This window comes from Syzygium oleosum, unplaced genomic scaffold, assembly GCF_021117445.2.
Source record: "Syzygium oleosum isolate NSW1041296 unplaced genomic scaffold, Sole_v2.1 Sole_v2.41, whole genome shotgun sequence".
Lineage (NCBI taxonomy): Eukaryota > Viridiplantae > Streptophyta > Magnoliopsida > Myrtales > Myrtaceae > Syzygium > Syzygium oleosum.
This window is the reverse complement of record NW_026607525.1, coordinates 1,112,062-1,182,477: the sequence shown is the minus strand read 5'-3', so window position 1 is coordinate 1,182,477 and position 70,416 is coordinate 1,112,062. Positions and strand designations below refer to the sequence as shown.

The window sequence follows — 70,416 nt, the reverse complement described above, 5'->3', positions numbered from 1 at the left end:
ACACACATTCTCATCAAAATCCGTTACTCCTATCTCTTCCAATTGTGATGCATGACTAGTACTCACTTGTTCAAGTGTAGGAGTAAAACTAGTACTTGCATGGTTCGATTCTGAAATAAAATTCTGACCAGCTGCATCAATCACCATCCTCTCGTATGGGTTTAATTGGTCATAATAGCTACATTCTTCCCTAACTAAAAATTGATCACTTCTTCGATATCCTTCATCAGATATAAATAGTTCACCATAACAAGTCCAATTATAATAATTCGGAGTAGACCCAAATCTACAAAAATATTCTCTAACTTTATCACACACATTAAATTTACCATTACTGTACTTTTTACACAGACACCTGAACATATTTCCATCCATGAACTCATATTTACTACTAGCAAAGTCTAAAAATAGTTCCAACCCAGTGCGAAACTCATCGGTCAATCCTCGACGTCCAGGTAAGTTCTTATTATACATCCAAGCCTTGTCTCTTTGCATTGTGTCTGTATTAAAATAAAAAAATCTTGTAAAATATTTAAAATATCATATCTACTATTCTTAATTAAAACCATAAAATTATGAAAATTAAAATTTTGTTTTACACATAACAATTACTTTGAAATTGAAAAAATTACCATGTAAAGAAGACTTACCCAAATATTTGACTGAAATCTTAGTAGCAGAAAGTGGTCAATTTGATTAGAATTGCAACGTTCACTTGGATTGCGAGACCTTCAATTGGACACGTACCTAAATAAAAGCAAAATCACTTAAGATTCATTTTTTTTTAAATTTATTTTTTCCGAATTTTTTAAATTTTTTATTTCTCCTTATATTTTTCTCCGGTCGCCGGTTCGGCGATCGGGCCGACGCCGCCGAGGCCGAGCGGCCTCGCCATGGCCGCTGACCTCGCCGCCCCAGACGCCAGCCGAGGCCGAGCGGCCTCGCCATGGCCGCTAGCGACCTCGCCGTCGCCCGATCCGGGCGACGGCGAGGTCGAAGGCCATGGGGCGAGGCCGCTCGACCTTGCCTGGATCTCAGGAGGCCGAGCAGCCTCGCCGGCCATAGGACGAGGCCGCTCGGCCTCGCCTGGATCCGGGGGAGGCCAAGCGGCCTCGCCATGGCCGCCGGTCGACCTCGCCGTCGCCCAGATTTGGGCGACAGCGAGGTCAACGGCCATGGGGGGAGGTCGAGCGACCTCGCCGGCCATGGGGCGAGGTCGCTCGGCCTCGCCCAGATCTGGGAGAGGCCGCGCGGCCTCGCCCAGATCGGGGGAAGGCCGCGCGGCCTCGCCATGTGTGGCGGTTGACCTCGCCGTCGCCTAGATCTCGGGCGACGACGAAGTCGACCGGGCCATGGCGAGCCGCTCGGCCTCCCCCAGATCTAGGCGAGGCCGAGCGGCCTCGCCGTGGCTCGCCGGTCGACATCGCCATCACCCGCAGATCGGGCGACGGCGAGGTCGACCGCCACACCCGGGTGAGGCCGCCGGCCGACCTCGTCGCCCATGGGGCGAGGCCGCTCGGCCTCGCCCAAACTGGGGAGGCCGAGCGGCCTCACCATGGCCGCCGGTCGACCTCGCCGTCGCCCGCATCCGGGCGACGGCGAGGTCGATCGCTGGGGGAGGCCCTCCTCCCATGGCCTGCGAGGGCTCGGGCTGTGGCCGGCGCGCCGCACCGGTGGCTCATGGCCGTCGCACCGGTGGTACGGCCGCCCACACCGGTGGCCAATCGTCGCACCGGCGACCGCCCAAGAAGTTACAAAAAAAAAGTCAATAAAAAAAAACGAATCCAGCGATGAATAGAAAGGACATGACCGTATTCGTCGCCTATTTAATCACGAAATTAGCTACGATACTTACCGGTGGAAAATCTTTACCGAGATTGATTTCTACGCGCACGGATTATTGAGAGAAACGAAAGAGGGAGAAGGCCGGAGAAAAGTGGAGGATGTGAGGAATCAGTACAGAGAGAGAGAAATTGACGGGTGGGGTGGATATGACGAAAGTAATTTTCCGTCACAAATTAGCGACGAATCCGTTTTCGTAGCAAATTGCAACAGATAAAAAATTCGTCGCTACTTTCGTCGCAAAATGGTAAATTTCGTTGCACAAATTAGCGACGGAAAATAAATCCTTCGCAAAATTCGTCGCAAATTTGCGATGGAAAATTAGTCGTTGCTAATCTTCGACGGAATTAGCGACGACCAATTTTCTGTCGGAAATTTGCGACGGAAAATTTTCATCGCTAATTGCGACGGATTTAGAAATCCGTCGTAAAGTTTATCGTAAATTAGCGACGAAAAATTCCCCGTCACAAATTTCCGTCTCAAAATTCATTTTTTTTGTAGTGCTCTTTTGAATGCGCATAACGTCTCCCCCTTTGGTGAATGGACTGCGCGGTCCCCCAAGCCAGAAGAAAAGCTTCTTCTTCTTCTTTTATTTTTTTTTCTTTTCTCGTTGGCTTTTCCTTCTTTTTCGTAAGTGAAGGAGACAGAGCCCCTTTTGGTGAATGGGTTAAACGGTCAAAGAGGAAAGGCCCTTCACGTGCTTTCTTCCTCTTTTTTTTTGTTTAATTTAATTTAAATTTTTTTTTTGAAAATAAACGAGGAAAATATGTTCTAGCATGCCCTATTAATGTAAATGCACCTAATGCCTATATGCCATGAAAATATTTTTGGCTTAGGGGTTAAAAATTAATCCATAATTTTTTATGCAATTAAACCCTAAATGATTGAGCAAAATTTAGGTGTCAACACGCGTAAGATCCATGTGCCGCTGGAGCTCCACATGCCCGCATGTGCCGGACACTCCTTCTGAGTGCTGATGTCATTGTCGACATCATCCTCCACGTCAACTTTTTCCACATTAACACCGCCACAGTGACCGTTGACCAATGTTTACCAGATCGGTTCAATCATGTTAGAAAGTTCAACCCAAAAGCTTAAGCTATTAAGTAAAGAGAGATCACATAAATATAACTAGTATTTAGGACCCATTGTCAATGGATGTGAAATAATACTTTAACACCCACACTCACGTGCGTGCCGGATTACGAGCAGCATGTGAAATTTTGACTACACATATTCACATGGAATTTTTACCATGCACATTCGCGAAAGGGATAGCATTGGCTTTGATACCATGTTAAAAAGTCCAACCCAAAAGCTTAAGCTATTAGGTGGAGGGAGACCATATGAATATAAATAGTATTTAGGATCCATTATTAATCGATGTGGGATAATACTTCAACAAATTACTTTTCGAACTGGTTTGACCTGTTATTCGCCGGCTCTTGGCGATTTTAGACTAGTTTTGAAGGTATTTCTAAAAAATAAAAAAAAGAAAGGAAAAAAAGGAAAAATATTTAGAAATTTAAAAAAAAATTTCCAAAAGTCATTCACATCAGTGCTGATCATGCCACGTAGGATGATCAACATCCATGTTAGTGATTTCAAACCAAATTTGGTTGGGAGGACTAAATTAGCAAATCGTCAAAAGATGCAAGACTAATTAGCATAATTGAAAGGTTTAGGACTGATTTGCCGCCATACAATAAGTTTATGGCTCTTTAGACAATTTGCACTGTAACTTCATTTTAGTCATGAGCTATTTCGGGGTCTTTTCTTAGGATGGAGCAACGAAAGGTTATACTGTCCCCAACACCGCATGGTGATGAGTGGACACGAGGCTAGACACTCCATCGGGATCTTCTCCGGCGTCGAAGGAACTCACGGTGCCCTGACGAGCTTGTGGATATGCGGACGGTCTCGTCCATATCTTTGCCACACCGGAGGGACAGAATGGAGCTTTTTTTTGGTCAAAACTTTTTATAGTGCTTCTAATTGAACGTGATCTTTTTTAGATGATTCCAAACCCTTCGAGCTTTAATTTGATGTTCGTGATCGTTGTTTTTCCTCTTTTTTCTAACCTTCGTCTCCTATTTTTTTTTTGGTAAGGACGTCTCCTAATTTCATGTGGTAATAAATTAGTAATCACGAGATTTAATGGATGATATATCTAGGTACATCTATGGTTAAGTTCCTTTATCCTTGAAAAATAAATTACGACCTTTTGCCAACGCCATAGAGTAAAAATATATTGCATGCGTCTTTGCAAAAATATGTATATTACTATACTTGGCCGAACTTTTCACGAAACCCTAGATTCTCTCCTCTCCCTCTCATGTTCACGCAGATTTTTCCTTTAAACCCCATGAAGGGGAGGGTTTGAGCTAAATTTCCCTCCCCACCCTTTTTTCTCTTTTCTCTTTGGCTGTTTTGGCTCTCTGTATTTTTTGTCTTGCTTTCCTCCCGTTTGGGGAGCCGCTCTCTTATGATCTAGTCCAAATCTAGAAGCTTCTCCCTACTGTTTCAGAGAGGTTTCTATCCCGATCTAGTCTAGATTTGGGGATATTTGCATGAATGATTTTGGGGTTTTGCTTCCCTTGGGTTTTGTTGGTGTACAAGTCCAATTTTGAACGGGATCAGACAAGTTTCGTAGAGGGTTTGCTCTCACAGACCTTAGATCTGTGTTCGTTCAACCTTTTTACTCTGAACGTCAAAGGTGTTAGGAGCATCGAACTTAGGCGCGCACCGCCGAAAGGCAAAGCTGTAGTAATAGCTGAATATCTCTATATAAGTTCATTATTAAAGATGGCTTCGGTGATCGGCCATCGATTTTGGTTTTCAGAAGTCACATATCTGCTCTTTGAGCGTGTGATCCCTAACCATATTATGAAGATTAATTTTTTTTATTTGGAGCTTGTTTTGTTTTGAAGCTATCTGGGATTTGTCTTGGTTTGCAGCTGAATTGCATTGTTTCTCTCTTGTATTTTTGCGGAAATAAATGAAATGTTATCTTGACAAAAAAATTCAGATTTTATTACTTATTATTAGATCCACTTTTCTACCTTTAAAGGAAGGCCACACTCCAAACGCAATACGAAACAATGGCTATGAAAAAGCCAATATCATATTTAAGTCAATGAAGCCGGGGGGGGCGAATGATTCTAGGAGTATAGTTTTAATCAATTTATTCGCTGGCTATAGCCATAAATACATAGCGTGCTCAATTATACAATCTAGTCCGCTTTACATTATATTAGCTGTCGCGAATATAGTATTGAGATTGACAAAATTATTATTTGGCACCTGAAAAGCTTGTTTTGGTAAATTAAGTTGTTGTTGATCAGTCAATTGGCACGTTGGCTAACTTCGGACATCATCGTCAGTGAAGGATCCCGCTTTTAGACCAATTGACAGTGACCTCATAAAAATTCACATGGTATCAGAGTGAGAAGTCGTGATTTCAAATTTTTCTGGGCATCTTATTTGCCTTCCCTTATATATTTCCACGCTTTAGTGTAAGGCTAAATTCAACCTATGTGTGAGAAAGAGTGCTAGAATACTTAAATATTAAACTACGCTTTCGTCTGATAATTTAAACTTTTAGTTGAATTTTGTAGCCTCATGTTACTCAAGACACGAAGTCTTAGTCGCCATATTTATTTGAGTTTAACATGTATTGCTTTGCGATTAATCTCCTCGGATATAATGAACGTGCTTCATTAATACCTAGGGTAGGTGTCACTTGGGGATTGTTGCTTGAAACACATTCATCCTATGATTTGTTAAATGGAGATACAATTGCGGAGCTGGGCTTAGTAACTGTTGACACCTAAATTTTGGCACATCATTTAGTGATTAATTGCATAGAAAATTAGGGATTAAATTTTAACCCCTAAACAAAAATATCAAAATTTGCATAGCATATAGTTTAGGATCATATAGTTTAATTGCATTCCATATCGGACCGACGGTGGTGAGTAAGCTGAAAATCCATTGCATAAACCGAGCTCGAGCGCCGAGTGAAACTCGGCTCACTCAAGGGATTGGGGGCCAAAATTCACAAGTTTAAAAGGCTTTGGTTGTTTTAATTTGAGCTTAAATCAGCCCGAATTAATTCAGCCCATTTGGAATTAAAATAAAATTAAACGATAAAGCCTAAGTCTAAGCCCATTAGGACGAGTAAGCTCGGTTAATTAACCTAGGGTTGCGATATAAATATGTCGTTATGTGTCATAATCAATGGGCTCTCATAATTTTCGGAGATCAGAATTTTCAGAGAGAGCACGAGAGACACACTTGAGGTCGAGAGAGATAGTCGGTTGCGCACGTGCACAACAGCCACGTCGGCGTCGCCTCTCCGCTGTGTCCGCGCTTCCGCCGCCGCCGCTTGCCCGACGTGACAAAGCTGCACCACCGATCTGCTGCTTCCCCGCTTTCTGCGACGCCGTACCTAACCGAGAAGTCCCTGTACCAGTCACAACTTTCCTTGTCTCGCCAAGCATCGACGATTATCCCGAGTGACACGTTGGAGGCACAAGAGGAAGACCGCTCTCCCAAATCACGATCTTCACAACCCACGTTGAAAGAGATCCACGCCTTCGACTTGCACCATCATGACCCCACTTTGAGTTTTTGTTTTTCTCTTGATCATCCACTAACCGTGAAGAAAATTTGCAAGGGAGAAGCTGGAAAGCACAACACCCATTCACATACAATTTCTTCATGAGTTTGTGAACCGAGATGACCACCGACCGAGTATCACCGCGAGCGTCCCAAGCCGCAAGTCTCTCGATTCACCGCCGCGACAATCGTTGAGCCAAGCATCCTCGTGGCCGCGCCGCCGCCGGTCCACTCGCCATCATCCCGATCCGCAATCCCGGTCCGCGAGTTCAAATTTGGGAATATCCCGAAATTAGGTAAGACAATATCCGGTATATTTTCAAAATATTTAGATTCCTAGTTCGATATTTTGAATATTCCGTGAATATTGCGTGGATTGCTAGATATCTTAGGATAATGTGTGTTATATCTCGCAATATTCGAAAACACCCAAAATTAGGAATCATTCCTAATTTGGCAACGTATCCGGACGACTATCCGACCTTATCCCTAAGGTACGATACACGGCGATACGGAAAATCGTTATCTTATCCATAATCACTTGGATATGATAATAGATTTTATTTGCTTTCCAAATTTGAACAATCAACTTTCTCGTCGATATCTATAACCCTATAGATATGACCGTTAGTTTGATTTCTTTGCCTAATTTGAATCGATAAGAAGAATCTTGCGGATTGCGTGGATTGTTTGAACTTGGTTGTTATCTTTGTTTAATTATTTTCCTTTTAAATAAAGAAAATCAAAAAATATGTTAGTTAGGATCTAAATTAGAAATTTTGCATGCTTAGGGAATCTTAAATATATCCAAAGAATAAGATTTGATTTAAATTGGGATTTAGGGTAGCATATTTCCTAGTTTAAATTAGAAATTGTTTTAATCTTTGTGGATTATTTAGGATATTTAATAATTTCGAATTTTAATAAAAATCCCAAAAAAAATCACTTTAGGATAGATTAAATTATCTTTTTTAGAATAGATTGCATGTTAATTTAGGCATTTTTTTAATTCCGAAATTCATTCAAAAATAAATTATTTGTCCGTCATTAGAATTAGGTCACGTCGTCGCATGACATATAGTTTGCATGTTAGGCTGTATTAATCGCATGTTAATTTTTGCACGTCATTACATATAGGCTAGTTTTCATTTAAATAAGTGAAAATCCTAAAAATATTGAGTGAACTCGCTTGTTAATTAGAAATCATATTAGGACTCATTGATGTGATTTTCTAGCTAACAATGCAGATGCTTACGTTGCTTCGAGGTAAGTAATTCTCCCAATCTTGCAATTTATTTAATGTTTTGATTATTGGGTGTTACTTTGGTGGTTTGCGCACCCGCATGATCACCTCACATGCTAGTGACTAAGTTAAAATGGATCCAGATCGTTCGCATAAATATTTTTGAAAAGAAAAGGTACCGAAAGGGCGTTAGACTAGATCTAGCGTAACCAAGTCCCCGAGCTTAGAGTCTCTGGTTCGTAGGAATAAAACATATCTCCCTATGTTTTATTTAGGTTTCTAATCGACCTACCGCAAATAGATTAGTGGCGACTCCAAGCATGAAAGCATTTGCATGTTAAAAACTTAAACCCTAAGTTGCGAATTGGTAGGGCTTGGGAGGGCCCGAGTTAGGCTTAGTCTTAACAATCCATTAGCTTGAGAGAAATTTTAGGTCGCGACAGCTGGGCGACTTGGGGGACTTGAGTTAAAACTCTTAGTGGACTTAGGCCAATTTTCCTTTTTAAAAAATATTTTTGTTTGGCAAATGAGGATCCCAGTGTACGTCCCTAATATTTTAGGTGTTAAATGTTTTTGCGGTAATGGGTGGTATAAGGGGAGGCGTGATTGTTAACCCTTGTTTTGAGAGGTGTTTGGATGTATGGTTTAATTTATGTACGAAGCGCTGTATGATATAACTCACTGCGCATGCCTCGCATTTACACTACACCGCACACACTACCCGCCGCGGACTCGGGCAGCACAGTTTAGGATGGTACCGAGACAAATGGACACCCCGACCACACCCGCGTGGTATGGGTCGCCCTCCTTGGTCCCGAAAATTTTTCACGGTGTCATTGAGTTCCCACCACGGTTGCACCCTTTGCAACCCGGGTCGGCTCCTTGACTAAGCCGTAGTCGTGGAACCTCGGCTAACCACAACCATGACTGGTTTAGCCCGGTAATCCTCGCGTCTCCATTTTGTAAGCCGAGTCTAGATAGAAATCGAACCTCACATTTCATGCGCGTGTCTATGTGATTGCCATGGTCCTACCGGGTAAAGTAAGTCTTCCTCAACTCTCCTTTTTGCAATTTATTTAGTTATTGCATCTTTCGGAGTCGGTCCATGATAGGTATAGGTCAGTTTTTAATTTGAAAGTAATAATCATTGAGTCCTTTTTTTAAAACAAAAAAAAGAAGAAAAAGAAAGCTCTTTTGGAGAATTATTTTCAATCTATGTCTTTATTTTCTTGGATGTGTCATAGGTCATTATTTCCTGAGAAATTTGCCATCATTTTCACAAGTACATGGAGTAATGAAAAATGTCACGAAAAATGGGAATAAAAAGGGACAATTAGACTCAGTCATGGATCGATCGTTTGAGGACGTATACTTACCATGCTCTATTTTTTTAATTAGGTTATTACGGACCGTCAACGTTCCCCAATCCGTACTCGCTCAAGAGCAAAATGACCGACCAAAATGAACAGACTCGTGTGGCCGCTCCTTGAAACCGAGATGAAGCAAGTCCCGAATGTGCTCGAGAATATCACCAAACAAGTTGCTTCTTCTGACGTACAAGCATTTCCACCTCGTCTGCGCACCCGCTCAACCAAGTGTAGAGATTGTACTGCTCCGATGACTCTCCTCTCCGTTGAGTCAAAAGATAAGGGGAAAACGGTTGCCATTGGTACTTCCTCGACCGAGAATGGTGCAACTTTAACTCGACAAAGCTCGTCCGATCATTACGGATGGGGCGATGCATCTTCTAAGCCACCAAAGAGTGATGAGGCTGAGCGTATTGATAAGCTTGAAGAAAAATTCCGTCAAATGCAAGGCTTTGATGATCAATTCTCACGAGGTCTTGCTCACATTGTCAAGGTTCAAGTCCCCTAAGAGTTCAAGGCACCCGGAGTTTAATTAAGTTTGATGGCCTTTCCTGTCCTAAGGTCCATTTACAATACAACACGCACGAGGATGTGCGCCGTATGCTGATAATGCCACCATGATCCACACTTTCCAAGATAGCTTAACCGACCCCTTTACAATGGTTCGCTTTGGAAAAAGATTCATTCAAGCCAAGACATGGGAGGATTTGTTCCGATGAAGCTTCATCTGGCCAATACAAATTCTAATATTGACGTGGGCCTGGCCACGTGAGGATTTGATTCAGTACTGAGAAGAAAAAGACTGAGACCTTCAAGGCTTCATGCACTAGGTGAGAGCTTTAGCCAGCGCAAATTATCACCCCGAGTTGGACCGAGGAAGGAGATGCTTCGATACCTTCATGAAGACTTTACTGTCGAGTTTCGTAATCGAATGTTGGGTCTTGCTCAATTTCACCCTTTAGTCTGAGTTGATACCAAATGGGAGAATCAGCATTGAGATCGCTCCGCGCTGATGGTTGGGCCACCGGAAAGCGTGCTACTCTCGCTAAGAAGTTCACTCCTCAAGAAGGATAAAGTGAACCGACACCTGAAGTGTAAATGTAGCTTACTCAACAAAACCGTGGACACCGCTCGACAATACAGTCCGTTGGCAAACAACAAGGTGGACGCCAATTCACTAGTCGGCAACAAGGTACTAAAAGGAATCCTCTACGCTCTCACTCGGGCCGTTATCCAAAGTTCTGCCCGTTCTCCAAAAGAAAAATTTTCTTTCAAGTGAGCCGAACGCCTAACCTCCAGCGGTTCTCTCTTAGTTATGTGACTCCTCTAAGAAGTGGTGAGTATCAGTGGGGAGGTCACCATTCTACCGATGATTGTTACTGTGATCAAGCATAGAATTCAAGACCTCTTGGACACAAAGCATTCTCTTTCCGCAGCTGATCAACCAAATGTCCAGCAATGAACCTCTCTACCCAACTATGCCGGAAGCACGGATGCCGCATGGAGAGAAATTTCTGTTTTTATACCTCTCCTGTTAGAGTCTCTTCATGCTTCTAGGAGTCTTTCATGCTTTCTAGTTTCAAGTATTTTCTAGGATTTCCGCTTTCTAGGATTTCAATTCATGTTTATGTTTTGATTCGTAGGGCATCGATTATTTGCATTTCCTTCCAATAATGTAATTCATTTGATTCTATTCAATGAAATTACAAGTTTGTTTTCATTTTGAGGACATGTTAAAGTATATTAAACTAGCCCGGTGATGATATCCAACCATGAAAAGAAAATATCATCCAAGGAGAAATTCGAGGGATGGGCTTTCTCATGCTCCCTCCAAAAAGACTTTCCGAAAATAAAAAGCATTTCATTGCTTTTAAAAAAAAAACCTTTTTCCAAATCATGCATCAAATAAACCCTGTTTGTTCTGTCCGACTCATTTACTTCATGTCTCGAGCATAATACTCTAGCTTGTTGTGATAAGAAAATGACACATCCAGCTTCAATGATAATGAACCCATTGGTTCAATTGAGAGCTAACAAAGCCTTCAAGGAAAGTGAGCTTGCAAAGACTTATCTAGGGGCAATGAATCATAACTTGATTTGGTGTGGTGCTATATCCGGAAAGCCGAGAAAAGGAGATGACAAATCGGGGGCACACATGATTCCCGTAGCGGCCATTGAGATAATTCCCTTGGACAATCGAAATTTACTAAGTCTCATTTTTAGCGTTACATAGAATCCTATTCATGTGCGTTCTCTTGTGCAGGGGCAAAAGCAACGATGGAGCATTCATGTGTCCATTCCTTCTAAATAGGGGCAATCAAAGGGCTCCCATTCCAAAAAATGTCTCTCCGTGTTGATGTTCTCACACCTTTGCAGGAACCATTTATTTTGAATGCTCAATGCCATATTTTTCATGCTTATGATGAGATTTTTAGTATGATAAATATGTTCGGAAGTTGCAAACTTTTTGTGCTTGAACTTGATAAGCTTGTGAAATGATCATATCTTTCAAGGAAAAGAAATTTTGCTTGGTAAGTTTACCTATTTGACTCATCAATTTTATGTTGAAATTTGTCAAGATGGACAATTCAATGAATGATGTGGAATTGCTTGAGTATGCTAAATGAGATATGTTGGGATGATGAAAGGCAAGCCATATCTTATACACCTTCCCCTATTCATACACTTGTGAGATGAGTGGAAAAATTGCATGTCCATAAGGTAAAGGGTTATCTCAGCGAAAGGTACGACTACCGAAATGACGAGGCGGTTCATTTCTCTATCCCAAATACTACAGTTAATCCATTGTTTCGCCACTTTGAGCCCAAACACTTGGAGAAGTTTTTTCAAATTACCTCTGTCAAGAACCACCCCACATTGGGGTAAACTGGAGGTAAGTCGACATCGTAAGGTGAGAAAATGAATAGAAATTTTCTTACTCACACTTGCATCAATCTTCAAGTGTTGCTATTGCAAATGAACTCAAACATTAATTCAAGCGCCTTAGAATGATGAAGAGCGGTTCTTTCTCTATCCTACACACTTTATCCATTGCTTAGCCCACTTGAGCCTGCAATTTCATTTCATAAAAATCCAGTTGGTGATCATCCCCCACACTTTGGGGGCAAGGTAAAAGCCATCATTGTCCATGCAGCATATCCGGAGCGCCAATAGAAGACGAAGACCCCGAGAGTCCAAATGTTAGTCATTCGGTCAAAATAAGCCAAAGTGTGGTTGGCTAATGTATGCATTGTAGACAAGTGTGTCAAAAGTTAAAAAAAAATGAAAGCTAAGGGGCATAAAAAGCAAAGTAGTGCCAGGTAAAAGCAGGCCATGCCCATGAAAAAAGAAAAGTCGAAAAAAAAAAGGGAAGAACTTTAGAGAAAAAATGTCAAGATATGACATGTCAAAGTCGTGAATCCCCAGTGGAGCAAGTGGTCTTACAAGTCTCGAAGGAATCAAGTGGTGAACTCAAGGCGATAGTACATCTATCAAGAAGACAATTCTTCAAGGCAAAGACGAAAACCGGTGATTATGCCTAGATGATCACCAACTCTCACCCTTATACACATTTTTAGCCCGATATATACTTTCGTTTCTTGAACCATGAACCTAGCCTACGTTACGTCCCTTGCAAAGTCTCTTCGGATTAGGCACTTGAATTAACGTAGAATTCAGATGTTTATAAGCTTAGCTCGAAGAAGTGCGAGCAAGTCTATTTTTATCTCATTTTGCAGGGTTCTTGACTTGTAAACCCGAAGATGATTGCAGAGTATTTTCTTTCAATAGCCCCGACTTGAAGAGTCTCCTTTGTTAAGCCATTGACCAAACCGACACCACGTTCCCGACAAAGACCTCTCGTATTGGTAAGGTCGTACCGCTTGCGAGAATACTCGGATCCTTGTCGACATGATGATGGTGAGACGGAGTGATTCTCATAAAATAGCCCTTCAATGAGAGTGAGTGAAAGCCCTTTTAACTGAAAGTCTCTCATTTAGCATTCTTAAGAAATCCACGTTATAAGTGAAAATTGTCTTAATGATAATTCTCCCTAGTGGAAATTTGGTTATGCAAATATGGTAAAACCATCATGCATAAACCTCAATTGAATTAATGAATTTTGAAATGTGTGTTCTAGAGTAGCCGTGATTGCTAATCTCTTTTATGAACGCATATGTGTTTTTGCTCTAGTCATGTCCGATGGTGTAATGTTTCCTCGAAGATCCGAAGAGTTCTGACGCTTGAGTTGCTATCTGAAGTTTCGAATTTGTTTAAATATTTTTCAACATTCAAATATCTCGATTGAAGTTTCAAGTATCATTTCCGAAAATCCGAAGGGAATTTTCGATTCTATTAATCATATCTCGATTGCAGCTTCAGATATCTTTCAAGATCCGAAGGGAATCATCGAACCCATTCAAATACTCTGATTGAAGTTTCGTGTATTATTTCCGAAAATCCAAAGGGAGTTTTCGATCCTATTAATCATATCTGATTGCAGCTTTGAGATATCTTCTCGAAGATCCGAAGGGAATCATCGAGCCCATTCAAGTATCTCGATTGAAGTTTCAGATATCATTTCCGAAAATCCAAAGGGAGTTTTCGATCGTATTAATCATATCTCGATTGCGGTTTCAGATATCTTCTCGAAGATCCGAAGGGAATTTTGAGGCCATTCAAATACCCGATTGGAGTTTCTGAATTTTTCTTGAAAGTCCGAAGGGAATTATTCGATACCTTTTATCGAAAATCAAGGGAATTTTCGAGCCCATTTCATCTCAAGCATCTCCTCTGAAAATCCGAAGGGAATTTTCAAGATTATTTCAGGTCTTATTTCAAAATCCAAAGGGAATTTTCGAGCTTTCAAATACTATTAGGAATTCCGTAGATACTTTGCGGGTTTCGAAAGCTGTTCCATACCCCAATTTTGCTTTCCCAAATCTTCAGGTAAGTAAATGCAAGTATGTTTTCTATTTTTGCATTTGCATTTTCATATCACATCGAAAATGGGTGTGGGCTCATTGAGATCCCATTTACTCGACAAAAAGACTAATTTTTCTCATTGCATTTGCATAGTCAAAATTTAGGTATCATTTTGTCTTTGAATGAAATCTCCTCGAGCTCCCCTTCAAAGAGGGGCAAATTTGTTGACACCTAAATTTTGGCACATCATTTAGTGATTAATTGCATAGAAAATTAGGGATTAAATTTTAACCCCTAAACAAAATATCAAAATTTGCATAGCATATAGTTTAGGATCATATAGTTTAATTGCATTCCATATCGGACCGACGGTGGTGAGTAAGCTGAAAATCCATTGCATAAACCGAGCTCGAGCGCCGAGTGAAACTCGGCTCACTCAAGGGATTGGGGGCCAAAATTCACAAGTTTAAAAGGCTTTGGTTGTTTTAATTTGAGCTTAAATCAGCCCGAATTAATTCAGCCCATTTGGAATTAAAATAAAATTAAACGATAAAGCCTAAGTCTAAGCCCATTAGGATCGAGTAAGCTCGGTTAATTAACCTAGGGTTGCGATATAAATATGTCGTTATGTGTCATAATCAATGGGCTCTCATAATTTTCTTGAGATCAGAATTTTCAGAGAGAGCACGAGAGACACACTTGAGGTCGAGAGAGATAGTCGGTTGCGCACGTGCACAACAGCCACGTCGCGTCGCCTCCGCTGTGTCCGCGCTTCTCGCCGCTGCCGCTTCGCCCGACGTGACAAAGCCGCACCACCGATCTGCTGCTTCCTCTGCTCTGCGACGCCGTACCTAACCGAGAAGTCCCTGTACCAGTCACAACTTTCCTTGTCTCGCCAAGCATCGACGATTATCCCGAGTGACACGTTGGAGGCACAAGAGGAAGACCGCTCTCCCAAATCACGATCTTCACAACCCACGTTGAAAGAGATCCACGCCTTCAGACTTGCACCATCATGACCCCACTTTGAGTTTTTGTTTTTTCTCTTGATCATCCACTAACCGTGAAGAAAATTTGCAAGGGAGAAGCTGGAAAGCACAACACCCATTCACATACAATTTCTTCAGCGATAGTTTGTGAACCGAGATGACCAGCTGACCGAGTATCACCGCGGCGTCCCAAGCCGCAAGTCTCTCGATTCACCGCCGCGACAATCGTTGAGCCAAGCATCCTCGTGGCCGCGCCGCCGGTCCACTCGCCATCATCCCGATCCGCAATCCCGGTCCGCGAGTTCAAATTTGGGAATATCCCGAAATTAGGTAAGACTGACTATCCGGTATATTTTCAAAATATTTAGATTCCTAGTTCGATATTTTGAATATTCCGTGAATATTGCGTGATTGCTAGATATCTTAGGATAATGTGTTTATATCTGCAATATTCGAAAACACCCAAAATTAGGAATCATTCCTAATTTGGCAACGTATCTGGGACGACTATCCGACCTTATCCCTAAGGTACGATACACGGCGATACGGAAAATCGTTATCTTATCCATAATCACTTGGATATGATAATAGATTTTATTTGCTTTCCAAATTTGAACAATCAACTTTCTGTCGATATCTATAACCCTATAGATATGACCGTTAGTTTGATTTCTTTGCCTAATTTGAATCGATAAGAAGAATCTTGCGGATTGCGTGGATTGTTTGAACTTGGTTGTTATCTTTGTTTAATTATTTTCCTTTTAAATAAAGAAAATCAAAAAATATGTTAGTTAGGATCTAAATTAGAAATTTTGCATGCTTAGGGAATCTTAAATATATCCAAAAGAATAAGATTTGATTTAAATTGGGATTTAGGGTAGCATATTTCCTAGTTTAAATTAGAAATTGTTTTAATCTTTGTGGATTATTTAGGATATTTAATAATTTCGAATTTTAATAAAAATCCCAAAAAAAGAATCACTTTAGGATAGATTAAATTATCTTTTTTAGAATAGATTGCATGTTAATTTAGGCATTTTTTTAATTCCGAAATTCATTCAAAAATAAATTATTTGTCCGTCATTAGAATTAGGTCACGTCGTCGCATGACATATAGTTTGCATGTTAGGCTGTATTAATCGCATGTTAATTTTTGCACGTCATTACATATAGGCTAGTTTTCATTTAAATAAGTGAAAATCCTAAAAATATTGAGTGAACTGCTTGTTAATTAGAAATCATATTAGGACTGTTGATGTGATTTTCTAGCTAACAATGCAGATGCTTACGTTGCTTCGAGGTAAGTAATTCTCCCAATCTTGCAATTTATTTAATGTTTTGATTATTGGGTGTTACTTTGGTGGTTTGCGCACCCGCATGATCACCTCACATGCTAGTGACTAAGTTAAAATGGATCCAGACGCCCGCATAAATATTTTTGAAAAGAAAAGGTACCGAAAGGGCGTTAGACTAGATCTAGCGTAACCAAGTCCCCGAGCTTAGAGTCTCCTGTTCGTAGGAATAAAACATATCTCCCTATGTTTTATTTAGGTTTCTAATCGACCTACCGCAAATAGATTAGTGGCGACTCCAAGCATGAAAGCATTTGCATGTTAAAAACTTAAACCCTAAGTTGCGAATTGGTAGGGCTTGGGAGGGCCCGAGTTAGGCTTAGTCTTAACAATCCATTAGCTTGAGAGAAATTTTAGGTCGCGACAGTAACAAAATTAATACTTAGGAGAAGTCAACACTGCACTTTGAGAAATTCGCCATAGTGAACAATTCAAGAAAGATAGTATGCAAACGTTGGCCATCCTTCGGCTTAGACATTACTGTTTCTTTTGGCCAATTTGGCCGTGCGGAACACTCGTACGCTTTACCAACATTCAACTTTTTGCCACTCCTACCTCACATTCTTCTTCCTCTTCGAAATCAATGACAGTGGCAAAAGTGTTCCTCAGCTCTGAAATCATGGCAATTTTATTTCATTGTCTTTTCTTATATCAACTGCTCGTATTTGGCAACACGAATTGCCAACCGGAAGAAATCCTTAACCCATGCCATAGTTAGCTACTTGATGGAATGAGTTTGAACTGCCATAAGACTTTAAAATGAGCTAACCCAACAAGTGATGGCTATTTCAAGACACGAACAACATTGCTTGTGCCATGTGATGTCTCACTGCACATAGACCCAATGACAAATTTGCATCTTATCTTTGCTTGCAAAGAATCGCCACTGCTGATTACGGCATTAAATGTGAAGCTGGTCTCTTTCCCCAACCACTCTATTGCTGCATCTATATGCTTACACACTCGAGCCATGCCACAAGACAACACACTAGAGTGTGGGGGAAAGAACACTAGAAGTGCCAAAACTTGTATACGGCGCTCACTTTAGTGCCAAAAGTCTTCGCCGAATCATTTAAGTCCCAAATCGGAGAAAAAACGATCACTTAAGTGCCAACGGCGAGAAATTCCGGTCAAATTAATACGTGACTTTTATAATTTGAGTTGGTTTTTTTTAAAAAAAAATCAGTCTATGTGGCATTTTCATGTGTATATTTCGATTTTTTAAATATTTTTTCTGATTTTTTTCTTTTTTTCCTTCTTTTCTTTATTCTTTTCTTTCTTTCTTCTTCTATCTTTGGCCGGTGACCGAACACCAGCCAACAGCCATGGCCGGCCTCGCCAGATCTGGCGAGGGGAGCCCTCACCGGGGCTCGCCCGCCCTCGCCTGTGGCTTTCGAGGGCGCCTCGCTAGCTACCGGCGAGACTGACATGGCTTGGGCGAGGGCCGGCCTCGCCCAACCTAGATCTGGCGAGGTGAGGCTGACCCTTGCCTGGCCAAGGGCGGGCGAGCCCCGGCGAGGGCGAGCCCCTCGCTGGGGCTCGCCCACCCTCGCCCATGAGAGGGTCGGCCGGGCCTCGCTTGTGGCGGGCGACGGCGACCTCATCCGGGCGAGGCCAGCCGGCCAGCCATGGCCGATGGCCAGTGTCCAGCCACCAGTCAAAGGTAGAAGACGAAGAAGAAAGAAAAGAAAAAAAGAAAAGAAGCAAAAAAAGAAAAAAATTAGAAAAAAATATTTAAAAAATCAAAGTGTACATGCTAAACTACGTTGTTTTGAAGTGTGCATGCTGACTGTACATGCCGACTAAACCTCCGGCGAGCCATATCGACTTTAGAAATTAATAAAAAAATGCCACGTCAGATTTCCGGTCAAACTAACCGGAATTGGCACTTGAATGATCGTTTTTCAAAAAGTTTGGCACTTAAGTGATCCGGCGGAAACTTTTAACACTAAAGTGAGCGCCGTACATAAGTTTTGGCACTTCTAGTGTTCTTCCCTCCTAGAGTGCCGAAGTAGTCCAGTCAGTACAATTAATGATCTAGCAACATGCCAAGTGATGCGTCAAAATATTAGTCACTGTAACAAGTAAAGGGGAAAATCACTAAAAAAGTCCTAAACCTTTTGACGATATGCCAATTCAATCCTAAACCATTCAATTATGCCAATTTAGTCCTAAATCTTTTATCGATTTGCTAATTTAGTCATGTCGACCAATGTTGACCGGAAATTGCTGACATTATGCTAATTTTTTTTAAACCTTTCAATTATACCAATTTAGTCCTAAACCTTTTGACGATTTGTTAATTTAGTCATGCCGGCCAATGTTGACCGGAAATCGCTGACATTGATAATTTTTAGATTTTTTTTAGATTTTTCTGACATGTTGTGTCATATGATGACGTGCCGTGTAATGATGTCTATTATGTGGTGAAGTGTTGTGTGATGATATGTTGCGTGATCACGTGAATGCATGAATCTTAGGATGATGCGTATGTATGTCCACTTGACTAAATGATTTGATCCTTAATTATTCAAGTTTTGAAGTGGTGGAGTCATTTTTCTCATGTGGTTTATTCAACAGATTTTCCATAATACTTGATTCGAAATCTTACAATTGTTTTATGATTGTGATTTTAAAATATTTATGGAAAAACGAGCATTTGTGAACCCTTGGATTTTCGACTATTAGCCAATTCGACTTGATTTTGATTTTGTCGCAATATGATTTGTCTACGAGACTACGGTTAGTCTTATCTAGTTAGGTATTTACTTATGCAAGAATGGTAAATTCAGCATAGTAATGATTAGAATTACTTAAGATTGTATTTTTATTTCTGTAGAGTGATGATAAATTTCTAATTTTCTAGACTAATTTTGACAGAATATCGACCTAAATTATATTTTCAAACATTGTCATTTATGCATCTAATCAGGGACGATTATGATGCAATTCTATCTATAGTTCAAAGAAGCTTCCGAATCGATTTAACGGCTGATTCCGATCGATTTGTCTAGACGATATCCATCTCTTTTCTTTTCCTTGGTTCCATCGTTGCATCCCATTCTTCGTCACTTTCTCCGCTCCTTCGCTTAGACTCCACCGTCCACCAACCTCTAACTCATCTCCAAATTCAATAGGAATTTGACGATTCTTTACTCTTGCTTTGTTCGCCAAATTGCAATTCCTTTACTTGCTTTCATCGCCAGCAAACAGCTTCACCAAAGTCTCTCTCTCTCTCGTGCACCATTTTCCTTTTGATAGCCTGTGGTAGAAACTTGATACCTTTATCTGAGGAGATCACCAAGAGAAAGCCAACCTCGAATCCATCAACATATCCAGTTGGATACACATTTACTCAAAAGCTTGAGCCGATAAGTTATGACGCAACTTATATGAATTAACTGTTCCATATCACATCAATTTTACGACATGTGAGTTCAACACTTCAATCATTATGATTTGAACACCAAATAACGAGCGTGCGTCATTATTTGTAGCCCACTAGTCATGTTGTCACCCTGGTGCACAGCAACACCGCGACCCCCTTAAGATGATTCTTAATCATCAATCTTCCCTAGGTGAAAAAGACTTTGGGCTCTTCTATTTTGGTCTATTCTTCATCATAAGAGTATGAAGAAATTCCCTATCATCCAACAATTGAACTTCACAAGTTAAATATTTTCTTCGATTCCCTCCAAACCTCTAGATGGGCCACTAGCTTCTGATTTAAGCTTTTCAAAACATCTAAGAGTTCAAACATTAAAATCTTCTAAGTTTACATTTATATAAGGTGGACACACTATTACATCATCAATCCAATCACTTGTATTCTTTTCTAATTTTCCCTACTGTATTTTGTTTCGAAAACTAAATAAACACAAATAATTTTTTCAAATGTCAATATTTAATTGATGAATGATTTATTGTTAGCATGTCACGCAATATTTAAAAAGATAATAACATAGCAATATTCAAAAAGTAAGAGTTATTTCTTTGCTTGCAGGGGTTGTTGTTTCTGAGTGTAACATTAATATTAGGCTTCAATTTTCACCTTACTACTGATTTGTTTCCAAGCAGACATACAGGAAGAGGAGGACAACCTACATCATTGCTTGCGTTAAAAGTCTACTCACTAACTATCCAAAGCTATATGCCCAAAAAAACAAACTTGATTGACTATTCAACTCTGGCAAAACAAAGAAAATAATAAACTCTTCATGGAAATATTGTAACTTTAAAATTGCTCCAGCGGCTACTACGAGGATGCACAAGCCCTATAAATCCAGCAGAGAACCACCCCAAGAACAAAATAAGAGAGAAGTTTTCGAAAAAGTACTCAGAAAGAAAGACAAATTGATCATGAGCTCTATTTCAACACTGAAGCTTCCCCTGATAGATCTGTCCGAATTAGATGGCCCGAAGCCAGGATCGGGTCGATGGGACTCCTTGCAAAATCAAGTCCGACAAGCCCTTGAAAAATTCGGTTGCTTCGAAGCTTTGTATGATAAGGTGACCCCAGAGCTTCACAATGATGCGTTCCAAGAATTGGAAGAATTGCTCGAGCTTCCAACCGATGTGAAGCGCCAGTTTGACTTCCCGAATAAGCCGTACATCGGCTACCTCGCGAATCTTCCTCATGCGCCTCTCTACGAGGCGTTCGGAGTGGGCTATGAACCCAATTCGGGCTCGATCAAAGAATTAGCTGATCTTATGTGGCCAGAGGTAAACACAAGATTTTGGTAATCCCTATCTTATTACTAACAAATATATTATCGTTTCCCAATAAGGAAGTGTTAAGAGATTAAAATATTTATCAAATTGATCACCAATGACGAGAAATTTGAATTTCAATTACTTTGATGCAAGAAGAAAATCTAAAATGAATCATCTTACCCGGTGATGTACATAAAAACACACGTAACATGAAGATGCCAATCCACGCCCTTTATCTATGGAAACTGAAGTTTCGACATGTGCCTTTTTCATGAACATGCAGCGAGACAATGAATACGTATGTTATGAGGGTTTTGGAATTGGATTCACTGGTGAGGAAGCTGGTTTTGGGAAGCTTGGGCGTAGACAAGTACGTGGGTTCGCTAGCCAAGTCGGTCAAATACAATTACCGTCTCATGAGATATGCAGCTCCTGGGACCGAGGAGTCCAAGAAGCCCGGGACTGTGAGCCATCGGGATGCGAACTTAGTGACCATACTTCACCAAAATGATGTGAACGGATTGGAAGTGCAAACTAAGGACGGATGTTGGATCGAGGTCGCCCCTTCCTCAACTTCCTCCTTCATTGTCCTCGCCGGGGAGTCATTCTATGTGAGGACCCCCCCCCCCCCCCCCCCCCCTCCCTATATTGAATTTGGTTCATAAAGGAGGTAACATGCTATAAGCATCCAACAAGAATATCACCTCTGGCAATAGCTAGAATTACGACGTTAAAGCAGATTTCTTTGTGGAATCCTTATTGACCGGTCGCCTTGTGAACCATAGATTCATGTATGGTTGAATTCATATCGATTCGGCGAGACTGATGCTAACTTGTGGTGAGATAGACATCTCGACAGATACAACCTAAACATGTAGACCTTGTATAAACGGTCAGAAGAAGTCAAGATGTTGAGGCTCTCGAGAGTTATAATCTCCTGGATAATTGACCTTGATCATTGTGAGCCTCTCACTTTTTTTCTTCTTGCACGCAGGGATGGAGCAATGGGAGATTACACAGCCCTTGTCACCGTGTAATGATGAGCGGGCATGAGCCAAGATATTGCATGGGGCTCTTCTCTTCCGTTCAAGGAACGATTCAGTGTCCAGATGAGCTTGTAGACGACCAACACCCTTTGCTTTTTAAGCCCTTTGATGTTGCCGGTCTCTCCCGCATCTACAAGATCAAAGAGGGCCAAAATGGGGCTTCGGCGATGGATACCTTTTGCAGGATTTGAGATCGAGGCGCTGTCGAAGCATTGTGTGTCCTTTCGCCCCATCAATCAACCGCAAGTCAAGCCTTAAGGAATATGTTTTACAGTCGTTAATAATTAATTGAGTGGACGGTCGCTCAATATATGAGAAGCATATTAGATTTCCCTTGCTTTCCCCTTCTGGAGCTTGTTTAGGTTACAATCATCTGACCCCACTGCTGATTCTCGGAGCTTATGTGCTTCAGGCTGTTGATGATGAGATTGCATCTAGCAAGCAAGTATTGAACAAGAAAATGACAAAGAAATGGGTGTTCATGAATAAATTTCCTTTCTTTTCTCTCTTCTATGGAAAAAAAAACTCTTTAATTATTTCCCACTAGTAGCAAAAAGCATTCTACTACTTACAAAAAATTTCAAAAGAAAAAGATGTTTTGGTGTAAATGAAATAAGGTTGGCTCACGTTAATTGTACTATTATAGAGGAGCCAAAAAGCAGATCTTTAAACACCAGTCTTTCATCTCATTAACTCATTTAGGACCGATGCCTTAGTAAAGCACTTGGACCATGTTAAAAATATGTCCCGATTTGATCCTGTAAAAAAACCCTGATCCAGGTAGATTTCCTAGTTTGAGTAGATTTCCTATTTTGACTCTAAATCTTTTCTATATAAGAAGTGCGTCAACTTTGTAAAATGCATCCAAAGAAACTCTTTTATTTGACAATCAATCGTGTGCTTGCTCGTGATTACATCACAAGAATTTGAAGCCGTGAAAATATTGTGTAACTCATCTATGAAACTGAGCGATTGTTTTGCGAGAAATTGTGAGGGCTAAACGATGTATTATTGGGTATAATTAAGAGTTAGGAAATATTTGGAGTATTTGAGTAACTCAAGTGTGATTTTAAGATCCGTTGTATCGCTAGATTTATAGTAGAATGATGTCCTCCTTTATTCTAAATTAAGTAAATTCGGTATCCAATTTGATTCCTTTATTCTGTTTATTTTATTGCTTGATCATATATTTTTTGCTTTAGACCCATTGTCTCGTCAAGAGAGCTACTCAAAGTTCAACAGAAAAAATTATTGATCAGTCCAAATCCTGTTGTACAGAATTCAATAAGTCCTAAAATAACCTAAGAAATGCAGTTGCACTAACAATTTAAACTTCATATGTCCGGATCCAGTACATGCATGCGTCAATATATGCAATATAAAATTTAGTTTCCTTCACGAGAACGCATGATGAATATCTATAGCCATCTAGGGAAGCTACTCTATCCAGAAAATGTGCAGAAAATAAGATAACTCCAATCGTTTTCCATTTCTGTATTTGAAAATGGCAAGTTAGCTACTTAATAAAATGACTTTGAACTGTCATAAGACTTTAAAACGAGCTAACCCAACAAGCAATGGCTATTTCAAGACACGAACGACATTGCTTGTGCTAGGTGATGTCTCCCTGCGCATAGACCCAATGACAAATTTGCATCTTATCTTTGCTTGCAAAGAATCGCCCCTGCTGAATTTGGCATTAAATGTGAAGATGGTCTCTTTCCCCAACCACTCTATTGCTGCATATATATGCTTACACCTTCTAGCCATGCCACAAGACAACACACTCGAGTACTAGAGTAGTCCAGTCAATACAATTAATGATCCAGCAACATGCCAAGTGATGGGTTAAAATATTAGTCACGGTAATAAGTAAATTCAGTCATAAATTTTTTAATTTGACCAATTTAATCTTAAACCTTTCGATGAGTTGCCGATTCAATTTTAAACTTTTTGACGATTTACCGATTTAATCCTTCTAGATAATTTTGGCCATAAATCACTGACGGGGATAATATTTAAAAATTTTAAAAAAAATTCTGAATTTTCTGACAGGTTGTGTCATATGCTAACGTGCCATGTAATGATGTCTATTAGTGTGATGTGTATGCATGTCCATTTGACTAAATGATTTGATCCTTACAATTTACATAATGCTCGATTTCGAAAGCTTACAATTGTTTTATGATTGTGTTTCTAAAAAAATTTTGGAAACGCGAGCATACGTGAGCCCTTGGATTTTCAACTATAAGCCAATTCGACTTGAGTTTGATTTTGTCCCCATATGATATGTCTATGAGACTAGGGTTAGTCTTATTTAATTAGTGACTTACTTACGCAAGAATGATAAATTTAGCGGAGTAATGATTAGATTTACTTATGACTGTATTTTTATTTCTGTAGAGTGACAATAAAATTCTAATTTTCTAGACTAATTTTGACAGAACATCGACCTAAATAATATTTTTAAACATTGTCATTTATGCATCTAGTCCGGGACGATTATGATGAAATCCTATCTATAGTATAACATCTCTTTTCTTTTACTTGCTTCCATCGCTGCATCCCATTCTTCATCACTTTCTCCGCTTCTTCACTTAGACTCCACCGTCCACCAGCGTCCTGCTCATCTCCAAATTCGATTGGAATTTGACAATTCCTTTACTTGCTTTCATCGCCATCAAACATCTTCACCAAAGTCTCTCTCTTTCGTGCACCATTTTCCTGTCGGGAGAGCGCGGCAGAGGCTTGATTCCTTTGCCTGAGGAGATCACCAAGAGAGAGCCAAGTCAGAACCAGCTAACATATTCAGTTGAACCCACTTTCACTAAAAAACTCGAGCTAATGAGTTATGAGCCAACTTAGATGTATTAATTGCTCCACCCCACATCAATTTTTCGATGCGAGACTATTCTAATACAACTCATACGTGCATTTCAGCACTTCAATCACCATGATTTGAACATCAGAGATCGAGCGCGCCTATTCATTTGCAGCCCACTAGTCACGTCGTCACCTTGGTGCACAGCAACATCGTGCCACCTTATGATGATTCTTAATCATCAATCTGGAGTTTGGGCTCTTTTGGTCTATTCTTCATCATAAGAATGTGAAGAAATTCCCTATCCTCCTACAATTGAACTTCACGAGTTGAGTACATTCTTTGATTCCCTCCAAACCTCTAAATGGGCCACTAGCTTTTGATTTAAGCTTTTCAAAATATCTAAGAGCCCAAACATTAAAATGTTCTAAATTACACTTATATAAAGTAGACACACTGTTATATCATCAATCCAATCACTCGTATTCTTTCAATTTTACAAATGTCAATATTTAATTGATGAATGATTTATTGTTAGCATGTCATGCGATATTTAAAAAGATAATAACATAGCATTAGTCAAAAAGTAAGAGGTATTTCTTTGCTTGCAGGGTTTGCTGTTTCTGAGTGTGGCATTAATATTAGGCTTCAAATTTCACCTTACTGCTGATTTGTTTCCATGTATTCCCCGTGGAAGACATGCCGGAATCGGAAGACAGCCTACATCATTGCTTGAGTTACAGTCAAGTCACTAACTATCCAAAAGCTATATGCCCAAAAAAACAAAACTAGCATTCACTACTCAACCCTTGTTTAAACCACAGAAAGAGGGGCAAGAAAGGAAAAAAATCAACTCTTCATAGAAAGATTGTAACTCTAAAATTGCTACAGCGGCAACTACGAGGATGCACAAGCCCTATAAATCCAACACAGAACCACCCCAAGAACAAAACAGGAGAGAAGTTTTAGAAAGAATGACAAATTAATCATGAGCTCTATTCCAGCACTGAAGCTTCCCCTGATAGATCTGTCCAAATTAGATGGCTCGAAGCCAGGGACGGGTCGATGGGACTCCTTACGATGTCAAGTCCGACGAGCCCTTGAAGAATTCGGTTGCTTCGAAGCTTTGTATGATAAGATGACCTTGGAGCTTCACAATGATTTGTTCCAAGAATTGGAGGAATTGCTCGAGCTTCCGACTGATGTGAAGCGCCGGTTCATTGTCCCGGAGAAGCAGTTCGACGGCTACCACACGAACCCTCCTCATGCGCCTCCCTATGAGGTATTTGGAATGGACTACGCCCCCAACTCAGGTTCGATCAAAAGATTAGCGGATCTCATGTGGCCGGAGGGAAACACAAGATTTTGGTAATTCCTTTTTATTGCTGGTTTTTATTGTAACTTGATTAGATTATCGATTCTCATTCGGCAAGTGTCAACAGATTAATGGTTATCGAATGGATCACTATTAAAGTGAGTTTGAATTGATAATCGATTCAATTATTTGGTACAAGAAATCTAAAATGAATCGTCTTATACGATGGTGAATCATCTTTCGCTATGTGCTTTTGTCATGAACATGCAGTGAGACAATGAATACGTATGTTACGAGGGTTTTGGAGTTGGATTCACTGGTGAGGAAGCTGGTTTTGGGAAGCTTGGGCGTAGACAAGTACGTGGATTCGCTGGCCAGGTCGGTCAAATACAATTTCCGTCTCATGGGATATGCACCTCCCGGGAACGACGAGTCCAAGATGCCCGACACTACGTGCCATCAGGACGCGAACTTCGTGACCATACTTCACCAAAATCATGTGAACGGATTGGAAATGCAAACTAAGGACGGACGTTGGATTGAGGTCGCCCCTTCCTCAGCTTGCTCTTTCATTGTCCTCACTGGGGAGTCATTCTACGTGAGTCCCCACACCCCACTCTCTCTCTCTATTGAATTTGGTTCAAAAAGTAGGCAACATGCTATAAGCATCGAACAAGAATTCGGGCACATGACTTTACATATCAATTCTAAATTATTGTTTATATTTCTTGGTTTGATCATCACGTCTGCCAATTGCTAGAATTACGACGTTAAAGCTAATTTCTTTGTGAAATTCTTATTGACCCATCGCCATGTGCACCATAGATTCGACTGGCTGAATGCGCTATCGATAGGACGAGATTGATGCTAGCTTGTGGTGAAATAGAAGTCTCATCCGATATAGTCTTCTGGATAATTGGCCTTGATCATTGTGAGCCTCCCCCTTTATTGTTTTTGCATGCAGGGATGGAGCAATGGGAGATTACACAGCCCTCGTCACCGTGTAAGGGTGAGCGGGCACGAGCGACGATATTCCATAGGACTCTTCTCTTCCGATCAAGGCACAGTTCAGTGTCCTGATGAGCTTGTGGACGACCAACACCCTTTGCTTTTTAAGCCCTTTGATGTTGCTGGTCTCTCCCGCATCTACAATACCAAAGAGGGCAAAAGTGGAGCTTCAGCGATGGATACGTTTTACAGAATTTGAAATCGAGGTGCTTTCGAAGCATCGTATGTCCTGTTGCCCCATCAATCAATCGCGGGTCAAGTCTTGAAGACATGTTTTACCGTCGTTAATAATTAATTGAGTAGACGGTCGCTCAATATTTGAGAACCATACCGGGTTTTCCTTTCTTTCACCGAGCTTGTTTTGGTTGTAATCATCTGACTTAATTACAGATTCTCGGAGCTATATGTGCTTCAAGCTGTTGGTAATGAGATTGCTTCTAGCAAGCAAGTATTGTAAAAGAAAATGACAAAGAAATGGGTGTTCATGAAGAAATTTCCTATCTTTTCTCTCTTCTAAGGAAAAGAACTCTTTAATTATTTCCCACTAGCAGCAAAAAGCATTCTACTACTTACAAAAAATTTCAAAAAAGGAGGTTTTGGTGTAAATGAAATAAGGTTGGCTCACGTTGATTGTACTATATATTATATAGGAGCCAAAAAACGTCTCTGTAAACATGTCTTTCATCTCAATAAATCATAGAGGACTGATGCCTTCAGTAAAGTGCTTCAGACCTTATTGAAAATATGTCTCGAGTTGACCCGTCAAGGAAACCTAATCCAGGTAGATTTCCTAGTTTGAGTTGGATTCCTAATTTAAGTAGATTTCCTATTTTGGATCTAAATCTTTTCTATATAAGAAGTAAGTCATCTTTGTAAGTCGCATCCAAAAAAAACTTCTTTCCGAGACAATTAATCGCGTGCTTGCTTGTGAATCACATTGCAAGAATTTGAAACTGCGAAAATCTTGTTTAACTCATTTGTAATTATAATATCCGTTGTATCACTCGATTTATAGTGGAATGCTGTACTACTCTCTCGTGAGGTAGGTCCCACTAACCGAAAAGAGTAAATTTGGCATCCGATTTGATTCCTTTATTCTATTTATTTTATTGCTAAATCATGTATTTTTTGCTATAGACCCATTGCCTCGTCAAGCGAGCTATCTCAAAGTTCAACAGAAAAAATTGCTGATCAGTAAAAAACCTGCCGTACAGAATTCAATAAATCCTAAAAATAATGTAAGAAGTGCAATTGCACTAACAATTTCAACTTCATAAGTCCGGATCCAGTACATGCATGCGTCAATATATGCAATATAAAATTTAGTTTCCTTCACGAGAACGCACGATGAATATCAATAGCCATCTAGGGAAGCTACCGTATCCATGAAATGTGCAGAAAGTAAGATAATTCCAATCGTTTTCCATTTCTGTAATTGAAAATGGCAAGTTAGCTACTTAATAAATGACTTTGAACTGCCATAAGACTTTAAAACGAGCTAACCCAACAAGCAATGGCTATTTCAAGAGACGAACGACATTGCTTGTGCTAGGTGATGTCTCACTGCACATAGACCCAATGACAAATTTGCATCTTATCTTTGCTCGCAAAGAATCGCCCCTGCTGAATTCGGCATTAGATGTGAAGATGGTCTCCTTCCTCCAACCACTCTTTTGCTGCATATATATGCTTACACCTTCGAGCCATGCCACAAGACAACACACTAGAGTGCTAAAGTAGTCCAGTCAATACAATTAATGATCCAGCAACATGCCAAGTGATGGGTTAAAATATTAGTCATAGTAATCAGTAAAGGGGAAAATTACCAAAAAACTTGCGAAACTTCTTGCATTACTGCAGATTCAGTTCTAAACCTTTTAACTTGGCCAATTTAGTCTTAAACATTTTGACGATTTGCCAATTCAGTCATAAATCTTTTGACGATTTACCAATTTAGTCTTTCTAGCTAATTTTGGCCAGGAATCACTGACGTGCATAATATTTTAAATTTTTTATGAATTTTCAGACGTGGTGTGTCATATGATGACGTGCCATGTAATGATGTCTATAAGTGTGATGTGTATGCATGTCCATTTGACTAAATGATTTGATCCTTAATGATGCATGTTTTGAAGTGGTGGAGTCAATTTTTCTCATATGGCTTATTTGGGCGTTAATTATGTCGGATGAGGCAAATAATCTCTTCCTACCGATTCACCATAATGCTTGATTTCCAAAGCCTACAATTGTTTTATGATTGTAATTCTAAATTTTTTTTTTGCAAATGTGAGCATACATGAGCCCGTGGATTTTCGACTATAAGCCAATTCGACTTGAGTTTGATTTTGTCACAATATGATTTGTCTATGAGACTAGGATTAGTCTTATTCAGTTAGGGATTTACTTACGAAAGAATGGTAAATTTAGTGGAGTAACAACTAGATTTAGGCTGTGTTCGTTTCCGGAAAATATTTTTCCGGAAAACATTTTCCGCGTTTTCCGGTGTTCGGGGGCGGAAAATGTTTTCCGTGGGAAAACATTTTCTTTCCCCACCGGAAAACATTTTCCTTCCCCACCCCCAAATCCTTCATTGTTTTGAGAAAAATGATTTCCTCTTTTCACAAAGAGGAAATCATTTTCCCCCAAAGTGAAGGCAAAATTGCCCATGGGAGGGAAAATGTTTTCCGTGGGAGAGGAAGTGGATCGCCGGTCACCGCCGCCGGCCGCCGCTAGTCGATGGCCACTCCGGCGTCGCCGCCTGCCGCCACCGACCGCCGCCGACCCGCCGTTGCCGGTCGCTGCAGCCGATCGCCGGACGCCGCCGGATTGGCGGTCGCCGAACACCAGAAAATATTTTCCAAAACTTTTTCAAATTTTAGCCGAACACCAGAAAATTGTGTTCCAGAAAAATATTTTTCAGGAAAATAACTTCCGGGAAAATATTTTCCAAAATGAGAATATTTTCCGGCAAACGAACGGAGCCTTACTGTATTTTTATTTCTGTAGAGTGACGATAAATTTCTAATTTTAACAAAATATCAACTTATATTATATATTTAAACATTGTCATTTATGCATCTAGTCCGGGTCAATTACGATGAAATCTTATCTAAAGTATATCATCTCTTTTCTTTTCCTTGGTTCCATCGCTGCATCCCATTCTTCGTCACATTCTCTGCTTCTTCACTTGGACTCCACCGTCCACCATTGCCCTGCTCATCTCCTAATTCAATGGGAATCAATTCCTTTACTTGCTTTCATCGCCAGCAAACATCTTCACCAAAGTCTCTCCACCATTGCCCTGCTCATCTCCTAATTCAATGGGAATCAATTCCTTTACTTGCTTTCATCGCCAGCAAACATCGTCACCAAAGTCTCTCTCTCTCTCTCTCTCTCTCTCTCTCTCTCTCTCTCTCTCTCTCTCTACATTTTCCTGTCGAAAGCAAGCGGCAGAACTCGATACCTTTACCTAAGGAGATCACCACCAAGAGAGAGTCAAGTCCGAGCCTGTCAATATATTCAGTTGAACCCATACTTATTCAAAAGCTCGAGCCAATGAGTTATAAGCCAACTTGGATGTATTAATTACTCCACCCCTCATCAATTTTCCAATGATCTGACAAAAAAATTAAATCAATTTTCCAATGTGGAACTATTTTAACACAACTCACACGCGCATTTCAATATTTCAATCACCATGATTTGAACACCAAAGATTGATCACACCTTATAATTTGTAGCCCACTAGTAACGTCATCACCTTGGTGCACAACAACACCGTGCCACCTTAAGATGATTCTTAATCATCAATCTTCCCTAGGTGAAAAGGACTGTGCGCTCTTATGTTTTGGTATATTCTGTAAGATTTTGTGGGACCACCGCCAACTGTTCTAAAAGTTTAAGCTATTAGATGAAGACGTGGTTTATTATTTGGATACTCTAACACTCCCCCTCATGCTTAGTCTGATCTCTTTGCCTAGTACTAAGCATGTACATATTTAATTGGTGAGGCAAATGGAGCCCGGAAAGATTTGAACTGAGGACCTCCAGCTCTGATACCATATGAGATTTTTTTTACCACTGTCAACTATTTTAAAAGCTTAAGCTATTAGAGGAATGCATGGTTTAATATTTAATTATTATAATACTCCATTCATGCTTAGTTTGGTCTTTTTGCTTGTTACTAAGCGTAAACAAATTTAATTGGGGAGGCAAATGGGATCTGGAAAGATTTAAATTCATGACCTCCAACTTTGATATCATATGAAATTTTCCGGGACCACTGCCAACTGTTCTAAAATGCTAATGCCACAAAATCTCACATACATCATAAGAGTATGAAGAAATTCCCTATCCTTCTACAATTGAACTTCACGAGTTGAGTATTTTCTTCAATTCCCTCCAAACCTCTAAATGGGCCAGTAGCTTTTGATTTAAGCTTTTCAAAACATCTAAGAGCTCAAACATTAAAATGTTCTAAGTTTACACTTATGTAAGGTAGACACACTATTATATCATCAATCCAATCACTCGTATTCTTTTTCAATTTTCACTATTATATTTCTTTCCGAAAACTAAATAAACGCGAGTAGTTTTTCTTTTTTCAAATGTCAATATTTAATTGATGAATGATACAATGTCAGCGAGTCATGCGATAATTAAAAAGATCATAAGATAGCAATATTCAAAATGTAAGATTTATTTCTATGCCTGCGGGGGCTGCTGTTTCTGATTGTGGCATTAATATTAGGCTTCAATTTTCACCTTACTGCTGATTTGTTTCCATGTATTCCCCGTAGAAGACTTGCCGGAAGAGGAAGACAACCGTCACCATTGCGTGAGTTGAAGTCAAGTCACTAACTATCCACAAGCTATATGCCAAAAAAAAAACTTTGCATTGACTAGTCAGCTCTAGTTTAATCCACAAAAGGAGGTGTGAAAAAAGGAAAATAATCAACTCTTCATGGAAAGATTGTAACTTTAATATTGTTACAGTGGCTACCACGAGGATGCACAAGCCCTATAAATCCAGCAGAGAACCACCCCAAGAAAAAACACAGGAGAGAATTTTCAGAAAAAAGTATTCAGAAGAAACACATTAATCATGAGATCTATTTCAACACTGAAGCTCCCCTTGAGAGATCTGTCCGAATTCGATGGCTCGAAGCCGGGGACGGGTCGACGGGACTCCTTGCAAAGTCAAGTCCGACGAGCCCTTGAAGAATTCGGTTGCTTCGAAGCTTTGTATGATAAGATGACCTCGAAGCTTCACAATGAAGTGTTTCAAGAATTGGAGAAATTGCTCGAGCTTCCGACCGATGTGAAGCGCCGGTTCGACGTCCCAGATAAGCCATATTTCGGCTACATTGCAAATCTTCCTCGCCACGAGGCGTTTGGAGTGGACTATACCCCCAACTCAGGCTCGATCGAAAATTTAACGGATCTCATGTGGCTGGAAGGAAACACAAGATTTTGGTAATTCTTTTTTTTATAACTGGTAATTATATTATCGGTTCCCGTTAAGGAAGTGTTAAGATATTAATGTTTATCAAATGGATCACTAACGACGCGAATTTGAATTTCAACTGCTTTGATGCAAGAAGAAAATCTAAAATGAGTCATCTTACACGGCAATGTACATAAAAACACATGCAACGTTAAGATGCCAATTTACACCCCTATCTATGGAAACTGTAGTTTTGATGTGTGCCTTTTTTATGAACATGCAGTGAGACAATGAATACGTATGTTACGAGGGTTTTGGAGTTGGATTCACTGGTGAGGAAGCTGGTTTTGGGAAGCTTGGGCGTAGACAAGTACTTGGAATCGCTAGCCAAGTCGGTCAAATACAATTTCCGTCTCATGAGATATCCAGCTCCTGGGACTGAGGAGTCCAAGAAGCCCGGGACTATGTGCCATCGTGACGCGAACTTCGTGACCATACTTCATCAAAATCATGTGAATGGATTGGAAGTGCAAACAAAGGACGGACATTGGATCGAGGTCGCCCCTTCCCCAGCTTCCTCTTTCATTGTCCTCACTGGGGAGTCATTCTACGTGAGTACCCCCACCACCCTCTCTCTTTCTATTGAATTTGGTTCAAAAAGTAGGTAACATGCTATAAGCACCGAGCAAGAATTCGAGCGCATGACTTTACGTATTAATTGTAAATTGTTGTTTATACTTATAGTATTGATCATCACCTCTGGCAATAGCTAGAATTACGACCTTAAAGCTGATTTCTTTGTGAAATCCTTATTGACCCGGTTGCCGAGTGAACCATAGATTCAAATGGTCGAATGCTTATCGATACAGCGAGATTGATGCTAACTTGTGGTGAGATAAGACGTCTTGTCCGATATAATCTTCTGGATAATTGACCTTGATCATTGTGAGCCTCTCCCTTTCTTCTTTTTGCACGCAGGGATGGAGCAACGGGAGATTACACAGCCCTTGTCACCGTGTAATGATGAGCGGGCACGATCCAAGATATTCAATAGGATTGTTCTCTACCGACCAAGGAACGGTTCAGTGTCCTGAAGAGCTTGTAGACGAGCAACACCCTTTGCTTTTTAAGCCCTTTGATGCAACCGGTCTCTCCCGCATCGACAAGACAAAAGAGGGCCAAAATGGAGCTTCGGCAATGGATACTTTTTACAGAATTTGAAATCGAGGTGCTTTGGAAGCATCGCGTGTCCTGTTGCCCTATCGATCAATTGCGAGTCAAGTCTTAAGGCATATGTTTTACCGTCGTTAATAATTAATTGAGTAGACGGTCGATCAATATTTGAGAAGCCTATCCGGTTAGCCTTTCTTTCCCCTTTTAGAGCTTGTTTAGGTTGTAATCATCTGACTTAATTACAGATTCTCGGAGCTATATGTGTTTCAGGCTGTTGATAATGCGATTGCTCCTAGCAAGCAAGTATTGTAAAAGAAAATGACAAAGAAATGGGTGTTCATGAAGAAATTTCCTTTCTTTTCTCTCTTCTGAGTAAAAGAACTCTTTAATTATTTCCCACTAGCAGCAAAAAGCATTCTACTACTTACAAAAAATTTAAAAAAAAAGAGGTTTTGGTGTAAATGAAATAAGGTTGGCTCACGTTAATTGTACTATTATATAGGAGCCAAAACACGTCTTTCATCTCAATAATTGTTGAAAATATGTCTCCAGTTGATCCCATAAAAATAACCCGATCCAGGTAGATTTCCTAATTTGAGTTAGATTCCTAATTTGAATAGATTTCCTGTTTTGGATCTAAATCTGTTCTGTATAAGAAGGGAGTCAACTTTGTAAAATGCATCCAAAAGAAACTTCTTTACTTGACAATCAATTGTGTGCTTGCTCGTGAATCACATCGCGAGAATTTGGAGCCGTGAAAATATTGTGTAACTCATTTGTGAAATTGAGAAATCGTTTTGCGAGAAATCGTAAGGGGGGCATAATTAAGAGTTGGGAAAGACTGTGAGTATTTACATAAGTCGAGTGTGATTATAATATCCGTTGTATCACTGGATTTATAGTGGAATGTTGTCATGCTCTCCCGTGAGGTAGGTCCCATTGACCCAACCAAGTAAATTCGGTATCCAATCTGATTCCTTTATTCTATTTATTTTATTGCTCGATAATATACATTTTGCTTTAGACCCATTGCCTCGTCAAGCGAGCTATCTCAAAGTTTAATTGTTGATGATCAGTCAAAAACCTGTTGTACAGAATTCAATTAGTCCTAAAATAACCTAAGAAATGCAGTTGCACTAACAATTTCAACTTCATATGTCCGGATCCAGTACATGCATGCGTCGATGTGTGCAATATAAAATTTAGTTTCCTTCACGAGAACGCATGATGAATATCTATAGCCATCTAGGGAAGCTACTCTATCCATAAAATGTGCAGAAAATAAGATAACTCCAATCGTTTTCCATTTCTGTATTTGAAAATGGCAAGTTAGCTACTTAATAAAATGACTTTGAACTGCCATAAGACTTTAAAACGAGCTAACCCTACAAGCAATGGCTATTTCATGACACGAACAACATTGCTTGTGCCAGGTGATGTCTCACTGCACATAGACCCAATGACAAATTTGCATCTTATCTTTGCTTGTAGAGAATCGCCACTGCTGAATTCGGCATTAAATGTGAAGATGGTCTCTTTCCCCAACCACTGCATTACTGCATACATAGGCTTACACCTTCGAGCCACGCCACAAGACAACACGCTAGAGTGTTAAAGTAGTCCAGTCAATACAATTAATGATCCAGCAACATGCCAAGTGATGGGTTAAAATATTAGTCACAGTAACAAGTAAATTCAGTCATAAACATTTTAATTTGACAGATTTAATCTTAAACCTTTCGATGATTTGCCAATTCAGTCCTAAACCTATTGACGATTTACCGATCCAATTCTTCTAGCTAATTTTTGTCATAAATCAATGACGTGAATAATATTTAAAAAATTTAAAAATTTTCTAAATTTTCTGACGTGTTGTGTCATATGATGACGTGCCATGTAATGATGTCTATCAGTGTGATGTGTATGCATGTCCATTTGACTAAATGATTTGATCCTTAATGATGCATGTTTTGAAGTGGTGGAGTCAATTTTCTTATATGGCTTATTTGGCCGTTAATTATGTCGGATGAGGAAAATAATCCCTTTCGACCGATTTTTCATAATGCTTGGTTTTGAAAACTTACAATTGTTTTATGATTGTAATTCTAAAAATATTTTTGCAAACGCGAGCAGACGTGAGCCCTTGGATTTTCGACAATAAACCAATTCGACTTGAGTTTGATTTTATCGCAATATGATTTGTCCATGAGACTACAGTTAGTCTTATTTAGTTAGGGATTTACTTACACAAGAATGGTAAATTTAGCGGAGCAACAACTAGATTTACTTAATACTGTATTTTTATCTCTGTAGAGTGACGATAAAATTCGAATTTTCTAGACTAATCTTGACAGAACATTGACCTAAATAATATGTTTAAACATTGTCATTTATGCATCTAGTCCGGGACGATTATGATGAAATGCTATCTATAGCATAACATCTCTTTTCTTTTACTTGGTTCCATCGCTGCGTCCCATTCTTCGTCACTTTCTCCGCTTCTTCACTTAGACTCCACCGTCCACCTGTGTCCTGCTCATCTCCAAATTCGATTGGAATCTGACAATTCCTTTACTAGCTTTTATCGCCCGCAAACATCTTCACCAAAGTCTCTCTCTTTCGTGCACCAATTTCCTGTTGGGAGAGCACGGCAGAGGCTCGATACCTTTGCCTAATGAGATCACCAAGAGAGAGCCAAGTCTGAGCCTATCAACATATTCAGTTGAATCTACTTTCACTCAAAAACTGGAGCCAATAAATTATGAGCCAACCTAAATGTATTAACTGCTCCACTCCACACCAATTTTCCGATGCGAGACTATTCTAACCCAACTTATACGTGCATTTCAACACTTCAATCACCATGATTTGAACACCAGAGATCGAGCGCGCCTCATCATTTGCAGCCCACTAGTCTCGTCGTCAACTTGGTGCACAGCAACATCGTGCCACCTTATGATGATTCTTAATCATCAATCTTCCCTAGGTGAAAGGAGTTTGGGCTCTTTTGGTCTATTCTTCATCATAAGAGTGGGAAGAAATTCCCTATCCTCCTACGATTGAACTTCACGAGTTGCGTACATTCTTTGATTCCCTCCAAACCTCTAAATGGGCCACTAGCTTTTGATTTAAGCTTTTCAAAATATCTAAGGGCTCAAGCATTAAAATGTTCTAAATTACACTTATATAAGGTAGACACACTGTTAAATCATCAATCCAATCACTCGTATTCTTCTAATTTTACAAATGTCAACATTTAATTGATGAATGATTTATTGCCAGCATGTCATGCGATATTTTAAAAAATAATAACATAGCAATATTCAAAAAGTTGGAATTATTTCTTTGCTTGCAGGGTTTGTTGTTTCTGAGTGCGGCATTAATATTAGGCTTCAAGTTTCACCTTACTGCTGATTTGTTTCCATGTATTCCCCGTGGAAGACATGCCGGAATAGGAAGACAGCCTACATCATTGCTTGAGTTACAGTTAAGTCACTAATGGTGCGTTTGGTAACTGACCAAATAGTAACTGATTCTATTCTTTTGTTCTCAGAATCAGTTTTGGAACGAAAATCCGTTTGGTAAATTTTTTGTTCCCGGGCACAAATTTGCACAAATTTGTTTCCAGAATCAGTTTTGGAACAGAATCAAAAAGCAAAAAAAAGTTGCTTCTTGATTCTAGAAACAATAATTAGAAATGGAAAATAATTTTTTATTCTTCTTCTTCTTCATTTTCTTCCTGGCCTGTGGCCGATCGTCGACCGCTGGCCACCGGTGACCGACCACAGGCTAGGGCCGGTGAGGGCGACGGTTGGACCCTCACCGGATATGGCATGGGCTACCCTCGCTGTCGCCTTCGCCAGATCCGGCGAGGGCGGCTCACGGCCTAGGCAAGGGCTGCCTTCGCCGGATCTGACATGGGCGACCCTCGCCGCCGCCCTCGCCAAAGCCACAAGCCGCCCTCGCCGGCCCTAACCTATGGCCGGTCGCTGACGCCGGCAACCTGGCCATGGGCTAAGGAAGGGGAAGAAGAAGAGGAAAAAAAGAAATATTAAAAATTTTAAAATATTATTAATAAAAACAAATTTTGTGTAGTTACCAAACGCATTTTTGTTCTTTTTCTATTCTAAGAATAGAAATTTTGGGCAGTTACCAAACACCTTCAAAGGCTTACAAATTATTTTCGGGAATGGAATAAAAAAGAATCATTTTTTAGCAGAAATTATTTCCAGAAACAGAATGGTTACCAAACACACCCTAACTATCCAAAAGCTATATGCCCAAAAAAAAAAAACTAGCATTGACTAGTCAACTCTTGTTTAAACCACAGAAAGAGGGGCAAGAAAGGAAAAAAATCAACTCTTCCTGGAAAGATTGTAACTCTAAAATTGCTACAGCGGCAACTACGAGGATGCACATGCCCTATAAATCCAGCAGAGAACCACCCCAAGAACAAAATAGGGGAGAAGTTTTAGAAAGAAAGACAAATTAATCATGAGCTCTATTCCAACACTGAAGCTTCCCCTGATAGATCTGTCCAAATTAGATGGTTCGAAGCCAGGGACGGGTCGATGGGACTCCTTGCTATGTCAAGTCCGACGAGCCCTTGAAGAATTCGGTTGCTTCGAAGCTTTGTATGATAAGATGACCTTGGAGCTTCACAATGATATGTTCCAAGAATTGGAGGAATTGCTCGAGCTTCCAACCGATGTGAAGCGCCGGTTCGTTGTCCCGGAGAAGCGGTTCAACGGCTACCACACGAACCCTCCTCAGGCGCCTCCCTATGAGGCATTTGGAATGGACTACGGCCCCAACTCAGGTTCGATCAACAGATTAGCGGATCTCATGTGGCCGGAGGGAAACACAAGATTTTGGTAATTCCTTTTTATTGATGGTTTTTATTGTAACTTGATTAGACTATCGATTCTCATTCGGCAAGTGTCAACAGATTAATGTTTGTCGAATGGATCACTAATAAAGCGAGTTTGAATTGATAATCGATTCAATTACTTTGGTACAAGAAATCTAAAATGAATCATCTTATACGATGGTGAATCATCTTTCGCTATGTGCTTTTGTCATGAACATGCAGTGAGACAATGAATACGTATGTTACGAGGGTTTTGGAGTTGGATTCACTGGTGAGGAAGCTGGTTTTGGGAAGCTTGGGCGTAGACAAGTACGTGGATTCGCTGGCCAGGTCGGTCAAATACAATTTCCGTCTCATGGGATATGCACCTCCCGGGAACGACGAGTCCAAGAAGCCCGACACTACGTGCCATCGGGACGCGAACTTCGTGACCATACTTCACCAAAATCATGTGAATGGATTGGAAATGCAAACTAAGGACGGACGTTGGATTGAGGTCGCCCCTTCCTCAGCTTGCTCTTTCATTGTCCTCACTGGGGAGTCATTCTACGTGAGTCCCCAAACTAAGAACCTATCTCTCTCTATTGAATTTGGTTCAAAAAGTAGGCAACATGCTATAAGCATCGAACAAGAATTCGGGCACATGACTTTACATATCAATTCTAAATTATTGTTTATATTTCTTGGTTTGATCATCACGTCTGCCAATTGCTAGAATTACGACGTTAAAGCTAATTTCTTTGTGAAATTCTTATTGACCCATCGCCATGTGCACCATAGATTCGACTGGCTGAATGCGCTATCGATAGGACGAGATTGATGCTAGCTTGTGGTGAAATAGAAGTCTCATCCGATATAGTCTTCTGGATAATTGGCCTTGATCATTGTGAGCCTCCCCCTTTATTGTTTTTGCATGCAGGGATGGAGCAATGGGAGATTACACAGCCCTCGTCACCGTGTAAGGGTGAGCGGGCACGAGCGACGATATTCCATAGGACTCTTCTCTTCCGATCAAGGCACAGTTCAGTGTCCTGATGAGCTTGTGGACGACCAACACCCTTTGCTTTTTAAGCCCTTTGATGTTGCTGGTCTCTCCCGCATCTACAATACCAAAGAGGGCAAAAGTGGAGCTTCAGCGATGGATACGTTTTACAGAATTTGAAATCGAGGTGCTTTCGAAGCATCGTGTGTCCTGTTGCCCCATCAATCAATCGCGGGTCAAGTCTTGAAGACATATGTTTTACCGTCGTTAATAATTAATTGAGTAGACGGTCGCACAATATTTGAGAACCATACCGGGGTTTCGTTTCTTTCCCCAAGCTTGCTTAGATTGTAATCATCTGACTTAATTACAGATTCTCGGAGCTATATGTGCTTCAAGCTGTTGGTAATGAGATTGCTTCTAGCAAGCAAGTATTGTAAAAGAAAATGACAAAGAAATGGGTGTTCATGAAGATATTTCCTTTCTTTTCTCTCTTCTAAGGAAAAGAACTCTTTAATTATTTCCCACTAGCAGCAAAAAGCATTCTACTACTTACAAAAAATTTCAAAAAAGGAGGTTTTGGTGTAAATGAAATAAGGTTGGCTCACGTTGATTGTACTATAATATAGGAGCCACAAAACGTCTCTATGAACACGTTTTTCATCTCAATAAATCATAGAGGACTGATGCCTTGAGTAAAGCGCTTCGACCTTATTAAAAATATATCTCGAGTTGATCCTGTCAAGGAAACCTAATCGAGGTAGATTTCCTAGTTTGAGTTGGATTCATAATTTGAGTAGATTTCCTATTTTGGATCTAAATCTTTTCTATGTAAGAAGTGAGTCATCTTTGTAAGTTGCATCCAAAAAAACTTCTTTCTGAGACAATTAATTGTGTGCTTGCTTGTGAATCACATTGCGAGAATTTGAAGCCGTGAAAATCTTGTGTAACTTATTTATGATTATAATATCTATTATATCACTCGATTTATAGTAGAATGTTGTACTGCTCTCCTGTGAGGTAGGTCCCACTGATGGAAAAGAGTAAATTTGGTATCCGATTTGATTCCTTTATTCTGTTTATTTCATTGCTTTATCATATATTTTTGGGTTAATACCACAAAAAACTCCAAATTAGTACGCTTGTGACAATTTTACCCCAAACTAATTTTTTGATCATGAAAGACCCCAAACTGGTACACCTATGATAAATTTATCCCAAACTAATTTTTTGACCACTAAAAACCCTAAACCAATACATTTGTGACAAATTTACCTTCCATTAGTTTCCATTAAATTGAATTAATACCACAAAAAATCATAAACTGGTACACCTATGACAAACGGAGGATAAAATATAAAATTGATATATCCATCAATTGACGCGTGTCATTTAACAATGCAATTTGACAGTAAAATTTAACTGAAATAAACTGATGATAAATTTATCACAGGTGTACCAGTTTGGGATTTTTGGTAGTCAAAAAATTAGTTTGGAGTAAAATTGTCACAGGCGTACCAGTTTAGGGTTTATCGCGGTATTAACCCTATATTTTTTGCTATAGACCCAGTGCCTCGTCAAGCGAGCTATCTCAAAGTTCAACAGAAAAAATTGCTGATCAGTCAAAAACCTGTTGTACAGAATTCAATAAGTCCTAAAAATAATGTAAGAAATGCAGTTGGACTAACAATTTCAACTTCATATGTCCGGATCCAGTACATGCATGCGTCAATATGTGCAATATAAAATTTAGTTTCCTTCACGAGAACGCATGATGAATATCAATAGCCATCTAGGGAAGCTATTCAATCCATAAAATTTGCAGAAAATAAGATAATTCCAATCGTTTTCCATTTCTGTAATTGAAAATGGCAAGTTAGCTACTTAATAAATGATTTTGAACTGCCATAAGACTTTAAAACGAGCTAACTCCACAAGCAATGGCTATTTCAAGACACGAACAACATTGCTTGTGCTAGGTGATGTCTCACTACACAGACCCAATGACAAATTTGCATCTTATCTTTGCTTGCAAAGAATCGCTATCGCAAGGACTAACACTTTTTCCCTCTCCTCTCTAGAGTTCTCTCCTCTCTCTCCCTTCTATCTTCACACAACCTTTTTCTTCAACCTCTATGGAGGGGAGGGTTTGAGCTAGATCTCTCTCTCCTCCATTTTTCCCTTTTTCTTTGGCTGATTTGGTTCTATGTTATCTTTTTCTTGTTTTCCTCTCGTTTTGATGAACTTTTCCCTTCTGGTCTAGTTTAGATCTAAAAGTTTCTCTCTCTTGTTTTGGGAAGGCTTCTATCCGGATCTAGTCTGGATTTGGGGTTTTTTTGCATATATGATGTTGGGGTTCATTTTCCTCGGGTTTCGTTGGTGTACAAGTCCAGTTTTGTAGGAGATTAGAGGAGCCTTGCGAAAGTTTCGCTATCATATGTGCCAGATCTGTCCGGGTTTAACCTTTTTACTCTGCACGACAATCGTGTTGGGGACGCTGAAACTAGGCGCAAACCGCCAAAAGGCAAAGCTGTAGCAACAAATGGAGATCTCGGTGTGTGCTTATTACTAAAAACGAGGTCGGTGATTGGCCATCAATTTGGTTTGAGGATGTTCCAAATTTACTCTTTGAGCGTATGACCCATAACCTTGTTATAATGATTTATCTTCTTATTTGGAACTTGTTTTGTTGTTTTGATTTGCAATTGAACTGCGTATCTCTACTGTATATCAATGGAAATAAATAAAATGTTTCTTTGTTTAAAAAAAATACGCCACTGCTGAATTCGGCATTAAAGGTGAAGCTAGGTCGCTTTCCCCAGCCCCTTTAGTATATGCTTACACCTTTGAGACATGCCACACTCCAACGAACTAGAGTGCTAAAGTAGTCCAGTCGAAACAATTAATGATCCAGCAACATACCAAGTGATGGGTTAAATTATTAGGCTGCACATGGCGATCATTCTATGCCCAGAATCAGATTCTGGGCAGAAATAATTCTTTTTAATTCTGTGCCCGGAAACAATTTATAAGCATTTGAAGGCGTTTGGTAACTGCCCAAAATTTTTGTTCTTAGAATAGAAAAAGAACAAAAATTCGTTGGGTAACTACACAAAATTTCTTTTTATTAATAATATTTTAATAATATTTTGAATTTTTTAATATTTCTTTCTTTTTTTTCCTTTTTTTTTCTTTTTTTTTCTTTCTTTCCCCTTCCTTTCTTGGCCATGGCCGACCACCGGCGCCGGCAACCGGCCACAGGCCAAGGCCGGCAAGGGAATCGCGGCCCTCGTCGCCGGCCTCGCCGGTCGCGACGCCGAGGTCGGCCTCGCCTTGGCTGGGCGAGGCCTCGCCGTCGCGGCCGCGGGCGAGGCCTCGCCGTCGCGGCCGCGAGCCGCCCTCGCGGCCACCGACGGGGGCCGCGATGCCCTCGCCGGCCCTGGCCTGTGGCCGATCGCCGACGGGTGGTGGGGCCGAAGAACAACAACAAACCAAAAAAAAATAAAAATCAAGAAGAATCAATTCCAGAAAAATTGTTCCAGAATCAAAATGCTACTTTTTTTTGCTTCTTGATTCTGTTCCAAAACTAATTCTTGGCTTAATTTTTTGCAAAATTGTGCTCAGACACAAAAAATTTAACAAACGGATTTATATTCCCAAACTGATTTTGGGAATAAAAAAATAGAATCAGTTACTATTTGGCAAGTTGCCAAACAGGCCCTTAGTCACAGTAACCAATAAAGAGGAAAACTAGCAAAAAAAAATTCTAAATAGCATTTTGATGATTTGCCAATTCAGTCGTAAACATTTTGATAATTTGTCAATTTAGTCATTCTAGCCAATTTTTAACAGAAATTGTTGACGTGAATAATATATTAAAATTTTTAATTTTTTCTGAATTTTTTTACGTGTTGCGTCACATGAAGACGTCTCAGGTAAGGATGTCTACTAGTGCGATGTGTCTGCATGTCCATTTGACTAAATGATTTGATCTTTAATGATGGATGCTTTGAAGTGCTGGAGTCATTTTTCTTATATGGCTTATTTGGGCATAAATTATATCGGATGACGTAAATAATCCCTTTTGACCGATTTTCCGTAATGCTTGACTTCGAAAGCTTACAATTGTTTAATGATTGTGATTTTAAAAATAATTTTGGAAAAGCAAGTATACGTGAGCCCTTGGATTTTCGATTATAAGCCAATTCGACTTGAGTTTGATTTTGTCGCCATATGATTTGTTTATGAGACTAGGGTTAGTCTTATCTAGTTAGGGATTTACTTACGCAAGAATGGTAAATTTAGCGGAGTAATGACTAGATTTACTTAAGACTGTATTTTGATTTTGTATGGTGACAATAAATTTCTAATTTTCTAGACTAATTTTGATAGAATATCGACCTAAACTTATATTTGTAAACATTGCCATTTATGCATCTAGTTAGGGACGATTATGATGAAATCCTATATATAGTATAACATCTCTTTTCTTTTCCTTGGTTCCATCGCTGCATCCCATTCTTCGTTACTTTCTCCGCTTTTTCACTTAGATTCCACCGTCCGCCAGCGTCCTGCTCATCTCCAAATTCGATTGGAATTTGACAATTCCTTTACTTGCTCTCATCACTAAATTCCAATTCCTTGACTTGTTTTCATTGCCAGCAAACATCTTCACCAAAGTCTCTCTCTTTCGTGCACCATTTTCGTATCAGAAGAGCGCGGCAGAGGTTCAATACCTTTGCCTGAGGAGATCATTGAGTGAGAGCTAAATCCGAGCATGTCAACATATTCAGTTGCACCCATATTCACTTAAAAGTTCATTTCATCACCAAATTCCAATTCCTTTACTTGCTTTCATCGCCAGCAAACATCTTCACCAAAGACTCTCTCTCTCTCTCTCTCTCTCTCTCTCTCTCTCCATTTCCTGTTGGGAGAACGCGGCAGAGGCTTGATACTTTTGCCTGAGGAAATCACCAAGAGAGAGGCTAGTTTAAGCCTGTCAACATTTTCAGTTGAATCCACTTTCACTCAAAAGTTTAAGCCAATAAATTATGAGTCAACCTGGATGTATTAACTGCACCGCCCCACACCAATTTTTCAATGCGAGACTATTCTAACACAACTCACACATGCATTTTAACACTTCAATCACCGTGATTCAAACACCAAAGATCAAGCGCACCTCATCACTTCCAGCCCACCAATCACGTCGTCACCTTGGTGTACAGCAACACCATGCCACCTTATGATGATTCTTAATCATCAATCTTCCCTAGGTGAAAGGAGTTTGGGCTCTTATATTTTGGTCTATTGTTCATCACAAGAGAATGAAGAAATTCCCTATCCTCCTACATTTGAACTTCACGAGTTGAGTATTTTCTTTGATTCCCTCCAAACCTCCAAATGGGCCACTAGCTTTTGATTTAAGCTTTTCAAAATATCTAAGAGCTCAAACATTAAAATGTTCTAAATTATACTTTTATAAGGTAAACACACATATATCATCAATCCAATCACTTGTATTCTTTCATTTTCACTATTATATTTCGTTCCGAAAACTAAATAAAGGCAAGTCATTTTTCTCTTTTCAAATATCAAATTGATGAATGATATATTGTCAGCATTTCATGCGATATTAAAAAAATCCTAAGATGGCAATGTTCAAAAAGTAAACTCTTTGCCTGCAGTGTTGCTGTTTCTGATTGCCGCATTAATATTAGGCTTCAATTTTCACCTGATTGCTGATGTTTCCACGTTGAAGACATGCAGGAAGAGGAAGACAACCGTCATAATTGCTTGAGTTAAAGTCAAGTCACTAATTATCCAAAGGCTATATGAATATGCCCAATTAAAAAAAAAAGCTATATGCTAAAAACAAAAAAACTTGCATTGACTAGTCAACTCTTGGTCAAACCACAGAAAGAGGGGCAAAAAAGGAAAATATTCAACTTTTCAGGGAAAGATTGTAACTTCAAATTGCTACAGCGGCAACTACGAGGATGCATAAGCCCTATAAATCCAGCAGAGAACCACCCCAAGAAAAATTAAAAACAGGAGAAAAGTTTCAGAAAAAGTATTCAGAAGAAACAATTGCAGATCCTCGGAGCTATATGTGCTTCAGGCTGTTGATGATGAGATTGCTTCTAGCAAGCAAGTATTGTAAAAGAAAATTACAAAACAAATGGGGGTTCATGAAGAAATTTTCTTTCTTTTCTCTCTTCCAAGGAAAAGAACTACAAGCCCTACGATGTTCATAAAAGTAATTTGGGAAAATCGTCCAAAAAGTCCTAAACCTATTGTATAATGGTCAATTCAGTCCTAAACCTTTCAATTTTGCAAATTCAGTCCTAAACCTTTTAAAAAGTTACCAATTCAGTCCTAAACCTTTCAATCGTGCCAATTTAGTCCTAAACCTATTGACTATTTGTCAATTTAGTCATAAACCTTTTAATGAATTGCTAATTTAGTCCTTCCAACTAATTTTGGCAAGAAATCGCTGACTTGGCGGTCCAATCGGCGGTGGCTGTCCTATGTGGCGCTGACGTGGATCATTTTATATTTTTTAAAAAAATTTCGAATTTTTTATTGATTATTTCTTTTCTTTTCTTTTCTTTTCTTTTTTTCCTTTCTTCTTCGTTGAGCCAGCGAGTCGCCGGCCACTGGGCAAGGGCCGGCGACCCCCGCCAGCCCCTGAGCGAGGGCCGGCGACCCCCACCGGGCTGTGGGTGAGGGTTCGCAAGCCCTCGCTGCGGTCGGCGAGGGCGTCGCGAGCCCTCGCCCAGGCCCTCGTCGACAACAGCGAGGGTGTCTCAGCCCTTGCCCGCCCTCGCCGGATTTGGCGAGGGCTCGCGAGTCCTCGCTATGGTCGGCGAGGGCATCGCGAGCCGTCGCCCGCCCTTGTTGTGGTTGGCGACGATCTGGGAGAGGGCCGCGACACCCTCGCCGGATTTGGCGAGGGCTCGAGAGCCCTCGTTGTGGCCAACGAGGGCATCAAGAGCCCTCTCCCAGGTCCTCGCCGGCCACAGCAAGGGCAGGTGACTGTAGCGACTCCCTCGCCATGGCCGGTGAGGGCTTCACGGCCCTCGCCCCCGGGCCGGCGACCCCAATGGCTAGCCACCTTCGCTGGCGAGTCGCTGGCTCAACGAAAAAGAAGAAAGGAAAAAAAAAAGAAAAGAAAAGAATAAAAGTAAAACAATAAATAAAAAAAATTCGAAATTTTTTTAAAATATAGAAAATTACCCACGTCAGCGCCACGTAGGACGGCTGGCATTGACTAGACCGTCATGTCAGCGATTTCCGGCCAAAATTAATCGGAATGACTAAATTGGCAATTCGTTAAAAGGTTTAGGACTAAATTGACAAATAGTTAATAGGTTTAGGACTAAATTGGTACGATTAAAAGATTTATGATGGAATTAGCAACTTTTTCAAAGATTTCGGACTGAATTGGCAATATTAAAAGGTTTAGAACTGAATTGGCCGTCGCACAATAAGTTTAAGAGTTTTTGGACAATTTTCCTAGAGTAATTTTGACAGTGCCTAGTCGGTAAAGATCATATAGGAATTCTGTCATTTGCCTTTGCACCGCGCAGCTACTCAAGCCCAATGATGTTCGTCGCGATTTATCACTATTTACGACTTACCATGATGAGAAGAACCATATTGACGACCAATAAACTTTCCCAACTCGAATAATGAGAATGAGATCAATCACGATCGTCATAAATTGACTAAAACAATGGAAGCTTTGGAAAGATAAGACAATAAGGAAGAGATATCTGAAACGTAATGCGTGTGATGATGGACCAACTTCTCCAATAATTGATGCAATGTGTTCGTAAATGGGCCCTCCATATAATTGACGTGGAAAGACTATAACCTTTAATTTAGAAAGTTTCTTCCATTAGTTTGTCAAGTCCCCTTTTTCTTTCATCTTTAGCTAGAGAAAACTTCCTCCAATTAGTTCTTCTGATAGATGGATTTACAAACATGGGCATCACCCGCATTGATATATTGTTAAGTTTACATGCATGTGACGTCCATAATTTTTAACTCACCATTGGAGGAAATTTGGAGGTCCGAAAAATCGAAACTGGAAAATGCTATGTGAGAGAAATGCGATGGGGATATTTCTCCGTTTGTTTCACGAAAAATAAATAATTTGAAAAATATTTTCCTTGAAAATGATCGCTTGTATTATTGTTTGAAATTATTAACCAAAGTAATTTTTTTTCATTATCGACAACAATTAATGTCTATACATTTTCGTAGATGGCGAAAATATTTTCCTTTTATTCATTTTTCTAAGCAATATAAGCGTTCATTTTTAGGAAAATACTTTTCAAATTATTCATTTTTTTGCGAAATAAACGGAGCCTTAGGGTTTTTTTTTTCCTTAATGTCTCCCCGTAAGATAATTAACCTTGCCCATGATTTCCACCTTTTACGTCTCCATCTTTGTCAGCGTTATTTCTTAGTTTTAATAATTTTTTGAGTACATATGACAAACGGGTTATTATGTAAGTATTTCTCGTTAGATCGATCATAAATCAGATGTTGGAGCTTTTGTCATGATGTATCCACGTAAATTACAAAAAAGAAAATATCATAGTGTGGTGGTATAATTGGGACTTGCATCTTAAGAAATGTCTAGTGCTAAATTTGATTTCAATTCGACGTAATTCCTCGAAGTATAGTATTGAAAAGTCTTTCTCACCTTTATTCTAGTGATGGCCTGACGTGAATTCAATGAATAGCCATCCTTGATCGGGTAAGTGAACTCGCCCTGTCACCTTACCCCATACATTACAAATATTGATACAACTCGAGTTGTATCGTGTAGAGTCATGTTAAGATTTCTTTTAAGCATATTGTCCCATCCTGTTCAAATTCAGTTTCGTGTAGTATTAGAAATCAACCGTGACTCCCGATTATTAAAAAAAGGAAAAAAGTCAATAAAATCTCAAACTATGTGCACCGTGACGTATCCAAAAGTCTCAAACTTATACTTTTATGACCCATTTACCCTCTGTCAATGAGTTTCGACGTAGCTTAAGTGAAATAAAAACAATGTTGTTTTATCTGGAAAATTATTTGACTAAACTTGATGAAGGCACATAAGTACAAGTTTGAGACTTTTTTATATCACAAGAAAAATTTTACGGAAAATGCGAGCCAAGTGTATCTCTTATAGTATTTCACCAATTGGGACATCAGCAATTCTTAGCTGCTTATTCTGAAGAGATCTTTCCACAACTTGACTAATCTCTTTTGAAATAGAGGAGGATGAGGAACTTGCTTCTATTTAAATTTCAGCATTTGGGAGAAAGAGGACATATCTAGCTCTACTAGAAAATGATATTCGAGAAGATGAAATTCAAACTTTTTTATGCCATATTTCGCCGCCAAGATTTCTTTATAAGTAGAGTGATAATGCGTCTGCCTTTGCGTAAATCTTCCACATTTGTGTAAGACTCATCAGACAATACAAAAGATAGAAGTACACGGATAGCTCAAACAATTTCAATGATAACAATACAGAAGAGCCAGTCCACAAGTACGACATGTGAAGGTGTGTGAAGGTGTTGAAAGAGGGTCTGAAAAATTGTTTAATTTGGGGTTTTTGATATCTTAAAAAAAGTTTAAATTAGGTTTCGTGTAGTATCAGAATTGCCACCCGCATGCTTTACTTATTTGTGACCCACTTCCACATCGACTAAGAGTGCATACCCACTCCCCAAGTCATCATCCCGTCATCATCCCACTATTGATTAGAACCTAATGCAGTTGCACGAACATTTTCAATCTTCATATGCAGATCTAGACGGACACACTTACGTGTCACCATGTGCACTATGTTGTCACTTTCCTTCGCGACAACGAATGACATATATCTATAGCCATCTAGAAAAAGCTAATCTTTCCATAATGCGTCCAAAAATAAGATAATTCCAATTATTTCCCATTTCAGTATTTCAGCACGGCAAGTCATGCCAAAGCCAGAAGGCGACTGTAAAGCTTTGTCAAATGGTGTGGGGTAAAGTAGACAAATAATTGGACAAAATCCAACCGAATCACGCACTGACATTATTCTTGACCAAAAAACAAAAGGCAACATTATTAGATATGTATACATAGAAAAATATAAATATATGTACATGAAAAATCTTGGACGCAACCTTATTGGCCTCTTTAAAATCTTCAATGTGCACATGAAAAAACATCACGGAAGAGCAAAACCCACAAAGGAAGAGCCGACATGGGTGCTCTCCCACCTCTAAAACTTCCCTTGATAGATTTCTGCAAATATGACATGAAGCCAGGAAGCACACAGTGGGATTCAGTGCAAAAAGAGGTTGTCAAAGCACTTGAAGAGTACGGTTGTTTTGAGGCTCGATATGATAGAATCAGTGTTGAGCTTCACTATGATGTCTTCAAACAATTGGAAGTTTTGTTCGATCTTCCGGCCGAGACGAAGAGCCATTTCGTCGACCCTCGAAAGCCGTACGATGGTTACCTCGGGAACCTACCTCATTTGCCTCTATACGAAGCAATGGGAATCTCCGGCGTGCTGGACTCCGGAGGCATTCGGAAGTTAGCCAATCTCATGTGGCCTAAGGGAAATCCAAAATTTTGGTACATTTGTTTCATCTGAAACTGGCGTGCTACACGTGTATTCTGAAATTATATAAATATTTAAAAATGCGAATATTTATGTGATAAAAACTTGTGGAAAGAAAATTTTGATTATATGGTTCTTCTTTTGGTGTTGGTTTCGAAATTTTTTATTTACTAAAGCTGTATAATTTATCATTATGAGCTTTGTTTTTTTGGATAATTGTACTTTATATGAACATACTTAAATATATATGCAGTGAAACACTAAATTCATATGCAATGACGCTTTCCGAGTTGGAATCACTGATCACCAGGATGGTGTTTCGAAGCTTGGGCGTGGAGAAATACCTGGATTCGCATGCCAGGTCCTTGAACCACTCGATCCGGGTCATGAGATACGAAGCGCCGATGACTCGGGAGCCTCAGAGCGGGGGGAGCTCGCACTGCGACAAGAACTTCTTGACCATACTTCAACAGAATGATGTGAATGGTTTGGAGGTGCAAACAAAGGATGGAAAGTGGATTCAAGTCGCACCTTCGGCTTCCACCTTTATAGTCATGGTTGGAGAGTCATTTCTGGTGAGTGTGTCTTTCCCTTCTCTCATGCCAAGGCTTGTAAAATTCCAATTCAGATTAAGTGTTGAGTTCACACGATGATAACTTCTAATTTGGAGGTAGGTACGACTCCATGGAGATCGACTTCATCGAAGACTATGCACCAAGTTATAGTTGTATAAACTAATTCAAATGTACCCCTCATTTTTTCTACACACATTATATACTTTGAAAATATTTTAGATGCTTCTATATCCTTTCCGACTCATTCCTTCATACCAAACACAAGAATTTTTTAAAACTTATTTCATTCGATTCCTTCGAACATTCCATTCCCTCCCCATTCCATTCTATCGTATCAAACGCACGTTGAAGGTCGAGAAATATAGATTCATCCAAAAGCATTAAAAAAAGTGATTTGATTGATAAAATGAGTCATTTTACATTGTCATCACAATGTTTGCATTGCCAAAGTTTAGCTGCAAGACAAAGTATGTCCATCTATAAATGTCTTGTCGATAATGCGAATTAGACATTAATTCGAAACGAATGGTTGGCTAGGGATGGAGCAATGGCCGATTGCACTGCCCTACACACCGGGTGATGATGAGTGGCACCGAGACGAGGTATTCGATCGGCTCGTTCTCGGCCATAAGAGGGGTGATCAAGTGCCCGTGCGAGCTGGTCGACGAGCAACACCCTTTGCTCTTCAAGCCCTTTGACGAAATCGATCTGCTCCGGCTCCACCAAACCGAGCAAGGCCTCAAGGCCGAGTCAACTCTTAAGGCCTATTGTGGTGTTTGAACATGTTTTACTACTATTCTTCATGAACGCTCTGCTTTCATTAGTGAAAAAGTTATTGGTGATCACTATCCTTGCAATATTGGAGCGTCGCTGTAGGTGAGAGTGAGTGTGTTTGTCAAGCACGGAGTGGAAGTAGCTAGTTTGTATTCGAAATAAAAATAAATAAAGATATTGTTCGAGGGTTTGGTTATGCATGAGGAAGGGTTAGCACCCTTTTGATGATACTTCAGTACCACATTTTTTTCTAGTAAGTCCTTTAAATTCATTTATCAAATGATTTCTGAGAATACAAATGCGATTTTTTTATTTTTCCTGATCACCTCATTTTACACCCTCTAGAATGACTCTTTGTACCCTGTGTACGTTTGTTTGTATTTGAGATTATGATGATGATGCAGCATATACGACATACCATGTGATGTGACGACGTTCTATGACATGTGACAAAATGTTGTCATGTGACGATGTGCCTTGTGATGACCTATATTACTTGGCGAAGTATCGTGTAATGATTTGTCGCATAATGACGTGAATGCATGAATCCTAGTGTGATGTGTATGCATCTCCAATTGATTAGAGAATTTGATCCCCAATGATGCATGTTTTGAAACGGCGGAGTCATTTTTCTTATGCGACTTACCCGAGCATGGTAATCATGTCGAAGGATCCCAATAATCCTTTTCGACCAATTTTCCCCGAATACTTTATTACTAAAAGCCAACAATAGCTTTTATGATTGTGATTATGAAAATACTTTTGAAAACATTAACATATATGTGAGCCTTTTGACTTACGACTATCAGCCAATTTGACTTGAGTTTGATTATGCCATCATATGATTTCCTCGGTATGGAGTTTGTCATGTATAAACCAAAATTTAATTTTAGCAACCAAAATTTCTTACTGATACTTAACTCGATGGAGCTCCTTTCTTCTCGAGAAAGGCCGCTATCTAGGCATGGAGTTCTTCATGTATAAACACATCGTGCAATATTTCTTCTACATTAGCTGGTTTAAATTAGGAGTGTGATGTCTACTGAGTACTGTGAAGTACTCAAATTTCTTCTACACTCGCTTGATCTGCTTCTGAAACTGGTAGAAGCAGATCGATCGAATTTGCATTAGCCATTCATTCGGATCATGACTTCGTGTGAACAAAACTATAGACTTGTTGTGTATGATCGAAGCAAAAATCCTGCCTGCATAATTAGTTGTTCATCCCCTAGAATCCATGAACTTCCTGCTGGCCCGTGGTTCAGCTAAGTTGCGAGCTTCGCTCGGGCAGGTGGCCCACAAGGAATCGGTAGCACTCCTCGGAGTAAGGGCATAACTCGAGACATGGATTCACATGCTCAAGCCCGTCCCCTATCCAGTAGAGCCAACCCTCGGGATATATTATCTATACCTTCTTTTCTTCTTTAGAATATTCTTATCAACGATTTCGAATAAGCTGATGGATTTCGGAATCAAGCTACGGGTGACGTGCTGGAGCTAACCTCCGGATGGTACATCAGGCATTAGCGAGGCTCATAATCCTCTAGACTGACTGGCCACCTTCGGACCGAGGGAATGAAAGTTGAACCCTTCCTTTGTGACCGATGTGGATATCATTTGGAAATGAATGGTTCAGAAGATCTATCCTGTGCTCAAACCTTACCTTAAAGCCCGGGCCGGTCCGGTATGGAATTTTTATTTAATCCCTTAACCTTCTTTTTAGAATATTCTTATCAACGATTTGAATTAAGCTGATGGATTTGAATCTTTAACTTTTTCCCCCCATAAAATTTTATTTTATTTTTTTTTAAATTTTTATTTTTTCCTTTTTTTCTTTTTTCTCCACTTTTTTTTTGGGTTTCTCCTTCCTCTGGCCGGTCGCCGGTCCGGCGACCGGCCAGAGGCCAGAGGCCGGCGAGCTCGACCTCGCCGGCCACTGGGGAGGGCGGCCTCGCCGGATCTGGCGAGGTCGAGCCTCGCCCAGCCGCCGGCGAGGCTCGACCTCGCCAGATCCGGCGAGGTCGGGCCTCGCCCGACCATGGCGAGGCTTGAGCCCTCGCCAGAGGCCGCGGCGAGGGCGAGCCTCGCCATGGTCGGGCGAGGCCCGACCTCGCCGGATCTGGCGAGGTCGGGCCTCGCCGGCGGCTGGGCGAGGCTCGACCTCGCCAGATCCGGCGAGGTCGGGCCTCGCCCGACCATGGCGAGGCTCGCCCTCGCCGAGGCCTCCGGCGAGGGCTCGAGCCTCGCCACTTCGCCCGACCTCGCCCAGCCGCCGGCGAGGCCCGACCTCGCCAGATCCGGCGAGGTCGGGCCTCGCCCGACCATGGCGAGGCTTGAGCCCTCGCCAGAGGCCGCGGCGAGGGCGAGCCTCGCCATGGTCGGGCGAGGCCCGACCTCGCCGGATCTGGCGAGGTCGGGCCTCGCCGGCGGCTGGCGAGGCTCGACCTCGCCAGATCCGGCGAGGTCGGGCCTCGCCCGACCATGGCGAGGCTCGCCCTCGCCGAGGCCTCCGGCGAGGGCTCGAGCCTCGCCACTTCGCCCGACCTCGCCCAGCCGCCGGCGAGGCCCGGCCTCGCCAGATCCAGCGAGGTCGGGCCTCCCGACCATGGCGAGGCTCGCCCTCGCCGCGGCCTCCGGCGAGGCTCGAGCCTCGCCATGGTCGGGGAGGCCCGACCTCGCCGGATCTGGCGAGGTCGAGCCTCGCCCGACCAAGGCAAGGCTCGGCCTCGCCGGGCGAGGCGGCCTCCCAGTGGCCGGCGAGGTCGAGCTCGCCGGCACTGGCCTCTGGCCGGTCGCCGGACCGGCGACCGGCCAGAGGAAGGAGAAAGCCAAAAAAGTGGAAAAAAGAAAAACAGGAAAAAATAAAAATTCAAAAGAATATTAAAATATTATTTAATTTGTCCACGTCACGCCATTCGGCCCGTGCGTCGCCCGCACCGTCCACGTCAGAATTCCGGTCAAATGACGGAGGACTAAAGCACAAAACAAAAGGTTAGACTAAATGACCAATTTAAAAGGTTTAGGACTTAATTGCACCAAAAAGGTTTAGACTAAATTGGCACCAATGCAAAAGGTTTAGGATAACCAAAAAAGGTTTAGACCAAGACTAATGCAAAGGTTAGACTTTTGACTTTTCCGAATGAACTTATAATCATCTCAAACATTGGAACCCATGGTTATGGACTCGAATCCATTATGAGTGACACCCTCATTTTGTGTTGTTAAGACATGCGCCTACAGAGAAAGTCGATCCAAGATGGGCCTCATTGCGAAAAAAAAGGTTTTCGCCCAACAATATGCATATGAGTGCCTTTCTTCTTCTTTTTTTATGCACCAAGTGGTTTTCTGCAAATCTCAACAAGTTACTCTCATCAGACTTCAATTCAATTGGTTCGCACTCGTTTGAAAAATGCATTAAATGAATTTAGTATACTTTATTAGAATCAATACGAAGAAAATGCCTGGTTGGTAAAGGTTATAGAGTAATTTTATCATTGCATACGCATCACGTAGGTATCCAAGTGCTTTGCTATTCAGTGCAATTTATCACTATTTACAACCTACCGTGATTTATCAATATTTACCTAACTTTTGATGATGAGAATGAGTTGACCAAAAAAAAATTAGGAGGATGAGATCAATCATGGTCGTCACCAATTGACTAAGACAATAGAAGTTATTTCGTCCCACTTTGGTTCCTTTGTGGAAAGCTAAGACTTAAAAGGAGGACACTTCTGGACCGTGCGCATGTGCGACATTACGTGAATATCTAAGGTACTAGATTGATGTACCCGATTTTCCAATAATTTATGTAATCTGCCTTCGTAATTTGAATCGGTCTTTGTTTATGGGCCCTTCATATAATTAACGTAGTAAGACGATAACCCTAGTTAAACAAAGCTCATTCCATAAGTTTCTCGAGATCGTGTTTTCCTCCATCCTCAGTTAGAGGAAACTTTCTCTAATTAGTTCTTCTGATCGACGGATTTACAAACATGGACATCACCCGCAATTATATTTAATTAAATTTGCGTGTATGTGATATCCGTAATTTGTAACTCTTCAATCAAAAGCATGATTGGAGGAAAATCTTGCCCTTAATTATGATTAGCCAGACAGAGAGGAAGATAATTGCTTAATGAATATGTTATAGGGCCAACTCGTAGGCCTCGTTTTGATTGCAAGTATATTCTTTCCGTGTCATCTTATTTTTGTCGTTCATTCGTGTTATTGTATAATATCAAACTTTTCAACATGAATGCAGATATTTTTGGGTTAATACCACGTAAAACTACAAATCGGTACACCTGTGACAAATTTACCCCAAATTAATTTTTTCACCACTAAAACCCAAAACTGATACACTTGTGACAAATATACTCCAAACTAATTTTTTTATCACCAAAAACCCCAGGCACATTTTGTGACATATTTACCTTCCGTTAGTTTCAGTTATATTGGATTAATACCACGAAAAATCACAGATTGGTACACCTGTAATAAACGAAGGGTAAAACCCCGAATCGATATACCTGTCAACTGTCACGTGTCATCAAACTCAGCAATTTGACTGTAAAATTTAACGAAAACTAACGAATGATAAATTTGTCATAGATATACCAATTTAAGATTTTTTGTGATTAAAAAAATTAATTTGTGGTATATTTGTCACAGATGTACTAATTTGAAGTTTTTGTGATATTTGCCCAACACTTTTGTTTTTTTATAGAAGCAATGTCGGACTCGAGTAGTATCGTATCTAGGAAGGTTAATCTTCCCATGGAGGTGCCCAAAATAAGATAATTCCAGTTGTTTACCATTGCAATTGGCAAGTCGTGCCAAGCCAGAAGGCGACAATGGAGCTTTTGTCAGACGGTGTGGGTATGAGTAAGCAAATCATTAAAACAAAACCCTACCGACACATGCACTTGGCTATATATATATCATATTGGCCTCTTTACAATCTTCAGTATGCAAATGAAAAGAAAACGTCAAGAAACAAAAACATAAAATTAAGGAAAAGCCTATATGGTTTCTCTCCCACCTCCAAAGCTTCCCTTGATAGATTTCTGTAAACATGACATGAAGCCAGGAAGCACCCGCTGGGATTCAGTGCAAAAGGAGGTTGTCAAAGCACTTGAAGAGTACGGTTGTTTTGAGGCTCTCTATGACAAAATCAGTGCTGAGCTCTACAACGATGTCTTCGAACAAACGGAAGATCTGTTCAATCTTCCGGCCAAGACGAAGTGCAGTTTCGTCGACCCCCGAAAGCCGCGCGACGGCTATGTCCCGAACAGACCTCATTTGCCTCTCTACCAAGCGATGGGAATCACTGGCATGCTCGACTCTGGAGGCATTCAAAAGTTAGCCAATCTCATGTGGCCCGAGGGGAATCCAAAATTTTGGTACAATTGTTTTGTTCGAAACCAGTAGTCCGCAATCTTCTTTTGGTGTTTGTATTGACAATTTCTTTTTATTGGCTAAAAGTATGTGATTATCTTATGACCTTTATCTTTTGGAAACAACAACCGTAGTTTTCGTGATCATACCTAAATATATATGCAGTGAAACGCTCACTTCATATGCAATGAGGCTCTCCGAGTTGGAATCGCTGATAAAATGTCAGTAAAAACTCCAAACTGTCTTGTTGATAATAAGATGAGGTCTGTTCGGGATGTGAAGTGTTGCCTCTCTATAAAATGAGTTGCCTCATTTCATTCCCTTCTCTCCCGCCAAGGCATCTATAAAATGTCTTGTTGATAATAAGATCTATGAATCAATTTGAAACGAATTGTTGGCCAGGGATGGAGCAATGGCCGATTGCACTGCCCTAGACACCGGGTGATGATGAGCGAGAACAAGACGAGGTATTCGGTCGGCTCGTTCTCAGCCATAAGAGGAGTGATTGCGTGCCCGCCCGAGCTGGTCGACAAGCAACACCCTGTGCTCTTCAAGCCCTTCGACGAAGTCGGTCTGCTCCGATTCGCCATAACAGAGCAAGGCCTCAAGGCCGAGTCGACTCTCAAGGCCTATTGTGGTGTTTGAACATGTTTTAACTATTATACTCCCGGAACGCTCCGCTTTTATTAGTGAAAGCAGGGCTTGAAGATAGGCTTCTCCAATAATTTTGTGTAACCCGTGTTCGTAATTTGAATCTGTCTTTGTATACGCGCCCTTCATATAATTAATATAGAAAGACTATGACCCTAGTGTAAAAAATCCCTTCCATTGATTCGGCATGGCCATGTTTTCATCCATCCCTAGCGAATAAAAACTTAAGTCGAATTCGTTCATCTGATCGATGAATGGACATTACCCGTATTTATATTCAGTGACGTATGTGATGCCCATTATTTAGAACTCACGATTGGAGGAAAATATAGCTCTCGATCATGGTTTATACAGAGAGGAAGATAATTTCTTAATAAAAACTTTCATAAGGGCAACTTGTATACAGATACAATCTGATGGGGTCCAAATGTTTTTATTAGGGATGGCAATCGCATTCTGTGTGTCGATCATTCGTATAAGAGTTAATATCACGGAAAACCCCAAACTGGTACACCTCTGACAATTTTACTCAAAAAAAAAAATTTTACCACCAAAAACCCCAAATTGGTATACCCATGACAAATTTACTCCAAACTAATATTTTGACCACTAAAAACTCCAAACTTGTACATTTATGACAAATTTACCCTCCCTTTGTTTCCGTTAAATTGGATTAATACAAAAAAAATCACAAATTGGTACATCTGTGACAAACGGAGGGTAAAACATAAAACTGGAACATCAGTGAACTGTCGTATGTCATTTAACAAAGCAATTTGACAGAAAAATTTAATAGAAACAAACTGAGAGTATATTTGTCACAGATGTATCAATTTGGGGTTTTTTGTAGTCAAAAAATTAATTTTTGGTAAAATTGTCACAGGTGTACCAGTTTGGGGTTTTTCGTGGTATTAACCCTTCGTATAATCATGAAAATGTTTCAACATGAAAACAAATAAGATAATTCCAATTGTTTTATTATTTCAATATTTCAACATGGCAAGTGATGTCAAGCCAGAAGGCGACTTTGAAGCTTTGTCAGACGGCGTGGGGTAAAGTAGACAAATTATTGAACAAAGCCCAACCGCATCATGCACCAACTTTTTTTAGATATGGATACGTCAACAAGATATGAAGAAATATATGCCAAGTCTTGGACGCAACCTTATTGGCCTCTATAAAATCTTCGATATGCACATGAAGAAGCATCAAGAAAATTAAAAGAAAAGAACACTAAAAGGAAAAGCCAATATGGGTTTTTCTTGGGAAAATTACCAAAAAAATTATAAACCTATTAAAATTGTGCCAATTCAGTTCTAAATTGTTTTTTGTGACAATTCAGTCCTAAACCTTTTACATTTATATCAATTCAGTCCATCCGGTCAATTTTGGCTATCCAGCATTAACGGGGACGCCGGCCAGAGCCAGCTGTCAGACCGACACTGCCGTGATAATTTTTTAATATTTTTTCGAAACATGTCTCTACAAATGAGAGAACTTAAAGACACGGAGAATCTTTTCTCAACGTTGAAAAATGTTGAGAAATTAAGGCTCTCTTTATTACGCGAAAAATAAATCATTTGAAAATTATTTTTCTAAAAGTAATCATTCATATCGCTTGAAATAATTAATCAAAGAAAGATATTTCATTATGGACAATAATTAATATCTAAATATTTTTATGAACGATAAAAAAATTTCAATTGGTCATTTTTATAAGTGATATAAGTGATCATTTTGAGAACAATGCTTTCCCAGTCATTCATATTCCGTGAAACAGACGCACCCCAAGAACATTTTGAGTTCTAAATCAAATAGCATAACGTAATCTGAATAGAAATCATGTCAAAGAATCCTGAAAAAGCAAAGTCAATAAATCTGTCGAAAAAGATGAAAAGGATTTCCTTAACTGAGCAAGAGAACCAGGGAGAGGAGACTGGTGATCGATGGTGAGCCGAAAGAGAGCATTTAGATCAAGAGCAGATTTCACCAAGCTCGCCCCACTCCTTAAACATAAGCTCTTTCGAACATCTTTTGACAAGTAAACTGAAGGTACAGAAAAGGAAAGGTACAAGTAAGCTCATCGACATTGTTGATGACATTGCAGTTGGACATGGACTTCTATACCGACTCAGCGACTCTCGGCACTTTCCGACGTATCCGTCAAAAGGACAGACGGATACTGATGGCATTTGAACCAAATGAAGAAATGACTTTGCTTTTGTTAAGCTAAAACATATACACCCCAGCCCAGAATCCAATATGATATGTGATTATCCGAATTCACTTCCTTCTAGCTAGAACTTAAAGCCGAAACAATCATACTGCATGAGGAACCACAAAAATGAAAACAAAAATTACACCCAAAATCGATAAAACCTAGATATCTAACGGATGTCTCATTCTTTGAAGTCGTCTTTGTCATCGATCAGGACTGGTCTGTTTCTCCAGAAAACAGCAAGTGCACTCCCGCCAAGCTGTGAGAAGAGTGATTATCAGCAAGTGAGAATGCCAGAGATGAATAACTCAAAAAAAAAAATCACACCACAGGAACAGAGTTGAAACAGATGTTTTGAGTGTCAGAATTTACCGCCATGCAAACCACGCTGACCGCAGAAGGAACGGCTACCAGAGGATTGGTGAAATGTTTCTGGGCGAGAAGAAATCCAAGGGCAGAACTCTGCAAATGTCGAACAGGTTTGAATTTGTAAGATATTCGATTCACTCAGAGGAACTAGTAGAGTAGACAGACGTTTCACCCAATTTCAGCTAAAAGAAAAGGCAATCAAGAGCCATGCACGGCACAAAGAGAAAGCATTAATGCCCAAGGCAATGAAGACTTTGACTAGGCTTTCCTGCCGATCAAAAGTTCACTCAAAAGAAGAAAAACTGTACTATTGTTTCCAATAGAAGTCCACAAATTTTCGAAGCAATATTAGTAGCAACTAATAGCATACCTCACATAAAGACATGTGTACATGAACCTTTTTAGGTCATATACTTGTACGTGTCCATGGACCTTACCTTCATCAAATTTTAAGCATAAAAGTGTGGGGACTAATATAATTTAAGAGTAATTCAGAATAGACAGCCATGAGAAATCTCTCAATTTAACAGTTCAAAACTTCAAAGTGACTATATAACTACGGGAGAATGATTCTACCCATATGTCTCCTCAACCACAAGAATCGTATTTCACTGAAAATGACATGAGAATGATCTCAAAAAAATTGTGACAAACAAGAATTTATTGCTTATAGTAAATATGGTGTTAAAGGACTATCCAGAGACCACTGCAACAAAAGATTTATAATTGCTCATTTTAACAACAGAAATGTTTCGGTAACAGTTCTAGCAAGAGCATCATGCTCCTCTTCAGTCCAATTGCTTAATTGCAATTGGAAAATGGCACCTTGGAAACACCGATTCTGCTGAACTTTGTAAAATGTACAATAGTAATCATACAATTCACAATGACCATGGTCAGCAATGACAAGAGACAATAGACTCTACTGATACTAAAAAATCAAGATGGAGGGTCTTTGAATTGAAGTTGAAAAACAATAAAGGTTAGTTGTGCTCTTTAATTCCAGCAACAAAATTAGGCAGTCAAAGGGCAGCAAGAAAACAACAGAACAGAAAAAAATAATGGAAGACGGTTACCTGCATCCCACATTCAATAGAAATAGTGCGGGAAGTAGATTCACCAAATGACAATTTCGACATCCAATATCCAATGGCAAAGGCAGCGCCGTGCAGGAGAGCTACTGGTAAGAGAAGTTGCGCTCCTTGAGTTTTCAAGACATCTGCAACTTGTCCAATCTATTGAAAGTACATCAGAGTCAGATCTTACCAGAGTTTGGCAATACAAGAAAGAAACAAGCAGTGAAAAACCATATCTAGATATTAATTTGATTCACTTACAGGGCTTGCACAAAGTAAGGTGGTCAGAATAACTCCAATCAATGGGGTCAACGCGACTATTTTCGAAGTAAACTTGGGAAAAAATTCATTGGCCAACACTGTCATAAACAACAGACAAGGGTTATCTCATTTATTGACTATTTTCTCGCTCTTCCTTCCAAGCGACTCTAGTTTGAATTTTAACAATCATCTGCTTACCTCCAACTATCGTTGGCACCAAAACAACCTGAAAAGTACTGATAGCCAGGCCCTGCAAGTATTTGTTGACTATAGTGATTCCATGATCCCTCAGTACGTAACAATCATACATAGCTGGATGTAGTGGGTATGTACAACAATGCAAACACATTGAACTATGTATAGTACATACACCACATATATCCGCATGTGCATGCCTACTAATACAGCAATGAAGAAATGAATTATGTACAACAAAAGAGTTTTTCAACAAATCTCGTCTACTCGAGATAGATTAGATAAAATATGCATTTCTCACTAATTTCCTTCCATGCTACTGTAACTCATCATCACAGGAAAGATGAAGCACTCCAAAAAGCAAAACTTTTCCACATCTAGACTTTTGAGACTCTTGGGAAACAAAATAATTCCAAGTGCTCAAGCCAAAGCCTCTGAACGAACTGCCAGCCACTGAAGATGTCTGTAGTTCAACAAGATCAACTCAGAAGCTAAGCATTTCAACACTGCCTTCCACATCAGTGCTTCAGTGAACAATCTTAAGCATCCATTTAATTTGAAAATCAACTAATTGGTCTACCATTCAAATGCAATCTTATTCTCATACTTTTAGCATATGAAGAGGCAATGATACTTATGCTGTACTCACCGCAGCATCCACAGGAACAAGCTGGCCAGCAAGAAGCTTAGTGAGGAGAGGCGTCATCACAATGGCACCAATAGTCGAACACCTGCAAATTTTTTTTAAAAAAATGACAACCTATAGAGGGAAAAAATCAGGACAAACGCATCGAAAACTATCATGCAGAACATGTTTAAAGTTTGCACGGGTATGTTATTCAAAGTTAGTATCCTTTTTTTATTTCCATATGGTCCACAATGATCAGCCAAAACATTTTAAGAGGTATGTCCATCATGTTATCCGCTCATGTTGATACAAAAAGCGAAAAGATAAGCAACAGTAGTATGCTCTAAAGATGCCTAACTTGCACACTAACAATACTCGGCATATGATGACTGCAAACCTGCAAATAGGCAAAAGAAACACCACATGCTTATGAAATCAACTTGATATAGTAAAAAAAAAATCAATATCTCACACCATAACTGCTCCCACACCTTCATTAAATAACTTTGTATTTAGGAATTTTAAAGTGAAAAGACGGAATATTGCAGCTTCGAAAGGAGAAGAAGAATTACAAAAATCCCACATGAGGTAAAATGTTCAGGAATTTACATATATCGCAATAGGAACATGAAAAGAACCGATCAATGGCAAGAGCTAACATGAACAAAATATGCAATGAAGCTTTGGAAAGAGGTTGTCTGCTTATGCTAGAAGAAGAGCAAAAGTTTACACATACGTCAAGACTTACGTTGTCATGAGGACGGAGAGTGCTACATTCCCCTTAGATATATAAGTTGCAACATTGGACGCTTGACCTCCAGGGCAGCAGGACACCAATATAAGACCAGTTGCAAGCGGTGCAGACAACTTTAAAGTCTGGAAAACATGGAAACTTTGTTAATGATAAATTTCAGAGACAGATACACAATTTAGAACTCTAGTTACACACCCAAGCTGGAAGATCATGGAAACTTGGTGGGTGACGAATTTCAAAACAGGATACACTAGCATTTTGACAAATAGAGCTGCCAGCGCATTAAAGAAAAATCATATTTTAAATTGCTGAAGACAGCAAATACAAAGATATCTGCAGCACCTCCTGTTCTCAGAGACTTTTGCCATTGCAGTATCCATTGAGATTTTAAATATAATTTTCCAGCACTCCAAGAGTTTCTTTGCCAAACCCAATTCAGTTTGAAGATCCCAATTCGGAAGTATTATTTAAAGGCAACAATTACTCATCGTATCCATATCCATGCAATATTTACAATAAAAGAATTGGGCATCACTTGGAGTCAAGCCTTCCAAAGGGTGAGGAGGCTAAGGTACAGATTTGGACGTTTAAAGAAGGATAGAGTTCCCTGTGTGAGAAGATGAAAATATGGAAGGAAAAAGATGGGACAGGCACAAACACACAAAAAACCAAGTGCCAAGTGTGTTTTCACTTGGAATTACTTGATTGAGTATATCATAACACAGGAATCTTCTGTACTAATGCAATCAAAGGAGAAAGGAGTCCTGATCTGGCTAGAAACCAGGCATCTTAACTGAGATGCTGATAGTTTTGTCAAGGGAACATGAGTTGATACGCAGAAACATCCGTACTAATGCAATCAAAGGAGAAAGGAGTCCTGATCTGGCTAGAAACCAGGCATCTTAACTGAGATGCTGATAGTTTTGTCAAGGGAACATGAGTTGATACACAGAAACATCCGTCTTCCATTTTCCCAAAAAAAAAAAATCATTGTATCATACAACTCTAGACACCCAAAAAATTTCGAGAACACTAAATTGTCTGCTATAATGATCCCATTAGAAATAGCACTGATTCTATTTAAGTTACAGGCATTTAAATTAGATTCCTAAAGCATCTACAGTGTAAGGTAATTTTGAAGTCCTCAGGTTTGCATCAATATTTCATTGTCAGAGATCAAAACAGGCCAAAGTAGGAACTTCTGAATGGGATGATGAAAGAAGTACCATTGCAATAACAAAGCCCAACAGTGGTTTGATGAGGTACTGGGCCAAAAATCCCACACCTACCTGCAACAATAAAGTTTCATAAGGTCAAAAAGTGAAATGAAAAAGATGACCTTTCATAAGATTTGACAATTATCCTCCTAACTTATATGGATAAAGATGCCGCTTACAGTCCAAGGATTCCGCAAACATCGCCTGAAATCCTCAAATGTCAATGTCAACCCCATAGAAAGCATGAGGAAACCCAATCCAACAGTGAAAAGATCAGTTTCCAGCCAAGTAACCTGAATGACATCCCAACAATGAAATATCGACAGAAAAGACATTATCAACAGTAAAGGCAGCATGAAGGACTTGTAGTTACCGCAGCTGGTTTGTAGATCCCAACAATGGTTCCCAAAATGACCTGGTGGAGTAAATGATTTTAAGATACTACATCTTCCAGAAAATAAATATCTTGAAAAACACATATATGGGGAGCCTCGTGCACAGGCACAATGCAACTTGAAGGTGTAAGAGATACAAAGAAAATAACAGCGCATCAGAAAGCTTTAAAATAGGTACGTACCCAAACAGGAAAAAGGGTGGTCAGAGTTTCAACAATTCTCTCATACTGGCTCATCCCACCGGGAGTGCTGGCAGGAATTTCCCCAGGGGCATTTGTTGCAGCCTTGCACAAAGTTGCCAATTTCCTAGATATGAAATCCCAGAAAGTGATATTAGAGACATTAAAGATGTAAAAGGTCATGCTAGCAGGAGAGAGAGAGAGAGAGAGAGAGAGAGAGAGAGAGAGAGAACTACCGACCAAAACTCTCAAATATATGATAAATTTCACTGCTATTTTGTAAAAAAAACTGCCAATGACAGATCAATCTTGGTGCCCAGCCGACAACTTTAAATTGTTCAAATGTAAAATTCAAGACTAGTAGTCAGCTGGCCAGAAAGCAAACCTCCTAGCAGGGGAATTTTCCATGAGAAGAGATTGAAACTTCAAGAGAGAGACCATTCACTTATGAAGTGAAACAAAGAACTAATAATAAACCCTTTGGCATTTGCAAGTAGGATAAAGGATATACTTATAGTACTAGTATTATTATTAGATCATATCATCCTTGCAGAATTAGAGAACCAATGATCTCTATGCATGGCCTACTCCTAGAGATTAAATAAATTTCTTGGTGCACAACAATCCCAACAATAGAAAGAGGATGCAATCACCCCATGCATTTAGGATAGTCAAAAGTCAATGCTGGTTGGTCGGATCATACTAGTCAATTCTCAAAATCTTAGTCCAGGTCCAATCTTCCAATTTGCAAAGCTTAACCCCAGGTTCAATCCAGAGCAGAAACCTCCAGCAGAATCAGCACCGCTGAGCCACAAAAAGATACCTTGAAGATGGATTAGGTGTTGTTGCAACAGCAACCGCAGAAGTCTGCAACCGGTTCTTGACAGCCAGACTCCTTCCATTCTCACAAACAGAATTGTCCCTACTGAGATCTAACAACAAACAGAAAAAAAAAAATGAAGAAGATTAGCAAAATGAATGATCTTGAGTAGACCAAACTATGAAAAGACTAGGAGAACACACTCAAAAAGGTATGCACATCAAAGTACACGCACCACCCAACTAGCCAGAAAGGTTGCAAAATTGAAAAGTACCCAGAAAGTAAAACTCCAGCCAAAACCCACAAAGGAGCATCAAGAGTTCAGACATACCAAGACGAGACACGACTCCCCGTGTCGGATAGCAAGAGCTTGATCTGTAGCGAGCGCCACACGTCCGAACTTTGCAGTCTTTCAGGACCAATCCAGACATGGACGCCATTGCAAGAATTCTCAAGATTGAATCAAGAAGAAGGGTATCACAGACTAGTGAAGAGTTGCGAGTTCAAAGTGAGAACGGACCTCCTCCGGTGGTCCCTGGAAGTGAGGAGGAATTTGGCAAAGGGACGGAGGGGATTTCGCTCCCAAAACCCAGAAGGCGACATGGCGAGCGTTATCCAATAATTTCCATTGCCACCGTGGAAACCGATGAGCCACACACGAAGTCGGAGCCGAAAGAACGAGATGGTCCCATCCTGTGTCTGATGTTCTTCGTTTTCTCCGCAGTTGGCCCTTTTTGGGATGGCTATTGTTAGGGTGGGTTTAGTAATCATTATATTTTTGAAAATAATTTTTGTTTAAAAATAATTTTTTTAAATTTTATTCTCAATAATAATTTTTATTCGTTTGAAGGTGTTTGGTAAATGTTCAAAATTTTTATTCTTGAAATAGAAAAAGAACAGAAATACAAAATTTCTTTTTATTAATAATATTTGGAATTTTTTAATATTTTTTTCTTTTTATTTTTCTTTTTTTTTCTTCTTCTTCCCCTTCCTTGGTCATGGTCAGGTCGCCGGCGTCGGCAACCAATCACAGACCAGGGCCGACAAGGATGTCGCAGCCCTCGCCGGCCACAGGCGAGGGCTGGACCCTCACCGCCTCGGCGAGGGCTGCCGGCCACCGGCGACCGACCATAGGCCAAGAAGAAAACGAAGAAGAAGAAAAAGAAAAAAAAATTTCCATTTCTGATTCTTGTTTCCTGCCTTTTTTATTTTGTTCCAAAACTGATTCTGGGCACAAATTTGGGAACAAATTTGTGCAAATTTGTGCTCGGGAACAAAAAATTTACCAAACGGATTTCTGTTCTTTTTTTTTCCAAGAAACAAAAGAATAAAATCAATTACTATTTGACAAATTACCAAACACATCCCTGATGTCCGATGGTGGCTACTTCATTTAATGAGCTGAGATGGCCTCCTACGTTATGAATGACTCATCGTTGCGTCATTCATAACACTGTACTTAGTAGGGGACGGTTCCCGATCCGGTCTGGTTTCAAGGTGAAATAGGAAATCCAACCCAAGTTTGAGAATAGGGGAACAGGCTGGTTGGTCCTAGGACCGAGAACCGGACCGGATCCGGTCCGGTCCAATAGAACCAGTCACTTTTATATTTTTTTTCCACCACAACGAGAAAGAGTGACAAATCTCAATATATTGACGGAAGGGACGATGAATAAAGAGTCATTGTGGTGCAACGATAAGGGAAAAGCATTGTATGTGGGTTTAGTTCACATTTTACTAACTTTTTTGAAGAAATAAAAACTAAAAACAAAGTATATGTAGTCGGTCCGGTCCGGTTTCCCCTTGGAACAGGGACTCGGACAACCAGACCAGACTGCCCGGACACCAATTCCACTTTTAGGAACTGGAAACCGAACCAAACCGGGCGGTCCGAGCGGTCTGTTTTGCACGCCTCTAATATTTAGTAGAATAATAGTAATACGGATAAGGAAAAATTTTAACTAAAAGTTTGAAGTGAGATCATTTTTTCAAAAAAAATGCTTAAAATGAACTTTGTTTCAAATAAGGGCCTAAAGTGGCTAAGTGAGTCTCAAATAAGGGCCTAAACTTACTAGCCGGCCAAATGTTCGCCGGAAGACATTTTCCGGCGACCAAAACAGGGGTATTTTTGTCCAAAATTCCGAATTGTATTAAGATCAAATCTTACATCAATTTTTCACGTTTTCTTCTTCCTCATCCGCTGTTCCTCAAGCAAATCCTTCTGGCCCGTTCCTCAGTCGCTCTGTGCCCGGTCATCGCCGCCCATTGCCCGATCCTCGTTGCTCCTCGCGACCGTAGTGTGTCTTCCGCGGTCGTCTCTTCTTTCCCAGGTAGGGTGTTCAAACTTGGGTTTGAGTCTGATTTGTTCGTGACGGACGCCTTGATCACTTGTATTCGGCTTTCCAGAAGACCTAGAGTGGCCGCTTGGTGTTTGACGCCGGGTCTGTTCTGGATTCCATTCGCTGGAATGTTACAATAGATGGCTATGTGATAAATGCAGAAGTTGGTTCCGGTGCGTTAACTGTTCGATGAAATGACTGAGAGGGACGCACTTGGACCTTGATGATAAGGGGTTACACTAGGAGAGGCGAGATGGAAGAGGCGAGACGGTTTTTCGATAGAATGCCATTCAGAGACACCTTTTTGTGGAATTGTATCGATGGGTAGGATTGGTTTGTTTTTTGGTGGCTCTTGAGTTGTTTAATTCAATGCCTTCTTGTAATGATTTAAGATGCAATAATGCTGGAATTGTGATCACTCAGTTCCTGTTGATATTGGACCAGTGCATACATTTGTTGTTCCACAGTTCCACATGTAAATAACTATATTTTAAACAAAACACTAGGTGTTCGGAGTTTTTCTGGAATTTCTGAGTGTTAAGTTATGTGTCTTAATTGCACATAATGATAAGGTTATTTACTACCATATTATCAATTGATATGTCTGTCACTATGATCATAATGGTTGCGTTATACTCTGCAAGGTGACAGTGGATTGTTTGTACAAGGGCACTTCATGTTGTGCTACTTCTTACCTTCCAGTGCACCTGACAAGCTGAAGTTTATGCAGATATCTTAGCTTTAACAACTTTAAGGGGGAAATTCCGACGGAGTTTGCAAATCTTCCTAAACTTTGATATCTCTATCTACAAGAGAATCATTTGACAGGATGAATTCCACCAGGATTGTGGCAACTTGCCATATCCGCGTCACCCGTAAATTTTTCTACTCATTGGGCAATTTTTCAATGGAGCACTCATCTCATTCTTACTAGTTATAAATAGCATTGCTATGTTGTGCTTCCTTAGGATGTTAGCAACAGACATTTGGTTGGTACTTTGAGGGAACTGACACAAATGAAGGCTGCTATCCGCTTTTAGGAACTTGTAAGTATAATTGCTGGCAAGTATGTAGTTATTAACTCCAGAACCATCTCGCCTCTTAACCCCCTATCATAAAGGTCGAAGTGCATCTCTCTCAGTCATTTCATCGAACAATTCACGCGCAGAATCAACTTCTGAATTCATCACATAACATTTAGCAATGCAGCAAAAGGAGTCCAGAACAGACACCGCGTCAAACACCAAGCGAGCACTCCGGGGCTTCTTGAAAGCCGAATACAAGTGAATCAAGGCATTGGTCACGAAAAAATTTGGCTCGCACCCAAGTTTGAACGCCCTAGTTGGGAAAAGAAAGGACGAACGGATGATTTACCAATTTTTTTTGGTTCTTCAATTACTTTACTGCAATGAAGCGCAGGGATTTTCCATTGTATTTGAACTGTTTATATCTACAAAAACAGAGATTTCCATCTCGCTTTAAGGAGCGGGACAAGAAAAAAGAGCAACGAAGGTGGCGAGGAACCAAGAGAAAATGCATAGACAAGCCGTTACTTGATTTTTTTGCCGCTTTGTTCGGTATGAACCCGCTCTAGAGCTGAGGGTAGACTTTGCATAACGAGCAACTGTAAATATATTTATAGTAGAAAATCAAAGACACATGCTGAAGAAATAAAAAAAAACATGAAAAATTGAAAGAAGAAGTTGATTTTAATTCAATTTGGAATTTCGGACAAAATTACCCCTATTTTGAGTTCAATGGCTCATTTGCAACATAGAAGCATCCGGTACACTACATAGAGGTAAAATTTGCGCCCAATAGAATCACTACTGATGATAACTGACGGCTGATTGAATGCAACTGAAAGTAACTTCAACTACCGAAACAACTAAATAAAAGCTAAGAATGTATAGATCAGTGCAATCAATCAATGAAGCATCACATCAAAAATTGACATATATTAATCCATATCACTATTTGACAACATCAATTTACATCACTCCTATAAAACTAGGGAATAAGTGCATTAGAAATCCCAAAACTCTATCAGAAAGTGCAATTGAGTCCTAAAACTTTCAAAAAAAATCCACTTCATACCATTTTTTAAGAAAATGGCCCCACTTCATACCCTTATTCAAATTTTCCCTATGGAGAATAATAATAATAAAAGTAAGGGTTAATACCACGAAAATCTCAAACCGATCATGACAAATTTACCTGCGTTGGTTTTCGTT

The 70,416-nt window shown here is 40.0% G+C and overlaps 6 protein-coding genes, 1 long non-coding RNA gene and 1 pseudogene across 7 annotated transcripts; 7 read left to right on the top strand and 1 right to left on the bottom strand.

Moving 5' to 3' along the window:
- The first annotated feature begins 20,695 nt into the window (after nt 1-20,695).
- Nucleotides 20,696-22,567, top strand: LOC130136089 (2-oxoglutarate-dependent dioxygenase AOP2-like). Its single transcript, XM_056306129.1, has 3 exons — nt 20,696-21,075; nt 21,333-21,660; nt 22,044-22,567. The coding sequence occupies exons 1-3, from the start codon at nt 20,696-20,698 to the stop codon at nt 22,284-22,286; spliced, it is 951 nt and encodes a 316-aa protein (XP_056162104.1). The 3' UTR covers nt 22,287-22,567.
- Nucleotides 22,568-25,904: 3,337 nt separating this feature from the next.
- Nucleotides 25,905-27,438, top strand: LOC130136099 (deoxypodophyllotoxin synthase-like). The gene is made up of 3 exons (XM_056306164.1): nt 25,905-26,284; nt 26,502-26,829; nt 27,196-27,438. The coding sequence occupies exons 1-3, from the start codon at nt 25,905-25,907 to the stop codon at nt 27,436-27,438; spliced, it is 951 nt and encodes a 316-aa protein (XP_056162139.1).
- A 4,905-nt stretch (nt 27,439-32,343) lies between these two features.
- LOC130136020 (2-oxoglutarate-dependent dioxygenase AOP2-like) lies at nt 32,344-33,906 on the top strand. Its single transcript, XM_056305993.1, has 3 exons — nt 32,344-32,714; nt 32,969-33,296; nt 33,664-33,906. Exons 1-3 carry the CDS (start codon nt 32,344-32,346, stop codon nt 33,904-33,906), a joined length of 942 nt encoding a protein of 313 aa, XP_056161968.1.
- Nucleotides 33,907-38,352: 4,446 nt separating this feature from the next.
- On the top strand, nt 38,353-39,890 carry LOC115669031 (probable 2-oxoglutarate-dependent dioxygenase AOP1). Its single transcript, XM_056306154.1, has 3 exons — nt 38,353-38,732; nt 38,951-39,278; nt 39,648-39,890. The coding sequence occupies exons 1-3, from the start codon at nt 38,353-38,355 to the stop codon at nt 39,888-39,890; spliced, it is 951 nt and encodes a 316-aa protein (XP_056162129.1).
- A 10,022-nt stretch (nt 39,891-49,912) lies between these two features.
- On the top strand, nt 49,913-51,876 carry LOC115691508 (deoxypodophyllotoxin synthase-like). Its single transcript, XM_030618142.2, has 3 exons — nt 49,913-50,345; nt 50,585-50,906; nt 51,444-51,876. The coding sequence occupies exons 1-3, from the start codon at nt 49,969-49,971 to the stop codon at nt 51,684-51,686; spliced, it is 942 nt and encodes a 313-aa protein (XP_030474002.2). The 5' UTR covers nt 49,913-49,968; the 3' UTR covers nt 51,687-51,876.
- Nucleotides 51,877-56,626: 4,750 nt separating this feature from the next.
- LOC130136097 (probable 2-oxoglutarate-dependent dioxygenase AOP1.2) lies at nt 56,627-57,815 on the top strand (annotated as a pseudogene).
- Nucleotides 57,816-59,933: 2,118 nt separating this feature from the next.
- Nucleotides 59,934-66,537, bottom strand: LOC115691527 (sodium/pyruvate cotransporter BASS2, chloroplastic). Its single transcript, XM_030618173.2, has 13 exons — nt 66,175-66,537; nt 65,847-65,955; nt 65,027-65,150; nt 64,823-64,864; nt 64,629-64,742; nt 64,459-64,521; nt 63,227-63,354; nt 62,500-62,581; nt 61,854-61,905; nt 61,656-61,753; nt 61,395-61,553; nt 60,322-60,411; nt 59,934-60,208 (listed from the first exon to the last, which is right to left on the bottom strand). The coding sequence occupies exons 1-13, from the start codon at nt 66,281-66,283 to the stop codon at nt 60,131-60,133; spliced, it is 1,248 nt and encodes a 415-aa protein (XP_030474033.1). The 5' UTR covers nt 66,284-66,537; the 3' UTR covers nt 59,934-60,130.
- A 1,378-nt stretch (nt 66,538-67,915) lies between these two features.
- LOC115691544 (uncharacterized) lies at nt 67,916-69,526 on the top strand. Its single transcript, XR_008815140.1, has 3 exons — nt 67,916-68,506; nt 68,913-69,057; nt 69,151-69,526. It is a non-coding gene; the product is annotated as an uncharacterized LOC115691544 (long non-coding RNA).
- Nucleotides 69,527-70,416: the final 890 nt, after the last annotated feature.

What these genes read in the sequence shown, in the direction of transcription:
- LOC130136089 (XM_056306129.1), top strand. Translation starts at nt 20,696, where the DNA reads ATGAGCTCTATTTCAACACTGAAGCTTCCCCTGATAGATCTGTCCGAA. An exon ending in GAGGTAAACACAAGATTTTG is followed by an intron (nt 21,076 to 21,332) that starts GTAATCCCTATC and finishes ATGAACATGCAG; the next exon opens with CGAGACAATGAATACGTATG. An exon ending in TCGCCGGGGAGTCATTCTAT is followed by an intron (nt 21,661 to 22,043) that starts GTGAGGACCCCC and finishes TCTTGCACGCAG; the next exon opens with GGATGGAGCAATGGGAGATT.
- LOC130136099 (XM_056306164.1), top strand. Translation starts at nt 25,905, where the DNA reads ATGAGCTCTATTCCAGCACTGAAGCTTCCCCTGATAGATCTGTCCAAA. An exon ending in GAGGGAAACACAAGATTTTG is followed by an intron (nt 26,285 to 26,501) that starts GTAATTCCTTTT and finishes ATGAACATGCAG; the next exon opens with TGAGACAATGAATACGTATG. An exon ending in TCACTGGGGAGTCATTCTAC is followed by an intron (nt 26,830 to 27,195) that starts GTGAGTCCCCAC and finishes TTTTGCATGCAG; the next exon opens with GGATGGAGCAATGGGAGATT.
- LOC130136020 (XM_056305993.1), top strand. Translation starts at nt 32,344, where the DNA reads ATGAGATCTATTTCAACACTGAAGCTCCCCTTGAGAGATCTGTCCGAA. An exon ending in GAAGGAAACACAAGATTTTG is followed by an intron (nt 32,715 to 32,968) that starts GTAATTCTTTTT and finishes ATGAACATGCAG; the next exon opens with TGAGACAATGAATACGTATG. An exon ending in TCACTGGGGAGTCATTCTAC is followed by an intron (nt 33,297 to 33,663) that starts GTGAGTACCCCC and finishes TTTTGCACGCAG; the next exon opens with GGATGGAGCAACGGGAGATT.
- LOC115669031 (XM_056306154.1), top strand. Translation starts at nt 38,353, where the DNA reads ATGAGCTCTATTCCAACACTGAAGCTTCCCCTGATAGATCTGTCCAAA. An exon ending in GAGGGAAACACAAGATTTTG is followed by an intron (nt 38,733 to 38,950) that starts GTAATTCCTTTT and finishes ATGAACATGCAG; the next exon opens with TGAGACAATGAATACGTATG. An exon ending in TCACTGGGGAGTCATTCTAC is followed by an intron (nt 39,279 to 39,647) that starts GTGAGTCCCCAA and finishes TTTTGCATGCAG; the next exon opens with GGATGGAGCAATGGGAGATT.
- LOC115691508 (XM_030618142.2), top strand. Translation starts at nt 49,969, where the DNA reads ATGGGTGCTCTCCCACCTCTAAAACTTCCCTTGATAGATTTCTGCAAA. An exon ending in AAGGGAAATCCAAAATTTTG is followed by an intron (nt 50,346 to 50,584) that starts GTACATTTGTTT and finishes ATATATATGCAG; the next exon opens with TGAAACACTAAATTCATATG. An exon ending in TGGTTGGAGAGTCATTTCTG is followed by an intron (nt 50,907 to 51,443) that starts GTGAGTGTGTCT and finishes ATGGTTGGCTAG; the next exon opens with GGATGGAGCAATGGCCGATT.
- LOC115691527 (XM_030618173.2), bottom strand. Translation starts at nt 66,283, where the DNA reads ATGGCGTCCATGTCTGGATTGGTCCTGAAAGACTGCAAAGTTCGGACG. An exon ending in GGGAGTCGTGTCTCGTCTTG is followed by an intron (nt 65,956 to 66,174) that starts GTATGTCTGAAC and finishes GTTTGTTGTTAG; the next exon opens with ATCTCAGTAGGGACAATTCT. An exon ending in ACACCTAATCCATCTTCAAG is followed by an intron (nt 65,151 to 65,846) that starts GTATCTTTTTGT and finishes TTTCATATCTAG; the next exon opens with GAAATTGGCAACTTTGTGCA.